The sequence below is a fragment of the Haliotis cracherodii genome, unplaced genomic scaffold, assembly GCF_022045235.1.
Source record: "Haliotis cracherodii isolate W230 unplaced genomic scaffold, xgHalCrac1.p SCAF_3, whole genome shotgun sequence".
Classification (NCBI taxonomy): Eukaryota; Metazoa; Mollusca; class Gastropoda; order Lepetellida; family Haliotidae; genus Haliotis; species Haliotis cracherodii.
Genome location: NW_027266286.1, coordinates 44,354,566 through 44,422,557, shown reverse-complemented (window position 1 = coordinate 44,422,557; position 67,992 = coordinate 44,354,566). Strand labels below are relative to the sequence as shown.

At 39.9% G+C, this 67,992-nt stretch overlaps 4 protein-coding genes, 1 long non-coding RNA gene and 1 pseudogene across 5 annotated transcripts; 4 read left to right on the top strand and 2 right to left on the bottom strand.

Annotated features, from left to right (window-relative positions):
• Window positions 1-400: 400 nt before the first annotated feature.
• LOC139475452 (uncharacterized protein KIAA1958-like) lies at window positions 401-2,272 on the bottom strand (annotated as a pseudogene).
• A 5,677-nt stretch (window positions 2,273-7,949) lies between these two features.
• On the top strand, window positions 7,950-18,342 carry LOC139475451 (toll-like receptor 4). The gene is made up of 4 exons (XM_071258661.1): window positions 7,950-8,214; window positions 8,443-8,724; window positions 10,205-10,372; window positions 15,675-18,342. Exons 1-4 carry the CDS (start codon window positions 7,950-7,952, stop codon window positions 18,209-18,211), a joined length of 3,252 nt encoding a protein of 1,083 aa, XP_071114762.1. The 3' UTR covers window positions 18,212-18,342.
• A 6,658-nt stretch (window positions 18,343-25,000) lies between these two features.
• On the top strand, window positions 25,001-32,040 carry LOC139475450 (uncharacterized). Its single transcript, XM_071258660.1, has 2 exons — window positions 25,001-25,071; window positions 31,425-32,040. The coding sequence occupies exons 1-2, from the start codon at window positions 25,001-25,003 to the stop codon at window positions 32,038-32,040; spliced, it is 687 nt and encodes a 228-aa protein (XP_071114761.1).
• Window positions 32,041-34,677: 2,637 nt separating this feature from the next.
• On the top strand, window positions 34,678-35,433 carry LOC139475449 (uncharacterized protein F54H12.2-like). Its single transcript, XM_071258658.1, has one exon. It carries the CDS (start codon window positions 34,678-34,680, stop codon window positions 35,431-35,433), a length of 756 nt encoding a protein of 251 aa, XP_071114759.1.
• An 11,632-nt stretch (window positions 35,434-47,065) lies between these two features.
• Window positions 47,066-53,169, top strand: LOC139474426 (toll-like receptor 4). Its single transcript, XM_071257440.1, has 2 exons — window positions 47,066-47,403; window positions 49,679-53,169. Exon 2 carries the CDS (start codon window positions 49,684-49,686, stop codon window positions 52,213-52,215), a length of 2,532 nt encoding a protein of 843 aa, XP_071113541.1. The 5' UTR covers window positions 47,066-47,403; window positions 49,679-49,683; the 3' UTR covers window positions 52,216-53,169.
• A 3,480-nt stretch (window positions 53,170-56,649) lies between these two features.
• LOC139475075 (uncharacterized) lies at window positions 56,650-58,296 on the bottom strand. The gene is made up of 3 exons (XR_011654010.1): window positions 58,120-58,296; window positions 57,160-57,900; window positions 56,650-56,917 (listed from the first exon to the last, which is right to left on the bottom strand). It is a non-coding gene; the product is annotated as an uncharacterized lncRNA (long non-coding RNA).
• Window positions 58,297-67,992: the final 9,696 nt, after the last annotated feature.

The following is a 67,992-nucleotide window of genomic DNA, read 5'->3' as shown; positions in this document are numbered from 1 at the left end:
TGAAAAGATGTGTTTTCTGACAATGGTAAAACCGGGGAAGAGGTTTTACATTTTTACCAAAACCCTGGGATGAGGGTTTTGTAAATTTAGTAAAACCTCATCCCAGGGTCTTTGTAAAAAGGTAAGACCTCCATACCAGGTATCGCCACTGAAAAAAAAATACATTCCCGATACACACTGATTTTTCATCTCAGGGTCTTACTTAAAGGCACATACCCGGACTTCTGCACAAAGACAATAGAAAACAACAGCCAGTAACATCCTTTAATGAAACTTAGATGTAAAGTAGAGAGACTCTTTTGGGGATAGACCTTCCAGACTTGCCTCAGTCGTTGAGTCTACAGAGGTACCTGCCGAAGTACCTGCAGAAGCAGCTGTCTCAGTTGCGGAAGTAGTTGTCTCAGTCACTGAAGTTGGTGGCGCACAATACACTGTCTCCGTCTTTTTTAGGAATCTTCCTTCCGATAAGGTCTGAAGCCTTGGACTTTAGATCGTCGCTGGTGCGTTTGCAGATGCGGACAGCACTACTCCGGTGCCCTAAAAAATATTTGTTATAGTTAATTACAACAAAGTATACAACCGTATGTTCTAAACATCTATAAAGCATTAAGCCATTTTAGAAAATATGGCTACATCAAAATACATTTTTATTGTAAAAATTAACCATTTCTATACGCTTGTTAAGGGCGTTTCATTTTATTAACAGATAATATTCGAAACGGTGATAATCATAAAATATTGGTAAAGGACTGTCCTATACATTGAACTAAACTTACCAGTTTGTTCGCAAATCTGCTGCTCGCTTACTTCCGCTTCATACAGTCTGGTTGCAGCTGTCGCACGCAGTGAGTGATTAGTTTTGTTCCCAGAAACACCTGCAGTTTGGCACAGACGCTTGACTGTAGCTTGCAAAGTGTTATGACCAACTGGTGTTTCCATATACCACTTCCCCTCCTTCGACTTCTTTAGTGGCGTGTAATAAAAGGCATTACACCTGGAATCTGTAGGAGGGCTGACAACATATTTTCAATAAGTATTACTTGTCATATTAGGAAACAATTTTTGCAGGATAGAATATAACATTTTGAATTCAGTTTGAAACACTAAGCTTTTCTTCTTTTCTCTCCAACTTGCGATCTCTAATACCAATACAATACAATACAATACAATATAGTTGATTAAAGTCTCACCATTTGTACAGCAGGGGTTTAAATAAAGCATTTTAAATATCTAAAATCTTAAAAGTACAAATGCCACCCAAGGGGGTTACGAGAGACTATCATTAGTCTTGGAAACATCCTCTCTATACTTAAGATACCGTCTACCATTGTTGTCCACAAAAGTTCCGGTCCGGTAATCTGAGGGTTCTGATGCAAGCACAGAGCACGGTGTTCCTTGCCACCGTGTAGTGCAAAGTAGAGTCCTACGTTTATAATAAGAAATACGAATTTAAATTCACAATGTTATGTTTGCAGAAGCTGTTGTCAAAATGAATGCCAACTAACATTACACATGACAATGTTAAAAAAAGACCTGAAGATTGACAATTTAAGATTGTGAAACGATAGCATCAGTATTATAAAACGGATTACAGTTAGACTTATAATATGTGCACCACAGAAGTAGGAAAACTGATTCTTACCTGTCAGATAAACTATGGTGTCCATGAGTTGTTGTGGATAACTCTCTCCGAGAAATCCCTTTTCCCAGAGACAGTTTTCTTCCTCCCTTGATATTGCTTCTGTATGCTTTCTTACGTCTGGTCCTAGACCTGCACTACTTCACGCATTACTGCGTCCAGAGATTTTCTAGCATCAGCAAAAGCATCATCTTGCATTAAATTCAACTTACTTCCTCCAAGTTTCAAAGATGAAGCTAACGCTGTATAAAGACCATACGTGGTGACCGAGAGATACATACTACCATCTGCCTTCCTAGCTTCAAGTAAGAAGTATTTCAATGCCGTATTCATATCACTTGCATCCATATTTTCGAAGTCATTTTTTAATGCACCAAGCAGTATCATGAAATGTTCTGCAATGGAACGCTGACGCCGTTCCTCTTGCCACCTTCTAAATACGCAAACGGCCCAGTCGCTCTTGTATTTGGTCTTTTTGGGAACACATACGTCCAGTTTCTTCTGAAGTTCTTCTTCAGACAATGGACATGCAAAACGAAAGTGAAAATCATCTGCGTCGTCACTAACATCCTTAGTTTCCAGAAACTTACTTTGAGTTAGAAATAGGTCTCCGCCTTCCTCCTCGCTCGACATCTCGAACTCAACTGAGAAAGACAACCACGTGTCCTTACCGTATGTATCGCACGTGCACTATTCGGGGTCTTTCTATACACTTATCCTGGCAATAGCGAGGTAGTAAATACCCGTTATAGTGCCCTAAATGGGAGACAATTAAATTTGCAGTAATTCATAACGTTTAACGGTTTCTAAGCCGGATAAAACACTCCTCCTCGGTTTTGGTAGAGAATGTTAAACCTCGGGAGTCGGGAAATCCCTCCTCCCGAGGTTTTACATTCTCTACCAAAACCTCTGAGTCGTGTTTTCTCCATTACATAATGTGTTATAATATCCCAGGGATTTTATGAATATAACTTCCGTTCAGATTGTAACATGTAATGTAAAATCAAATGACAAATGTTTTCTTTATATTCCCGAGGATCGAAATCACAAACTTCATATCTGTAGCCCAGTGAGTGTACCATAGGGCTACAGAGGTGTTGATAGGCAACACAGCTTTTTTAATGTCCTTTTCAAGATCCGAATGCCAGCAACAGATATTTTACAAAATGCTTCGCTCAAGAGGGACGGTCGGGTAGCCTAGTGGTTAAAGCGTTAGCTCGTAACGCCGAGGACCCGGGCTCGATTCCTGACATGGGTACAATGTGTGAAGCCCATTTCTGGTGTCCCCCGCCGTGATATTGTTGGAATATTGTTAAAAGCGCGTAAAACCAAATTGGCTCACTCACGTTTCGCTCAAGAACAGCAAATCCTTTAAATTGATTTGGCGGTCTTTCTTCGCTCAGGGTTGACCTGACGCGTTGGAGTTGTTTTAGATATTGACGCAGACAGTACAGTAAAGTACAATTATGCCTTGACAGCATGTGTCATAAAGTCAGGTGAGGTGTGGTGAAATGGGGTTTTAACGTCGCGTTGAAGATTATTGCACGTGTTAGTCTGTGCGCGCGCGTGCGTACGTGCGTGTGTGTGTCAGTGTATATGCGGCTGCTAGTCCGGACTATTGCCGTCCACTGTCCACTGAGATACCATGACGCAGGTTAACATGAATATCCCACTCCACTCTGTCGGAGTATACTGACTCCAACTCGACCAGTCCTTTTGTGCCAAGAGAGCGGAAGGTCGGTAGTTCGATCCCCTGCTTCATACCAGGCGTTAGGAGTTGGTACTTTCTGTAACTCTGCCAGATGCTCGGCATTATGGGTAAAACAAAGACTTGTTGGCTCAGAGTCAGTACTATGTGTCTGAATGGGGTATCCATGGTAAACTGCGGCTTGTTATCTGAATGGGTTATTACACTGACATAATTTCGAAATACTTCAAAAGCCACACACGTGCATCCGCGTCGCAATGTAGGTGAAATAGTCTTGGCCGCGTCGTTAAATTCCATTTCATCAAACTTCACCTATCACTGCAAACCTCGAAAATGTCTTTTTTCCGTATATGATCATCAGGTGATATGATCGTTTGGTATCTTGAAACTCTTATAATTATAAAAAGAGTCGATTTATTTGTGCTTATGTTTTCATTTCTCTCTTTTTGAAATTGAAATCACATATGCGTCGTCTGCTAGTCAACGTGTGGACATAAATCATTAATTGAACAAATCAACAGATATTCCCTTCTTAAACACTACCATTTACAGGCATTCTAATCTTTATTTTTTACTATTTATTGTTGAAAAGTTTGAAAAAATTGCATTTCAAATAATGGCAAATTAATGTCTAATGCAGTGAAAACAGTTTGAATTCATTATAATTTCTCTAATAAAAGTGAAACAGCAGATAGTTATGTAACGGATACGATCCATACTGTAATAAGCGAATTATAACTTATTGTTTCTTATTATGGATTCAATAAACTAAAATAAGAAAATATAGTACAAACTAAAATAAAGAGATATGCATATATGTGACAGACATATAAAACAAATAACAGCTAATGAAATTGGCACTTTTATAAAACATTTCAATTCCAGGCGAAGATAGCATAAGGAATTAACTTCATAATTAATCAATATATTGTACATTGATAGACCAGTTGGTTAAACTGTTTACTGTCTTAAATAGCAGTCACTTCCCACAGAGTTGAGTCATGCACCATGACTGTGGAATATATTTATTTTATGAAAAAAAACAAACAATCTACATATGTATACAAAAGCAAGTCTAGCCAGCTCAAGCTAGCTCTATTCCAATGAATTCTTACATGACAGTTTGATAAGACTGACCCAAACAACTACAGGCGTTTTGCACTAAGCAGCTGCTTAGCTAAACTATTTTGCAACTTCATAAATGAAAGAATAATGGAACACATGGATCACATTGAAAAAAGTATATTACAGGTCCACTGTTAGTCTGGATTTAGAAGGGGATACCGAACATCAGATAATGTATTTGTTCTTCAAACATTGATATATTCTACAAAATGTAAACAGAAAAGAAAAAACAGTTGTTTTGTAGACTTTCAAAAGGCCTTTGATTCAGTTGACAGATCACTATTCCTAACAAAGATATTATCAAATTAAACCCGAGGAAATGTATTAAAAATAATATCGTCACTATATCTCTTACGAAGTGAAAACTGACAAGGACATTTCGCAATCCTTGAACTCCAACATCGGGATAAGACAAGGATGCATTTTGTCTCCCACATTATTTAATAATTTCCTCAATGATCTTCCACTTTATATCAAATCTGAAAGGAATAATATAACGCTTAATGGTTTAAACATTTGTCATTTGTTGTTTCCCGATGACTCAGTACTATTTGCCGATTTCCAAAAAACTACAAGTGTATTTTGAGCAACAAATAACCCAAAAAGATCAATGGTGCCAAAACACATGTTGGTGATGCAAAAATACTAGTTACGGAAAGATATAACTACTTAGGAATTGACCCTTGAATATCCGGGATAGAATAGGTCTTCAGCAACCCATACATGCCGTAAAAGGCTATTATGCTTGTCGTAAGTGGAGACTAACGGGATCGGGTGGTCAGGCTCGCTGACTTGGTTGATGCATGTCATCGATGCCAATTGCTCATTGATCGATGCTCATGATGTCAATCACTGGATTGTCTCGTCCAGACTCGATTATTTACACACGGCCGTCACATAGCTGTAATATTGCTGAGTGCGGCATTAAACAACAAACAAAGAAACACACTTAGGAATTACATTTGAAGCAAATGTTAAACTTGAAAATAATGCTAAACCTCTCCCGAAAAAGGCCCTCGGGCCTACCACAAGCTTCAGTCTCCAATCTTTACCAAGATATACCTACAGCTCTTACTTGCAAATAATTCAAGACATTATTCGAGCCCGTAATCCTATATAATAGTGAAATCTGGGGCATAGGATCAATCCTCCTGAACAACTCTGATTCATTCATTCATTCATTCATTCATTCAGGATTTGCAAACCATGCTTACCGCCAACTGGGCCTCGACAAATATTATCTTTTCATGTTCTTAATTAAAGGGCTCAAGTGATTTGATGCACCTTCCGAGGTAAGACCCGTACACCCATACACGTACAATAACAGCAGTCGTTGTGAATAGGTAACACTGCTAAAAATACGACATGGATAGTTTGCTCGGTGTGTCGCTAACAGTTCTCAAGGTTCCTTTTCAATGTTTTGTAGTGCACCCCACATGTCCAATACAATAAACCTCTCCTGCCTTTAGATTGCCGATTGTATACATGAAACCACCACCGGGGCGTGGGAAGAAATCTCGAATGTGATACACATAACTTCAGCAAATTATATATCTAAATTAAAATATAGATGTAAGCGGCAATGTCGTGCGTACAAACGTACGCAAAAATATTCGGCCATATTCAAATCCTCAAATGGTTTGATGGTACCAACACCGTCAATATTAAGTCACTGCTTGCAGTATATCGCTTCTATGAAATTCCTAAGAAAAAGTGTCCAAGAGTGTTCTATATCCATTTTCGACCTCTTCCCTAATCGAATTCTCAAATGGTTAGACGAACGCCGTTAAAAGTTAGGCACGGCTTGTGCAGACACAAATATCGTACAATAAAGTCATAATATTGTTGTGCAATATTTCTGGTTAATACATCTAGTATATGCTTACGTGTCAGCGTGTTTTTTGTTTCGTTTTGGTTGTTTTTTGTTTAACACCGCACCAGACCAGTCTTGACCAGACGATCTAGTGACTTATATCATGAGCTTCGATCCACGCAAATGAGATACGATAAAAAAACATCAACCAAGTCAGCGAGGCTGACCACTCGATCCCGTTAGTCGCCTCTTACGACAAGCATAGTCGCCGAAGACCAGAGACCATATAATATGACATAACTTGTGACCTGGTTATGTACATACTCAAACCAAACATACATGGGATGTCACCTGGGAAAAACCCAAACAACTGCATATATACAACATTGTCGCAATGGCAACATTGTCCGCAACTTTATATAACACAGTACGACACTGTCAGCATCGTTCGTATGTTCAGTCTTAGGCAAAATTGTAACAATTTATGTAAAATTATTGAAATGAGATGATCAGGAAAACCAGATGAACATGCTTCTTTCTGCAGTCATACGTATTATTTTGGTGCCATTTGTCAGAGAAAAAGAAGAAAAATGAAATTTTATCAATCAGTCGACACGAAAACAAAAGAGCAAACACCATGTCTCTGCCATTATTGCTTACAATTTACGGCACATGTAGCAAACGACGGATTTATGAGCTGAAAGGACAAATCCTACTTGCAGACACGCTGGTACACCCCAAAAATGATTTCGAAGCCTGGGTTGCGAGCTGCAGTAATATCAATGAGTGGCACGTTCAAGTAGTTCAACATGCTTGCAGTGTTTGGCAGTGTGTAAAATGTAGAATAGAGATGAATATGTAAACAGTGACAGTTCAATGGGGCAAAATGTGGGCAAAGGACAACAACCTGAATAAATAATGGGATCGGGAGTGGCTAAAACGTTCGTCGCGCCAACGGCCAAGGTTCGTGAAGATCCGGTTAGAAATGGTCTTCAGCAAGCAATGCGTTTCGTAAAAGGCGAATGTGCTTGTAAGACTAATATAACGAGATCGGGTGGTCAGGCTGGCTGACTTGGTTGATTCCTATCATCGTTTCCCAATTGCATAGATCAATGCTCATGATGTCAACCAGTGGATTGTCTGGTCCAGACTCGATTATTTACAGATCGTCATCATATAGCTGGAGTCTTGCTGAGTGTGACGTTAAACAACAAACAAACAAACATTTCCTGGCCATGTCACAGACACAGGTTATAACAGCAGGATATACTAGATAAACACGAAACGATATTCACTCACACTTATCTGACTGTGGTACATTTAACAAGTAAATCATGAATACAATTTGTAAAGGTCAATAGCGACTGACACCAGGTAATATTATGAAAGAAGTCTTTTGAGTGTGTAATGAATGCAAAGGGTAGATCCGTGTTTACAAAGTAGCACACAAAGTAGCCTTTGTGCTCAGTCAAGTGTGTCTAGTGGCCCTTTATGCAAGGAAGCAAAGGTTTGTGAGTGAGTGTTAGAGTTTAATGTTACGCTGCAATATCACGACAGAGTGAGTGAGTGAGTGAGTGAGTGAGTATGGTTTTACGCCGCTTTTAGCAATATTCCAGCAATATCACGGCGGGGGACACCAGAAATGGACTTCACACATTGTACCCATGGCGGGAATCGAACCAGCAGCAGCAGCAGCAGCAGCAGGAAGTAAACAGTTATCTACAAATACCACAACAGCAGCAAGTAAACAGTTATCTACAACCACCATCTCCCATGCAGCAGCAGCAGCAGCATGTCAACAGTTATATACCACCACCACAGCAGCCACAGCAACGGGTAAACAGTTATATACCACCACCACAGCAGCAGCAGCACCACCACCACCACCAAGTAAAGAGTTATCTACCACCACCACAGCAGCAGCAACAGGTAAACAGTTACATACCATCACAGCAGCAACAACAAGTAAACAGTTATCTACCACCACCACCGCAGCAGCAACAGCACCACCACCACCACCACCAAGTAAACAGTTATCTACCACCCCCACAGCAGCAGCAACAGGTAAACAGTTATCTACCACCACCACCGCAGCAGCAACAGCACCACCACCACCACCACCACCACCAAGTAAACAGTTATCTACCACCCCCACAGCAGCAGCAACAGGTAAACAGTTATATATCACCACCACAGCAGCAGCAACAGGTAAACAGTTATATACCACCACATCAGCAACAGCAAGTAAACAGTTATCTACCACCACCACCACAGCAGCAGCAACAGGTAAACAGTTAAATACCACCACAGCAGCAACAGCAAGTAAACAGTTATCTACCACCACCACAGCAGCAGCAACAGGTAAACAGTTATCTACCACCACCACCGCAGCAACAGCAAGTAAAGAGTTATCTACCACCACCACAGCAGCAGCAACAGGTAAACAGTTATCTACCACCACCACCGCAGCAGCAGTGCACCAACACAATTATCACCACAAACGAAACGAGAGACATTCAAGTATTCACTTCCATTAATTGCTGTCATTGTAGGCCCAAGTGGAAGTGGAAGGACCATGTTGGTTTACAAAATACTTTTGAATGGATCCATAAAACCATCACCCAACAATATCGTATGGTGTTATACTGGATGGCAGCCGCTGTATGAATAAGTCAGTAAAAAATACCCCATGTGAAGTTAGTAAAATGTATCCCTTTTAATCTACGGCATGACAGTTACTTTGATGCACGAAATAACAATGCACAGTAATACAGAGTGCGACAACACGAGTGTGGTGTTATTTTAGAAAATACTCATGATCTCCATCGTCATGTACGGACACGGTGTCCTGAAAACAGAGACCAACCTCTAAGGAAACGACCTAAACTAGACTTTCCTGTTACTGATTCTGATATTCTCTGGCGCTCGGCATTAAGGGGCTAAAACAAGGACTGGTCGGCTCGGAGTCAGTATACTGTGTCTGATCATGAGTGGGGTATTCCTGTTAAACTGAGGCATGGTATCTCAGTGTGCTAGCACTATAAATCGGCATCAGTCCGGACTAGTACAAGCAGCCACATACAGACACACACAAACACACACACACACACACACAAACACACACACACACACACACACACACACACACACACACACACACACACACACACACACACACACACACACACACACACATACACGTGCATGCACGTCGCTCTATAAGTGCAATAATCTTGGACGCGACGTTAAACCCAATTTCACCTCACCTATAATTAGCGTTGTGGTTTTCTTTCCCATTATATAAAAGTGAATACAGTGTTGGGTTCAAAGCGCAGACCCCTTCCATGACACTTCCACCTGACTCGTCTATAAATTTAGTAAGGACTTTAGCATTGACGTTTGAGCAGAGAGGATGGGTGGGGTCATAACTGCTGATGTCGAAGTGTTCATTGTGCTCTTCCATATCTGAATAGAGGTCTGCTGCCAAAACTACATTTGAAGCTTTCAAAATTTTCGATTGTGATTTTACAGCAGTCCACTTGTTTCTCAATCAACCAGTGTATGCTGAACTTTCGTCTTTATATTTATCAATGATAGTCATGTATGATTTCTATTACCAGTTTATAAGAGAAATGTATGTCAACAGTTTTCAGTTACTGTTTACATACACCGACTCTGTGTTATGGGATCCAAACTTCAGACCTGTTTGCAGAGATGCAGAGATGAAAGAGCACGCTCAGCTTTTCAACTGCAGCATTTACGACCCCATCCATCCTCTTTACTCAATCACTGCCGCTGTTTTCCTATTTCTAACTCCTACAGACACGCTCTTTCCTTTGCCAATCTCATCGACCAATCAGAATATCTAAGGTTTGGTTGATGTAGGGCTCTCATACGCCTTTCATCAAATGATAACTAGATAATGGAGGGTATGTGAACGAACACCGTACTGGTAGGCACAGTCGTGGTGCAGTTTCGGAAAATGATTTTGTCCAATGGGCGAGTTGGGCTTCACGTCGCTATCAGCAACATTCCAGCAATATCACGGAGGGGGACATCGGTCATTCACACATGGATTCTGTACAAGGTTGGGAGGTGAACTAGGCAAAGAAAACTTCTCGTGGCATGGGTTAACTGGCATGCGTTCAATAGGCCGAGGCGCTTTCTTAGCGCTGACTGAGCGCTCTCCGCGGGTGCACGGGTGTTATCGAATGATCTGGTAACTGCCGCCGGCAGAGGGCGCGGTTTTCAAAATGGCGTTGCAAACTCAATTTAGCGATATTGTTGAACATTGTGTACGTGAAGTATTATTGTTTAGAATAAAGATACGATAAACTTTCCGTTAGTTAGACGGTCACCGATCAGACAACAAAACTCTATTTTATGGCATTATCGTGATATACGTCGACCCAACTCATGTAATTCCACCGACTTATTTAACATTGGAAAATCAAAATATAGACTAGATTGTCAGTGACACTTGACAATGAATGAGATTTCTCAGTTCGCTGTACGAGTCACAAATTTGTGGTAGATGGGCTGGTTGGGGATCAGATATCAGCTCGCTATATCCGTTAGTTCGCTGTAGAGAGTTCGTTATGTACGTACATTTTATATGATAATATATAGGAGATAAATCGTGAATTTTGTTGCACCCGTTTGTTCGCTTTATCCGTGTTCGTTATATCCGTGTCGTACTGTATTTACAAACCTACTGTGGTAAATAAAATAAAGTCGAATTGCAATAGGTACATAAAGACTTCTGGTTCTGCATTGAAGTTATCGAAGATGTGGATTTAAGAACCCAAATAGAATCTTATTTCTTAAAACTGCATTCCAGGTATTTTATTTACCAGTTATTTGGGTAAAACATAATGGTTTGATGTTTATATTCATATATATTTAATTTCAGTATATTCTGGACAATAAATGAAGGGGAATAAAATAAATACATGGGGTAAGACATGTCACTATATTGCCAAAACGGCAAGAACAAAGTCTCATAAATCACCAAAAATAATTAATTACCTATAGGGTTAGAAACAAATCGAGTTACTAAAAATCGTATGTGCACTTGCCCGTGAAGAGATCACCCGTTTAATAAACATACAGCTGTATTACACATTGTGTAATACCAAAACGCGTACTTATGTACTCTCGGAACACGTTTCGCGAACAAATATTGAAAGCTCTCAACATCCCTTGGCTTATTCAACGACATTGCGTGTGGAATTGAGTTGAGAGGAGCTTATGCACACTCGATTACCCCAGCAACCTTGTTGCTGGGCTGACGTCACACTGCACTGTTTCACTGATGGGTCTTGCAACAAAATTCAACCAATTACGTCATCTGGTATTGTGACGTTATTGTAAACTTTGAAGTGCAAGGTCCGTTCCACAAGGCGATCGTATTGTAGCGCAACGACAGTCGTTAGTCTGTTAAAGTATGTGAGTTGCGATAGTCTTAGCCCTACGATAATTTTGTGAATTCTAAAGGTGAACCGTTGTATGGTATTAAATTCATACGTTTCAACTTTTGACGTGTTTAAAATATTATTCTGTTAAACTCAATTGGACTATGCCATGGATCGTGTAGGTGTCAGCCTATTCATACTCAACAGTATAATTCTAAAAATGTTATAAATGGCAAGTAATAAATAAAATACTAAACTCGCTCCCGTGTGAAACCAATTTTATTAAACTCGTGAATAGTTGTGGTATCTGAATCGCTTTCGCTCGTCAGATACAACTATTCACTCGTTTAATAATATTGGTATTACACGGGAGCCCGTTTAGTATTCTATATGTATGTCATCCGGGCGGCATTGTTATCGTCTTTCAAATTTTATTCTGACACTAGAAATGACGTCATAGCTGAAGACTGTTGACGTCATTTGACAATTGTGGTTTTCTAAGACGGCGGTCGTGATCAGTGCATTTCTCTAAAAGAAAGCTCAGATGGATTAAGAAATAATAGGTAACAAAGAAGTTATTCCACTCGCATGTTTGTCATACTGATTTTACGAAACTCTTCTAAGAATAAATGTATTACCCTCGCACTCGTTCGGGAAAAACAATATTTCCTGGGGTGTGTTTTTTTAGTCATCACTTGGGGATTCCTGGTTATGTTTATTGACCAAAAGTAATCTATGCATGCATATTGTATGATTCAACTAAATGGATCGGTGACTTGGTGGATCGTGTTTTAGTGTACCCCGACGGCCATTCGTCACCACTTGCCCCTTTCAGTAACCTCACTGCTTGTCCCCGAATAACACAAGTTGGTCACGAATGCCCCGAAGGCATGGGACGTTGTCCAAATCAACCACTGGTAAAGTTGTCAGGGACAAAATCGATTATTTACAGGCCACCCTGATATTGCTGGAATATTGTAACTGAAGTAAAATAAAAAACAATTCGCAATGTTTTCGATTTATGTAAGAGAAGATAGACACCTATGAAAATATCTCAATTTACGTTTCCAGTTTCGACAAATGAAGGTTTATATCGCATAATAATACATGTCAAATGTTTACAAAAAGAAATCATATGAGTGTTATTGGGACAAAACTGCAACTTCATACCAAATTTTATTATACATGTATCTTGTTCACAAACAGACGCATGAAAAGGATTTTTTCTGTACTAAAATTAACATGGGTTGCAAGGGAAAATACTCCGGGCTGCGAGGGGCTTCAAAATGCAGCTAAAACAATTGGAATGGCCTGGTTTTAACAAGTGAAAAGTCTTCCAATAAATGTATTTACTTATGTGGTGGTATCAAATTCACCACTGAGTGCATGTATGTCTAACAAGTTGTTCCATGTCGAAAATGTAATGTTCACAGGCCCCGCATTTGTCCAAGTCCGCCATCTTTGTCCCCCGGCGTGCCTCCTTCTCAGTATGCGTGGAGGCGCTAGAAAGCGCTCTCAGCGTGCGTTCCGTTCATTAGGAAGGTGAAGGTGCACCTATTGAATGCACCTCTGCAGGCACACAATCACCTTTAGAAATATGTAGGTCAATGTGCTCCTGATCAGAGACGCGTATAATCCAGGTTTTAGTTTCATTGTGATATACCGTTTATGTGGTGCATGGGTTGCTTTGAGTTGTAACTTCGGCAGGTGGAAGTCACCTTGGAACGTCATTCTTCACAGTCTTCCGGTATTTTATCGGTAAGTATCGATCAAAATTATTTTTAATATAATATTTTAATATAAACGATTCACTTGATCCCTTCGATTAGCTGCTGGATTTGTTTGTGACGAGTGCCATCGATGAGGCGGGACACGCTTACCTCTCCGCAAACGCCTGGCATCATCACCATTTAATAGTGTGAATTAAAAATGCCATTTAGAAAGTGCTAAATGAAGCCATCAAAGCTTTAATAAAAATGAAAGTCCGACAACTGGTAATCTAGATGAAGTACTTTGTATGTATCCCTTTGACAAGTCTTAGTGTAAATTGGCACGTCTCCCACGACGTACACAAAGTACGTGATCTAGGCTACCAGTTGTCGGATTTCCATTTGTGTCTCTTATGAATATGGAAAAGGTCGTTCGGCTTTTCTTAACTTTCCACTTATCAGGGTCAGGTTAATACAATTAAGATGTGAGATATTATGTGTATACTCGTGTCAGTAGTTCCGTCTTTTCCGCCACCGTTTCCTTAATTCCCAAGTTAATTCATTGCTACTACTACTACTACTACTACTACTACTACTACTACTACTACTACTACTACTACCACCACTGCTACTACTGAAGCCGCGTCATTTCATACACTTAGTGAATGTCCAAAAATAGTAAGAAAAAGAAACATATTTTATTAATGTGTCACATGTTATATAAATCGGTGCATGAGAACTCAATAAAATACACGATAAAACATCCGCCCAAAAGGACGATGAACCTCAAGTTACACTATACCACATACATACAAAAGAGAATGGTATCATTATTACACTACAAAGAGCTTTACACATTTGTCATTACTAAGTAAGAATGTAACCTGGTCAATGTGCGACAGAAGACTATAAAATGGATTTACAGTCAATACATCTTTCTATAAATCATATAGGCCAGAATAGAATGGACAACTGATCAGAAAATGAACTTCGTCTTCAATGGAGTCACTGTCACATAGTGAGTGAGTTGGTTTTAACGCCGCTTTTAACAGTATTCCAAATATATCACGTCGTGTTAGCTTTATGTGGGAGGAAAGCCCGAAGTGATGCAGGTCTCAGACGTTTACAAATTCGGTCAAACCCACGAGCACGGGTATGGTGTTGACAAACCTAGAAACATGAAGGGGGAACAAGGATTCGAGCCCACAATCACAGGTTTCTGGCGTGCCCAAGGGACGCAACTCTGCACAGCGAATCGCGGCGCCTGAGATGACTTGTGATTTCAGTCACATAAGAATTGGATGAAACAGAAGATACTTTTATGGGCTGGGAGATAAAGTAGATTAGGAGACATTAATTAACAGTGTTACCAAGCTTGATGTGTTCTGTGCTTACTGACTTTTATGCAGTGTACTAATCCATCAGTTAATGGTTAACGAAACTGCACATTTACAACATCCACCTTGAATTTTGTAATCGCATTACGGGACTTTTTCTGTTTATTAAACCGTTTGATTACCGTGGCCACAACTAATGTCAACTTATGCCTTATTAGTAACAACATTGACGATTCCGTCAGTTGTCTACTCCGGGTATGATCCTTGACAGGCATTCGTTGAATGGAATAGGACCAAGACCTGCAAGTGGTTGATGGTACCCATAAGGAAAAGCTACATACATTGAGTCACATACATTCTGTTTCATACAAAAGTTAAAAACATTAATTGCTATTTTTTTTATTCATAATGTCGAGATCAAACGTCGGTTCACAACAACGAATGCAATGCTATTTAAGGATTTTCTTTTAGATTTGCTATTGATTGATCCCTTGCAGACTATCCGAAGAGCTTTTATGCATAACAAGATAGACCATACAGTACAAAGAGGCTGCAGCCAAGTACACATATCATGATCAGCCAATGAAAAGATTTGTCACGTATCGCTGCACCGTTGAACCGGTAGCTTTAGGCTACGCTCTAAATAGTTTTGTTTTGGAATCCGATTAGGAGATTGTGATTTCAGCAGTTTCACTTGGGCATTTGAATACTTAATGTTATCGATATTTGCAACAAAATCTCAATCAATTTACTTCCACGTTAACCCTTTTTAATATGTTTTCAAAGCTTGGATCGTATGTTCATGACTTCAGTTACTGGATGGTCTGATTCTGATTCGATTATTTACAGGCATCCATGATATAGCTGGAATATTGTAATTTTAAACAAATCTCACATACTCACCTATCTCATGTATGTTCTCATTGCAGGAGCAATGGCCTACGTATACAGTCTAAGACTTGTCGTCTTGCAGTGTTGGATATATTACCTACATGCAGCGGTGACAACATTCTGCACACCTACATTTGATGGTCGGTACGGAGGAACGTTACTGAACTGTAGTGGGCTTCATCTAAAGTCCGTGCCTGTAAATCAGGGACGTAATGTCACCAGCCTCGACTTGAGAAACAACCAGCTGCAGTCTCTGGATAACAACAGCTTTATTTCATACCCAAACCTGAAAGGTCTCCAGTTGGACAACAACGTCATAGATCACATGGATTCGGGGGCTTTTTCTGGGATACGGGGCCTCGAGACACTAAGTATGAAATCGAATAAATTAAGAATGGACACCAATACCTATCCAGATGACATCTTTGTCCCCCTAATAAATGTAAAGGAACTGCACTTGAAAGGGAACGATGCATATGCCGTGGGTTTTACAATGATATATCCTGACAAGGCATTCAGCAAACTTGTGAACCTTCGGTATTTATCCCTGGATAGCTCAGCAAAGGTAGTATTTAAAAGTGGATTTGAGAAACTGATAAATCTTCGAACTCTTGTGCTTGGATCAAGTTCATTATATAATGATAAAGAAAACAGATGTTTTCTGAAGAAAATAGCAAATGACACATTTAGTTCATTTCGATCAACAAATCTCTCTACTCTTATATTGGATCTATGTAATCTTGTACATATTGAAACCTATGCATTTGAACCATTGCATAATTTATCGATTCTTTCGATGGAAGCTGTTAATTGGTTAAATCCTACTGCGGCATTCAAGTCATTGGCTGGTTTACGAGGAAGAAATATGACGCTCCTGAACATGCGCCACGTGTTTGTCTCAGGGCAAATGACACAGCATGACCTGGCTATGACAATGCTAACAAAGGAGACAGTACAACACTTGGGTGATATTTGTGTTGAAATGGTTGACATAAGCGATAATCAAATTTACTATATAGAAACCGCAGGACTTTTCGATTCTCTTTTTTCGACTTGCATCAAGCACTTTGATTTATCAGATAACAGGCTCATTGGACGACTATCAATGTTTGACATACATAAATTTTCGAATTTGGTTTACATGGATATCTCAGTGCATGTGACGACTCAAAATAGATTTACATCCTCTGGCCTCTTGTCCTCGTCTTTAAGTCGTACTCCAGATGGACATATTAACGTAAAGCTCCCTAAAACCATGCAGGTGTTCAATATGAGTAACCTAGGCACAGTAGGAGAAGTGAATGCAGGTATTCGTTGCTCCAACTGCACCAGTTTGCGTGTGCTTGATATATCATTTTTAGAAATGAATTCATTTAACAATCCGTTGTTGGGCTTTGAGCATCTCTCAGAAATAAATCTGTCGGGTAATGATATTAGAAATATTATGGGAACATTTTTTGATACTTTTAGTGGGTTACGAATTCTTAAGTTGAATTATGTGAATGCTGACGGTCTTTTCCTCACAACAAAAGGCAAGTCACTGTTTAAGAAGCTAAAAAATCTCCAAAACATACATCTTACACATTCATCAATAGACTTTTTGCCAAATGACATATTTTCCGAAAACTCTGATCTCAAACACATCAAGCTATCTAATAACAATTTCAAAGATATACCTTTCGATCTCTCTCACTGTCCCAAATTGTCCTCACTTGATATGGCTTACAATTCTATTTCTACTCTAACTCCTCCCGAACGCGATATGCTGCAAACATTGTTTCAGAACAATAACATGTCATTGTACCTTCACGGCAATATATTAGCGTGCGGCTGTAGCAGCATAGATTTTATTGAGTGGTTGCACAGTGCCCCCCTGAACCTTGACAGGGATGAATACGAATGTGTTGCTGAGAATGGAAGTCTTACGACGACACTGACTGTGTTCCTCAATAGAACAATGGTTTGGAGAAAATGCATTGGTAAACTCCTACTCTCTGTGACTTTGACAATTACAATGTTACTAGGCTTTGTACTGGTCTCGTCGATTCTTGTTCATATGAACTGGACAAAGGTGCAACGATACATAATTAAAACATTTGGCCTTGTTAATGAAGAACCGCTGGCGAAAAGAGAGGATTTCCATTATGATGCGTACATTGGGAGTTCGGAAACGGACTGGATCTACGTATACGGGGAAATGAGAGACATGTTGGAAGTAAGGTTTGGATTACGTCTTTTCTTGCATCATCGAGATACTGTGCCTGGTGGAAATATCGCTGAAGACATCATTAACGGGATACATTCTAGCTGGAGAACAGTCCTTGTCATATCTCAGGACTTTCTGGACGGAGACGAGGACGGGTGGACAAAATTCATCACTCGACGGAGTGTTTGTGCTTGCAACAACATGGACAATAGGATCATTGTCCTTCTTTTAGGCGATGTGAATATTGGGGATTTACCAGAGGACTTACTGGAAGTGGTGCCGGAAGAACACATACTGGAGGTGGAGGAAGACTGTGACGCTTTTAACCCTGTGTATGAACAAATAAGAATGTTAATCATGAACAGATAATTGAATACCCTGGTAATGTTTATGGATTCACCTGGACTGACGGTTTCAGGTGCGTTTCTTTTGTGTATTTGTTTCTGCTTGTCTTGGGTATGCGTTGATTTTATGAGCATTCAGGATTTCAAAATTAGTTGTATGACATCATAAATTGACCAGATATGATATATTCAAGGATAAATTGTAAGAGTTGTTACATTCTCTAATCCATAGTGATTTCCTTTCCAATAAAGGAGACATGTAATTTTATTACAATTTTTAACGGATGTGATCAATCTGCACCAAGATGTATGACTAGAGGGAACATCTCGAGTTTCTTATCGTGAATTTCCCCTTCATATCGCGCAAAATACTTACGTACTCCAGAGCATGTACATTTTATTCAAATGTCATTGAAACACATTTTGTTGGCCTGTATCGGGTGGTCTGGCTTGGTGACTTTGGTGATAGTGTGGTATGGTGCCCTGACGACGTGGATCATTGCTTATGATACCAATCACTGTCTTGTCTGGTCGTCGTAAGGCAGCATTATTAATAAAGCCGAGTGCGGCATAAGGCAACACGCAAACATTGATTTTTCCGAACCGAGCCTGATTATTTTCTGATTATTATTTTTTGGCTTTTGAATTAATCCGATTGACAATTCACTCAAATGTGTCCACCTTTATGCAAGTTTGAAATTGATATCTGAAGAAATCATATCAAAAGTGATGAACATTGCTTAGTTAACCTGAAGCTACAGTGCCCTTTTGCTTATTAGGTGTTGGCGGCGATATCAGCGGCACTGTAATGTGTGCGAGTGTCTGGGTTGAGATAGTGTCTTGGCTGCTGCCTGACGTTCTCAAACGAGTGAGAGTTGGTCCACGCCATCTGAGAGTTTCCTACCCTACGCGACGAATGGCACAGGCGTGAGATGATGTACAGTTTGTATAAACAAATCCCACTCATTCTACCTATGTTATTATTGTGCCAGTGCATCGGAATCACCTTATGGATGAAACATCCCTGCACGTTTACATACCCTGTGCTTGCATCAGGATTTGAGAATACCTTCCATAAATGTAGAATACGCTACATGATATACAGTTGTTGTGACTGGTGGATGATTTCGACGCAAATTTAAAAAAGAATAGTATCAATAAAGTATCACAAAACGCCAATCGTTAATCACCACTTTTGTCCTGAAAGTAGATCAGAACTATACATATCTCTATAGTTTCATGGACCGGCAAATGTGATTTTTCGTCCTTAATTAGCTGAGTGGTGTTAACCACATCATTTCCATCATTCGTGTTTAGTTTTTACTTTTACAACTTCTTGTCATACCTAGCTGATGCACCTTCAGCTGCAGTTATATAACGCTCGAGGATTGCCTACTGCCAACTTGTATTTTTATAGGTCACTTATTAGACTCAAATTCCACATTTGTAAAACATCCACATTGTCCTCACACAGTAAAAAAAACCCAAATGCGTGTTCCGAAATCATCATGAGTGTAACACTGAGTCCCATGGGAATCTCTTGTTACGAAACTCATTTAAACAAGAAGATAATAAAATGAAATTTCACCAATCAGTCGACACGAAGTGAGTCGTCAAGAGCAACAAGCCGACTGTAGGTGTAAACACCATGTCTTTGCCACTATTGCTTAACGTTCACGGCACATTCAGCAAACGACGCATTTATTAGTTGAAACTACCCACCCAAGTTTCAGACAACCTGGCACACTCAGAAAGGATTTCGAGGCCTGCTTTGTGAGCCGCGTTAATATCAATGTGTGGCACGTTCAACTTGTTTAGCGGGAGTTCAAATGCTCGCAGATCTTTGACAGTGTGTTATATAAAGAACAAATATGAATATGTAAGCAGTGAGAGTACCACGGGATATGTGCGGTAAGGACAACAACCTGACTCAATAGTGGGATCGCTAGTGGTTAAAACGTTTGTCGCGCCGATGGCCCGGTTTCGATCGGATTCGTGAAGAATCCGGGGTAGAATTTGTCTTCAACAACCCATGTTTGTCGTAAAAGGCGAATGTGCTTGTAATATAAGAGGCGACTAACGAGATCGGGTAAGCCAGGCTGGCTGACTTGGTTGATGCATGTCATCGTATCCCAGTTGCGTAGATTAACGCTCATGATGTCAATCGCTGGATTTTCGGGTCCAGGCTCGATTATTTACACACCGCCTTCATATAGCTGAAATATTGCTGAGTGCGGCGTTAAACAAGAAACCAACCAATCAAAAATCATACTGTTGGATGCGGAGTAAAGTCCAACTTGCCACAATAACGCCCATCACTGACGTTCAATGGATACGAATCAATTAGAACCTCCCTACGAAATGAATGGGCATGTTTCTTTGTTTCCTGTATTCACATTTCAGTGTCGCTGTTGCATGCATTTGACACCTGGTGACCATATTTGCATCATATATTTCATTAGTGCGGCGTTTAACAACAAACAAACAAACATTTCCTGGCCATGTCACAGACTCGGTTCTTACAGCAGGAAATACGAGACAAACACGAAACGATATTCACTCACTCTTATCTGATTGTGGTACATTCTACAGGTATATCATGAATACAAGTAAACGCAGTCTATAGCGACTGAAGCCAGGTAATATTATGAAAGTCTTTTGAGTGTATAATGTATAGATCCGTGTTTACAGAGAAACACATCGAGTTGGTCAGTGTGCTCAGTCAAGGGTGTATAGTTGTGAAGCAGTGGTTCCTTTTAATTATGCAAGAAGGCCAAGTGTGCAAAGGTTGGTAAGTGAGCGTGTTTGATTTTACGCCGCATTATCACGGCAAGAGACACAAGAGAATCGAGCGTGGATTCGGAAAAAAAAAGATTTTTCCAATGGGTGAGAGTTTGGCTTTACGTCGTTTTCAGCAACTTTCCAGCAATATCACGGAGGGGGATATTTGATGTGGGCTTCACAAATGAATCCTCAACCAGACTGGGAGGTGAACTTGGTAAGGCAGCTTGCCGTGCTTGAATTGCACGCACACAATCACCGGTAGGAATATGTAGATTAGTTATCTCCTTCTGCACAAAGACGCGTATTCTGCTGTTTATAGTCTCATAGTGTTATACCGTTCATGTGTAGTGCATGGATTGCTTTGAGTTGTAACTTGTGCAGGTAGAAGTCACCTTGGAACGTCATTTTTCACAGACTACCGGTATCCTAACAGTGAGTATCGATCAAAATTATTTTCAATATAATATTTTAATATAAACGATTCACTTTGATCCCTGTGACTTGCCTTCGGATTTGTTTGTGATCATAACGAGTGGGGCATGTCACGTTCCCCTTTTTTTCAAATGCCTTGGATCATCATCATTTAGAGCACAAAAATGGAGGTCCGACAACTGGTAAGTAGTCTATATTACGCTCTTTGTAAACTCATCTGACAGGTAATTGGCCTGGCTCGCATGGGGTACACAAAATACTCAACCCGAAAAAAGAACTGGAATTTGTACTATCCCAAATACAACATGTTTTACATTTAATAGTCACAAACACAAACTCGTGTTATAAACCTCCGGTGACGTCATCCTATTGTTCTCCAGTCGGGTTAGATATCATAAACAGGGACGTTGTAATGTCCCTGGGAGTTTATAGGATATTCAAGTTATATTTGCAATTTATAAACCTATTCATTGGGATCGCTATTAAGTAAGAGACTTCTTTCTGTAGGCATTAACACCTATTGTGAGGTTTTACTTTCCAGTCGGGTTAAATATCATAAACAGGGACCTTGTAATGTCCCTGGGATTTCATACAATGTCCTGGGTATTTTATTAATATAATTTCCGTTCAGATTGTAACATGTAATGAAATGTAAAATCAAATGACAAATGTTTTCTTTATATTCCCGAGGATCGAATTCGCAACCTACATATCTGTAGCCCAGTGAGTGTACCACGAGGCTACAGAGGTGTTCATAAGCCTCACTGTGTTTAGAATGTCCTTTTCAAGATCCGTACGCCAGCAACAGATATTTTATGCACGTTTCCTAAGGCTCATGAAAAGTATGTTCGAAACATAAAAATGTTGATAAATGTTGTTTTAAGTTTCTTTTTTCGGTTTATAAGCATGGAAAAACACTTGTCCTGGTGGTCCCTCTCCCCAGGGCATGCTCTGTCTACCAAAACCTCGTGAGCCTGTTTTCTCCAATACTTAGAAAAATATTATGTGGGTATCGCCATTATGAAAAGATGTGTTTTCTGACAATGGTAAAACCTGGGAAGAGGTTTTACATTTTTACCAAAACCCTGGTATGAGGGTTTTGTAAATTTAGTAAAACCTCATCCCAGGGTCTTTGTAAAAAGGTAAGACCTCCATACCAGGTATCGCCACTGAAAAAAAATACATTCCCGATACACACAGATTTTTCATCACAGGGTCTTACTTAAAGGCACATACCCGGACTTCTGCACAAAGACAATAGAAAACAACAGCCAGTAACATCCTTTAATGAAACTTAAATGTAAAGTAGAGAGACTCTTTTGGGGATAGACCTTCCAGACTTGCCTCAGTCGTTGAGTCTACAGAGGTACCTGCCGAAGTACCTGCAGAAGCAGCTGTCTCAGTTGCGGAAGTAGTTGTCTCAGTCACTGAAGTTGGTGGCGCACAATACACTGTCTCCGTCTTTTTAGGAATCTTCCTTCCGATAAGGTCTGAAGCCTTGGACTTTAGATCGTCGCTGGTGCGTTTGCAGATGCGGACAGCACTACTCCGGTGCCCTAAAAAATATTTGTTATAGTTAATTACAACAAAGTATACAACCGTATGTTCTAAACATCTATAAAGCATTAAGCCACTTTAGAAAAAATGGCTACATCAAAATACATTTTTATTGTAAAAATTAACCATTTCTATACGCTTGTTAAGGGCGTTTCATTTTATTAACAGATAATATTCGAAACGGTGATAATCATAAAATATTGGTAAAGGACTGTCCTATACATTGAACTAAACTTACCAGTTTGTTCGCAAATCTGCTGCTCGCTTACTACCGCTTCATACAGTCTGGTTGCAGCTGTCGCGCGCAGTGAGTGATTAGTTTTGTTCCCAGAAACACCTGCAGTTTGGCACAGACGCTTGACTGTAGCTTGCAAAGTGTTATGACCAACTGGTGTTTCCATATACCACTTCCCCTCCTTCGACTTCTTTAGTGGCGTGTAATAAAAGGCATTACACCTGGAATCTGTAGGAGGGCTGACATAATATTTTCAATAAGTATGACTTGTCATATTAGGAAACAATTTTTGCAGGATAGAATATAACATTTTGAATTCAGTTTGAAACACTAAGCTTTTGTGGTTAATTTCTCAAATTTCCCGTGCTTACAACAACATTTTGTATTTCTCAAATAGCCCCACGTAGCATCGTCCTTGATGGTCGATGTTTTCGTAAGCCCGCACTTCTTTTCTCTCCAACTTGCGATCTCTAATACCAATACAATACAATACAATATAGTTTATTAAGGTCTCACCATTTGTACAGCAGGGGTTTAAATAAAGCATTTTAAATATCTAAAATCTTAAAAGTACAAATGCCACCCAAGGGGGTTACGAGAGACTAGCATTAGTCTTGGAAACATCCTCTCTATACTTAAGATACCGTCTACCATTGTTGTCCACAAAAGGTCCGGTAATCTGGGGGTTCTGATGCAAGCGCAGAGCACGGTGTTCCTTGCCACCGCGTAGTGCAAAGTAGAGTCCTACGTTTATAATAAGAAATACGAATTTAAATTCACAATGTTATGTTTGCAGAAGCTGTTGTCAAAATGAATGCCTACTAACATTACACATGACAATGTTAAAAAAAGACCTGAAGATTGACAATTTAAGATTGTGAAACGATAGCATCAGTATTATAAAACGGATTACAGTTAGACTTTAAATATGTGCACCACAGAAGTAGGAAAACTGATTCTTACCTTTCAGATATACTATGGTGTCCAAGAGTTGTTGTGGATAACTCTCTCCGAGACATCCCTTTTCCCAGAGACAGTTTTCTTCCTCCCTTGATATTGCTTCTGTATGCTTTCTTACGTCTGGTCCTAGACCTGCACTACTTCACGCATTACTGCGTCCAGAGATTTTCTAGCATCAGCAAAAGCATCATCTTGCATTAAATTCAACTTACTTCCTCCAAGTTTCAAAGATGAAGCTAACGCTGTATAAAGACCATACGTGGTGACCGAGAGATACATACTACCATCTGCCTTCCTAGCTTCAAGCAAGAAGTATTTCAATGCCGTATTCATATCACTTGCATCCATATTTTCGAAGTCATTTTTTAATGCACCAAGCGGTATCATGAAATGTTCTGCAATGGAACGCTGACGCCGTTCCTCTTGCCACCTTCTAAATACGCAAACGGCCCAGTCGTTCTTGTATTTGGTCTTTTTGGGAACACCTACGTCCAGTTTCTTCTGAAGTTCTTCTTCAGACAATGGACATGCAAAACGAAAGTGAAAATCATCTGCGTCGTCACTAACATCCTTAGTTTCCACAAACTTACTTTGAATTAGAAATAGGTCTCCGCCTTCCTCCTCGCTCGACATCTCGAACTCAACTGAGAAAGACAACAACGTGTTCTTACCGTATGTATCGCACATGCACTATTCGGGGTCTTTCTATACGCTTATCCTGGCAATAGCGAGGTAGTAAATACCCGTTATAGTGCCCTAAATGGGAGACAATTAAATTTGCAGTAATTCATAACGTTTAACGGTTTCTAAGCCGGATAAAACACTCCTCCTCGGTTTTGGTGGAGAATGTTAAACCTCGGGAGTCGGGAAATCCCTCCTCCCGAGGTTTTTACATTCTCTACCAAAACCTCTGAGTCGTGTTTTCTCCGTTACATAATGTGTTATAATATCCCAGGGATTTTATGAATATAACTTCCGTTCAGATTGTAACATGTAATGTAAAATCAAATGACAAATGTTTTCTTTATATTCCCGAGGATCGAAATCACAATCTTCATATCTGTAGCCCAGTGAGTGAACCATAGGGCTACAGAGGTGTTGATAGGCAACACAGCTTTTTTAATGTCCTTTTCAAGATCCGAATGCCAGCAACAGATATTTTACAAAATGCTTCGCTCAAGAGGGACGGTCGGGTAGCCTAGTGGTTAAAGCGTTAGCTCGTAACGCCGAAGACCCGGGTTCGATTCCCGACATGGGTACAATGTGTGAAGCCCATTTCTGATGTCCCCCGCCGTGATATTGTTGGAATATTGTTAAAAGCGCGTAAAACCAAATTGACTCACTCACGTTTCGCTCAAGAACAGCAAATCCTTTAAATTGATTTGGCGGTCTATCTTCAGTACAGTAAAGTACAATTATGCCTTGACAGCATGTGTCATAAAGTCGGGTGAGGTGTGGTGAAATGGGGTTGAAGATTATTGCACGTGTGTGTGTGCGCGCGCGCGTGCGTACGTGCGTGTGTGTGTCAGTGTATATGCGGCTGCTAGTCCGGACTATTGCCGTCCACTGTCCACTGAGATACCATGACGCAGGTTAACATGAATATCCTACTCCACTCTGTCGGAGTATACTGACTCCAACTCGACCAGTCCTTTTGTGCCAAGAGAGCGGAAGGTCGGTAGTTCGATCCCCTGCTTCATACCAGGCGTTAGGAGTTGGTACTTTCTGTAACTCTGCCTGATGCTCGGCATTATTGGTAAAACAAAGACTTGTTGGCTCGGAGTCAGTACTATGTGTCTGAATGGGGTATCCATGGTAAACTGCGGCATGTTATCTGAATGGGTTATTACACTGACATGATTTCGAAATACTTCAAAAGCCACACACGTGCATCCGCGTCGCAATGTAGGTGAAATAGTCTTGGCCGCGTCGTTAAATTCCATTTCATCTAACTTCACCTATCACTGCAAACCTCGAAAATGTCGTTTTTCCGTATATGATCATCAGATAATATGATCGTTTGGTATCTTGAAACTCTTATAATTATAAAAGAGTCGATTTATTTGTGCTTTGGTTTTCATTTCTCTCTTTTTGGAATTTAAATCACATATGCGTCGTCTGCTAGTCAACGTGTGGACATAAGTCATTAATTGAACAAATCGACAGATATTCCCTTCTTAAACACTACCATTTACAGACATTCTAATCTTTATTTTTTACTATTTATTGTTTAAAAGTTTGAAAAAATTGCATTTCAAATAATGGCAAATTAATGTCTAATGCAGTGAAAACATTTTGAATTCATCATAATTTCTCTAATAAAAGTGAAACAGCAGATAGTGATATAACGGATAAGATCCATACTGTAATAAGCGAATTATAACTTATTGTTTCTTATTATGAATTAAATATACTAAAATAAGAAAATATAGTACAAACTAAAACAAAGGGTGTGCATATATGTGACAGACATAAAAAAACCCAAATAACAGCTAATGAAATTGGCACTTTTATAAAACATTTCAATTCCAGGCGAAGATAGCATAAGGAATTAACTTCATAATTAATCAATATATTGTACATTGATAGACCAGTTGGTTAAACTGTTTACTGTCTTAAATAGCAGACACTTCCCACAGAGTTGATTCATGCACCATGAGTATGAAATATATTTATTTTATGAAACAAACCCCAAAACAATCTAGATATGTATACAAAAGCAAGTCTAGCCAGCTCAAGCTAGCTCCATTCCAATGAATTCTTACATGACAAGCGTGATAAGACTGACCCAAACAACTACAGGCGTTTTGCACTAAGCAGATGCTTAGATAAACTTCATAAATGAAAGAATAATGGAACACATGGATCACATTGAAAAAAGTCTATTACAGGTCCACTGTCAGTATGGATTTAGAAGGGGATACGGAACATCAGATAATGTATTTGTTCCTCAAACATTAATATATTCTACAAAATGTAAACAGAAAAGAAAACACAGTTGTTTTGTAGACTTTCAAAAGGCCTTTGATTCAGTTGACAGATCACTATTTCTAACAAAGATATTATCAAATTAAACCCGAGGAAATGTATTAAAAATAATATCGGCACTATATCTCTTACGAAGTGAAAACTGACAAGGACATTTCGCAATCCTTGAACTCCAACATCGGGATAAGACAAGGATGCATTTTGTCTCCCACATTATTTAATAATTTCCTCAATAATCTTCCACTTTATATCGAATCTGAAAGTAAAAATATAACACTTAATGGTTTAAACATTTGTCATTTGTTGTTTCCCGATGACTCAGTACTAAATGCCGATTCCAAAAAAAACCTACAAGTGTATTTTGAGCAACAAATAACTCAAAGATCAATGGTGACAAAACACATGTTGGTGATACAAAAATACTAGTTACGGATAGATATAACTACATGTACTTAGGAATTGACCCTTGAAGATCCGGGATAGAATAGGTCTTCAGCAACCCATACTTGCCGTAAAAGGCTATTATGCTTGTCGTAAGAGGAGACTAACGGGATCGGGTGGTCAGGCTCGCTGACTTGGTTGATGCATGTCATCGATTCCAATTGCTCATTGATCGATGCTCATGATGTCAATCACTTGATTGTCTGGTCAAGACTCGAGTATTTACACATGGCTGTAAGATTGCTGAGTGCGGCATTAAACAACAAACAAACTTAGGAATTATATTTGAAGCAAATGTTAAACTTGAAAATAATGCTAAACCTCTCCTGTAAAAAGCCCTCGGGCCTACCACAAGCTTCAGTCTCCAATCTTTACCAAGATATACCTACCGCTCGTACTTGAAAATAATTCAAAACATTATTCGAGCCAGTAATCCTATGTAATAGTGAAATCTGGGGTATAGAATCAGTCCGCCTGAACAACTCTGAATTATTCATTCATTCCCGAGAAACAGCAGCTCAGATTTTGTAGATCCATGACTGAAGGATTTGCAAACCATGCTTACCGCCAACTGGGCCTCGACAAATATTATCTTTTAATGTTCATAATTAACGTGCTCAAGTGATTTGATGCACCTCGCGAGGTAAGGCCCGTACACCCATACACGTACAACAACAGCAGTCGTAGTGAAGAGGTGACACTGCTAAAAATATGACATGCATAGTTTGCTCGGTGTGTCGCTAACAGTTCTCAAGGTTCCTTTTCAATGTTTTGTAGTGCACCCAAAATTTCCTATACAATAAACCTCTCCTGCCTTTAGATTGCCGATTGTATACATGAAACCACCATCGGGGCGTGGGAAGAAATCTCGAATGTGATACACATAACTTCAGCAAATTATATATCTAAATTAAAATATAGATGTAAGCGGCAATGGCAGGTTCCAAATGTCGCGCGTACAAACGTACGCAAACATATTCGGCCATATTCAAATCCTCAAATGGTTTGCTGGTACCAACGCCATCAATATTAAGTCCCTGCTTGCAGTATATCGCTTCTATGAAATTCCCATGAAAAAGTGTCCTAGGGTGTTCTATATCCATTTTCGACCTCTTCCCTAATCGAATTCTCAAATGGTTAGACGAACGCCGTCAAAAGTTAGGCACGGCTTGCGCTTACATCGCCGCTACGAAATTGGCGTGTGCAAGAGCATTCTTCGGTTGTTCTTAACCCATTCAGACCTCGACCTCGCACCACGATTCGCCTTCATGAGTATACCTTATATTAAAAAAGTCGCATTCGTGCCAAAAGAAAACAATACAACACGTGGCTGTAAAGGCCTTGGTTAAGGTTAGCGCTTAGGGCACAAGATGGCGCCCTATTGGTTAACTGGCTCCCGGTCGGATCTTTGTAATATCGATCAGATCGTCTTGACATGGCGCCGCAATTTTGTTTGAAACAATTGCAAGTGATATGAGAGGTGGAATCTGATTGATCAGTAGGAGCGACATAGAAGGGATATGATTCGTAAAAGCCATTGGTGGCGCTGCGATCGAGTCCGGAAATTCCAGCATTGTTTGTGAAACTGGACTTTTATAGCCAGTTAACGTCCTTGCCTCGGGAAAATGTGAAAAAAACACCTTTTTTGAATAAACGAATAGAATGGGTATACCAATTCAACCTATTCTTAGAAAAAAAAACAATATTAAAAGAAATTCAGATTTGCTATCGCCAGCATTCAAAGAGACAATAAAGTCTAATTTAGACTCCCTATTCAAGGAAACTCTTCAGAAGCTAATGCAACCAAAGGCACAGGACACAACCTCAGGACATACAAGGTAGTTACAAATGAAATAAAATAAGAACCTTATCTCAGTCACTGTAAAATAAGGAACTATCGAGTGCACTTTGCTGACTAAGATTAAGTAACCATAAATTAACTACTGAACTTAGAAGACATAAAACACACCCACCCCACGACATCAGAGACTGTGCTCTACGTGATCAACGAACGGGCTGTGTGGGTCAAGCAATGGGGAAAACCTTGTTTGTTTATAGTAGTAACCTGATACATTCTGTGGGTAGTTCCATACTGAGAAGAATTTCTGGAGGGAGGGATGTGTCATACAAATTACTTGATAACAGTTTTACTGCTTCTGAGGGATCCTAAAAGAAAGGCTTTATTAAATTATTAATCTAATTATTTCATAAATAAAACTAAATACATTGAAAATAAGAAGTTTAATTTCGCATTGTTGTAATGTGTTCAATAATAGCTTCTGTTTGATTATTTGTTGTTAAACATCCGCATTATTCCAGCTATATGACGGTGGTTTGTAAATAATCGAGTCTGGACAAGACAATCCAGTTATTGACATCAAGAGCATCGACCTGCGCAATTGGGATACGATGACATTGAGTGAGTTTATAATGATAACTTAAACTGCTATGCCGTTATTTTCTCATATTTTCCAAGTTCAATGTAGCATACAATATATTTTTATGTATTAATTCCAACAGCGTTTGGTATTGGCACGTCATTAATTATATTCTATGGCTTCATTATTAGGTAAACATAAAGTCAACATTAATAGCCAGAAGACAATCTTCTTGCAATTTATTACCAGATAAGTGTAACACTAACCACCCGGTTATGTTATATGATTATAAGAATCTACAAAGACAAACGTCAGTAATACATGCACAACAACGATTCAAGGTCAGCCTTTCAGGTTTCATAAACAATGACAAGCAATCCTACCTCCACCCCCAACTACCGTCCATGTTTATCCTTGTTGCACACATATTTAAAGTTTCTGGATTCTCACTGTTGTATTCATTTTTTTGTACTAGCAGTCGGGTATATTTACCCCTGCAGTCATTAGGATGGGATGCATTGGATGCCTGTTGTCAAAACACAGGTCAGGCTGGACCTTCATGGTGTTTTGCATCTAATGCGTTTTATCTGTAGTGTAGAATGATAGATGTGTAGTTAATTGTCGAAACCTTTGTGTTCTATGGATCACTCTCGACAATTGATCCAAACAGTTTGGGCCTGACCGATGCTCAGTCAGGTACACACAAGTCAGGTACATGTAGTCCATTCGCCTGTGTTTATACCCAATGCTTGGGAAGGTTGTCAGTTGTGCAAGGCGAATCGACCCCTAGCTGGGTATGACTGATGCTCAGTCATGTACATGTACCAATAGCTTTCTAGTCACATGTGTATAATTTGCAGTGAGAATCCCCTTACGCCAAAAGTAGAGAGAAAGTAATACCTTCCGGACAAAAGCATTCCTGTGGAGCGTGGAGCACCAACAAAGCATTCCTGTGGAGCGAGGAATTTCCAACAAAAGCAGTCCTGTGGAGCATGGAATTTCCATTTAGCATTTAACTGTGCTGAGCAGTATTACATGTATAAAAAAACTTGTATGTTCAGAGATTGGGAAACTCCGCTTAAGATTTTAAAGTGTGTTTCTGCCACCGAACAAAAACGTTTAGGTAGAAGTGTGAGATGTTTTAATCAACGCCAATGGGATGCTGTGAGTTCCAATGTGGCGTATGCAGCATCTTCAGCTAAATTCACACAGTCTGTTTTTCTGAAGAAACAACTGTTAGACACTTTTCCCAAGATCTGGTAGAAGCAAGTCCATATGATCGTGTGTGGGGTGTGGGTCTATCACTGCATGACCCTAAAATTCTTAATCCATCTAAATGGAAAGGCAGTAATAGACTTGGTCAGATCTTAATGATGGTTAGAAATGAAATAATGAACACAGAGCCAAGTGAAAACTTATGACTTTAAATGTGTTACAGTGATGTAACTTGTTATTTTGAACAGAGGCAAGAAAACTACATTCTACTCGTGGAAGCAGGTCATGCGGATGCCACACACTCTAAATGACCCAGTCATAACAAGATTGCCTGAGTGGTTTCAAGATAGGGAAGAATGCCCGAAAGATGCAAAGAGAAAATTTAAAGACAAATGCAAGACAACAAAGAGAGTCATTATCAAGAAGATGAAAACCTTACCACTCAACGCTGATGAAGTGGATATGGCTACAAAACTGAAACATGCAGAGGATCTTCTCACGTTGAGTTACTCTTTAGAAGTGAGTCAAACGATCAGCCAAATCGTGTGTGAAATGTGTATTCCTTGTCTGTTTAATGAAGAAGGTGATCCAATCTTTTTGGGAGAACATTCTTGTCGCATGAAGGAGCAGGAGCAGGTGGATAAATACTTCAACAGGGCACTTGAGGATGCGGACAATGAACTGGTAATAGGAAAATGGATGAAACTTGTGACTGATGATCCACATCTGTGCACAATGCCTGCTTTCCATTTAGTACCTTACCAGTGTAAGGACTATCGTGACAATACATTCAAATCACGCGAATGGGTGAATGGTTTGAAGCAATGCGTTGTAAAAATGTTGAAGTTGCAAAAACGCTTGTAGACTGTTTCCATGTCATATTATTCTATCAGTACCAAATGAAATGTGTGTGTGTACTTTAGCAATGTCTATACTATGAATAAAACATAAATTATGCTTACATCTTTGTTTGTCTTCTTTTGATAGTTATCAAATGGTTGTTCTTTAATAGGTGTCTGTTGTCAGAGCTTCTCTCATTTCAACATGAAGCCACAACAGAGAAAGGTGGTAACAAAGAAACAGGAGAAGATGATAGAAAGTTACTATTTTAACCCGCTTGAACCGGGGGCTTTTTATGGTCCTGAGAAAGTTCATAGCGTTCTGAAATTAGCTCGTCAACCAGATCTCAGACTGAGCACTGTGAAACGTTTTCTGAACAAACAGGACGCCTACAGTTTACACAAGCCACCCAAACAGAGATTCAAAAGGCTGAGAGTTCGGGTGAATTCTATAAATGAAATGTTTGATGTAGATTTGACCGACATGACTCGTTACAGCAAGGAGAATAATGGTGTGCGTTATTTACTGGTGGCTATTGACATACTGAGTAGGTTTGCTTTCGCCTTGCCTTTAAGAAATAAGAGACCAGAGACAGTACTGAAAGCTTTCAAAGAAATAATTCAGGAACGAAATCCAATGAAAGTGCGTGTGGATGGCGGTTCAGAGTTTAAAGGAGTATTTAAAGTTTTTTTAGAAAAACACAATATCACTCTGACTGTTGCACATAACGAAAATATCAAAAGTAATTATGTGGAACGATTCAACAGAACACTGAAATCACTTATTACGCGTTACTTGACACATAATAACACCAAGTATTATTTAGATGCACTGCCCAAGTTGATGGACAATTATAACAACACCTTACATTCTTCTTTGACCAACCTTTCTCCAGTTCAAGTCAAGAAGAAGAATGAACTGAAAGTATGGGAACATTTGTATGTGAAGCCGTTGTTACTTAAAAAAAGCTCCAAACACAACATGTCAAAGTCATTTGTATTTAAAGTAGGGGATCTTGTTCGCATTCCATACCTCCGGAGACCTTTCAGTAAGGAACTTGATCTGAAGTGGACTCAGGAGCTGTTTAAGGTGGCTAGGCGATACAAGAGACAAGAGATAGCACAGTATAAGATCAAAGACTTTCACGATAAACTGATAGAAGGTACGTTTTATGCCAACGAGCTACAAAAGGTGGAGAAAAAGGAAAATGTCTTGTGGCAGGTAGAGAATATTTTAAAGAGAAAACGTGTGAAGGGAAGACCTACCTGTTAGTGAGGTGGTTGGGCTGGCCGAGTTCCTTCGATTCTTATGTGGAGGAAAGTGAACTGAAAGATATCTGATGGAAAGGTACATATTTCTCAAAAGCTCAGACTCCAAACAATCTTATTTTAACGAGAATACGCCTTATCATTTTCGTGTCAAACTAAATCAAAGGTTGAATTTTGATGGATTCCGGGTTGTGTCTTTAACGGAGATTAATTTTGGTAAACTTGACATCACCCACATGAATGATCCATATGTGGACGTGTTATGCAATCTGTGTGATAGTTCTTTGGCAGGTGAACAGCAGTTGCCTTTATTGAGACGGCTTGATCTCAGACAAGGTCCTTACTATAGCTTTGCCCATGAATACAATATTCCGATTAAAGTCAAAGAATCTCCACACATAGAGGTGCGTATAAAGGCCAGTAACGGCATGTCGCACTCATTTCTAAAGGAAGTGACATATGTGACACTGCACTTGAGACGGTATCACTTCGTTGATTAACCATGGAGTCCACACCTTTGTATGTTCCCGATTATGTCCAATGGACCCACTATTTCAAGAAACAGATGAAAGGAACATCTGCCTTAGTGAATGGTAAACCACAGGTGAAAGTGATCCCGACACGACTTCAAGTGAAGACCGAAGAACCCAAGATCAAACTGGAAGTGACATCAGAGATGCAGAATATTGTTGAGAGAGCCAATGCCAACGAAAAGCGACGGAAATCTTTAAAACGAGCTGTAGGTGATCGAATCACCACTTCAAAGAAGATCCGTCAGACAGATAACATTCCATCCAAGACCGCTAAGGTTCTCCAGTGTACCTCTGTTCGAGAAAACGACGTTTCCAGTTAACCATGTCACTATTGAATGATAAAGACTTTGAGGAACTGATACCGCCCTCTCTCAATCTGTTTATTTTACCACCATACCAGACCAGCATCCATCAACATTATTTTGATGAAGTGCGACCACTCAGCCAAATCAATGATTCTTCACTGTTGGAATTTCAAGTAACGAATGCTGGAAGTGATTACATTGACCTGAACCGTACCCGCCTACATGTGAAGCTCAAGGTGAAACATGCAGATGGCACTGATCTTTTTGACAAGGAACATATTGTCCCTGTCAACTTGTTTCTGCAGGCCCTCTTTTCCCAGTTGTCAGTGTACCTGCAGAATCAGTTGGTATCTTCTACAAACAACCATTATGCTTACAAGAGCATGATGAAAACTCTACTCAACTATGGAACAGAAGCTAAAACTTCACAGCTGTCATCTCAACTCTTCTACAAAGATGTGTCTGAATCCAACAATGATGTGGAATCGACTGACCCCTTCAATGGTCTGAGTGCAATCTCGTGGCAGTTTCATTAATACTAGTAAAGTCTTGACCATGTCGGGGCCATTGTATGAAGATATCTTTCACATGAACAGACATTTGGTCAATGGAGTGGATTTGACAGTGAAGCTGTACCGCTCCTCGCCCCAGTTCTGTTTGATGAGTGGCAAAACAGGTCAAGATTACAAGGTGGAAATTCTGGATACCTACCTGAAGGTGTGTAAACTGAAAGTCAATCCAGCTCTTACTTTGGCACACAACACCTTGTTTCAAGACAGCAATGCTTTGTATCCTTACACCAAAAGTGAGGTCAAGGTGACAAGCATCCCCACCACTCAACTGACACATACCATTGACAGTCTGTCGAATCCTATTGCTAATCGTTACATCGTAGGATTTGTACTCAGCAACAGCTTGAATGGATCTTACACTGGTAACCCCTACAACTTCCAATCTAGTATGGTGAAAAACATCAGCCTGTACATCAATGGTGCCAGTGTCCCCGGACGTCCCATGCAGGCAGATGACGTTGAGTCCTATGTGCAGATGTTCGATGGGATGTGTCTGTGGAAAGAAAATACAGGAAACGGAATCACTCGGAGCGACTTTTTGCTCGGGAGTGCCCTGTTCGTCTTCGACATTGATAAAGTATGCAGTGAATCCGACTATCTGAATCTGTTGAAATCCGGTAGCACCCGACTAGAAATCGCGCTCAAATACGCCCTCACCGAAACACTCAGTTGTGTTGTTCTGAGTGAAAGAAATTCCCTCATCGAAATTGACAAGACCAGGAACGTGTTTGTGAAGTAAAAAACATGAAAGCCTCTGACCTTGCATGTGCTATTCAAAGCGACTCCATCTTAAAGTACCATGTCTTAGGTGTGTTTGCCAAAGATACTTTACCTGTGCTAACTAGAGTCATGCTTGCACGTGGAGTGGGTCTCATTGTCAATACTGAACCATCTGGAAGACCGGGTCGTCACTGGGTGGCTATGTACTTCAAAGGAAATACAGGGGAACTGTTTGACAGTCTGGGTGAGCCAGTGAATTCCGTTTTTGACTTGTACTTAAAAACCTATGTCAATCAATACCAGCACAACAGAACCTCATCCTCCAACCTTTGTGGTCATTATTGTTTATATTATTTGTTGTATAAGTGCAAAACAGAACTTACCCAGATATTTGATGTGCATGTCCGTTTTAACAATGATGAGCAAGTTTATCTGTAATTGTTTTAATTTTTTTGTTATCTTGTCATACCTGTGTCATGTAACACAATACTGTACTTGTGTAACCCATTAAAAAAATGAAATAAAAAAATTAGTGTAGTCATTCGAGTTTGGTCTATAAATATAAGTAACTCAGCTGTATTGTCACAGTTGAATTATTGTGCTCAGAGTGAGATCATGGAACGTAAGTGTCTCTTACCAATACAAACACCTACCGCCATATCTGTGATTGGTGGATCTTCCTCAGGGAAAACAGTTTGGGTGAAAAGATTGTTAGAGCAAGCTAATCTGATGTTTGACAAACCTCCCAACCTTATTGTGTACTGCTATGCCGTATGGCAAGACATCTACAGTGACATGCAGCAAAACATTTCTTAAATTCTTTTTATGGATTCCGTTCCAACTGAGAATGATTTGAAAATGTGGTCTGAGCAATCTGAAAAGAACATGGTGTTGGTCATGGATGACATGATGATGGATATATGTAAAAGTCCACTGATGTTAAATCTCTACACTACATTGTCTCATCATTGGGGAATCAGTGTTATAAATATTCAACAGTCTGCTTATCCTAAGGGGGATTGTAACCGAACTTTTTCCTTGAATACACACTACTTCATTTTGCTATCTAACCCACGTTGCACATGAATATAAAATCTTGGCATCTCAAATATTTCCAGGACAAGCCAAATATTTTACTGAATCATTTCGTGACGCAGTGGAGGGAAAGAAATTTCAATATTTAATGATTGACGTATCACCCTATTCCGATCCTCAGTATGGGCGTCTGCGCAGTTGTGTCTTTCCAGATGAAGTATGTATTGTGTACCAACCCAAATAAAAGATACTGCTGAAAGTTATACCCACCAGTTGCCCGTCTTACCAATGAACAGATCAGTTGCTTACTGAGGTCATCATGGATGTTTGCGGACGATTTGAAGATATTGGTAACGATTGTTCAGTGATTTCAACCAATGCTGGAGTGTATGGGGATAGCTTTTGTGAGAGATTAAAGTCCTTCGCCAGTTTGCCCGTGCAAATGAAACAGTCTCTGAAGACTATGGCACAAGCAGGATTCATTTACACGGGTCAATCAGATAAAGTCTACTGTTTCATGTGTCGATTGCGTGTACATGTACATAAATGGATGCCAGAAGATGAACCACTAACTGAACATTTCAGGTTATCACCTCAGTGTAGTTACATAAACATGATAGCTTCTAATACCGAATGAGAGACATCGGCTATGGTGTATGAGGAATATTAGGGTCTAAGCATACATATATAAAAGTCACAATAACCTAGTTGGATCATTTCACATCGTGATCTCTTCACATCAATATGGGTGATTTACTGGAAAAACATCTGTCTTTTCTTCAGACACTACTGCAGGCTAATGTGAAGCAGAGAGTGCTTTACTTCAATATGTGTCATGTGAACAAATGCATGCTATTAATAGCATGATGTTAAACATTTTGAAAGGGAATATTCCGCTCTCATTGATGGATAAAACACGCTTGCACCGTCATAGGTTTCACATTAGAACATTGGCTGCCAAAGAAGGTTTTCCCAATCGGATTAAAAAGGTGTTGATAAGACATCATTCGATCTTGCCTATTTGCATTGCTGCACTGTTAGATTACCTACATCATGAGCAGACCAGTGGTTCTCCTGAACATGAACACATACCAACGCCTGATAGACAACCAGGAAAAGGAGAAGACAGCGACTCAGGAACAACAACAACAACAGATAATGACAGTGACTCCGGATCGGGAGACGAGTCCTCTGAGACTGAATGAGACCCCTGAAGAAATCACCCATGATGGAGCACAGATTAAAGCGAATACGAACTTGATTCTGGATCTACTTCTTAAGGATGTGTCATTAACTAAAACGATTGGCAAACTCACCAAACTATGGTACTTTATCAGGGATCAGATCAGAAACGCTCACTTCAGGCTGAATGATCAGTTAGAAATTGTGTTAGATAATGAGAATGTGTGGATCGGAACTAACGTTATTGACCTCATTCGTTTTACTGTGATGCATCGTGGGGCTGTTCCTACAGGCTACCGTGACTTTCTCAAACTTTTAAAAATGCCCCATGTACCAAAGCGGCTTTTGTATGAGCCAGATGCAAAGAAACAGAAAGACAAAAGAAAGAAGGCAAAATCATCTTTATATCTAAAACGACAAGCACAACATGGTGTGCCCGGTGCTAACACTACTGCAAAATTAAGAAAACTAGAGTCTTTCTAACTGTACATGCACATTGAATTCATGACATGTATGCTATGTAACTTTCTGATTGTAAAGCAATAAAATAATGCTAACACATGCATCTTTAATTATTACTATCTTCCATGTTCATGAGGACTCTGAGCTGCATCTCAAGTCTTTCTTTTCTGTCAACACAGAAGAAATGTCCATGCATATAATCAGAGTCATTGTAACGCACAGTGTGCTGGTCCTGAAACTCTAGCCCAAGGCTTACCCTCTGTTGCTTGGCTTTTTCCAAGATGGTATGAAGGGGCAGCTCATTCACTGCACGATCAAAGTATTGAGTGATACACTCGTCACAAACTATACATTTTGGAGCTCTATAGAAATATAAGTTCAAACTTAAGTGCAAACAGCTGCACACAATGAACATGAGTGGTGTGGCTGCTATTCAAAACAGTTTCAGATTGCTTCAAGACAGATGTATCAAGCGGGTGTATAATAGGGTAGTACTAAGAACTGCTGAATCATCTTGACCGAGTACACAAGCTATACAATATTTTTGAGAAAATGTTTACCATGGGATGGTACTAAAAACGTGACACTTTAAAAGCACAGGTGTTCCATTATGAAAGACTACATAAAAGGGATACACTTAATGAAAGAGCCTTATAGAGAGGTGGTGAGGTGAGTTGAAATTGGGTTTACACGTCGTGTCCAAAATTATTGCACTTATATAACGACGTGCATGTACGTGTGTGTGTTTGTGTGGCTGCCGATTTATAGTGCTAGCTCACTGAGATACCATGCCGCAGTTTAACATGAATACCCCACTCAGACACAGTATACTGACTCCGAGCCGACCAGTCCTTGTTTTAGCCCCTTAATGTCGAGCGCCAGACAGTGTAACAACAAGTACCATCTTTTAACGTCTTTTGGTATGACGCGGCCGGTGATCGAACACGGGACCTTCCGCTCTCCGGGCGGACGCTGCCGTATAGAGAGTGTGTTACTAAAAACTCGATATTGATTAAAAATGAGAGAGTAACAAGTGGTGGCTTTGTGGATTCGTTCTTGTTAAGTCAATAGGGCTGCTGTCTGGTCAAACAGGAGAGTATCTAGAAAACGTACTAATTAAAAATCGTATACCATCACTCACAAGCAAAGTATAGTGAGTCAGAAGTATATGTATACACCATTTGTATGCTAGGTGTAACAGCTGATACCATTTGAAAAGAACAAGGTAACATAATGAAGTAGTTTTTCCCGTGAGAAAGTGACAACATGCTGAATCACCTTACTTGCAGAGTGAGTATAAATATAACGTGTTAGTGGTTCATTTCGGGAGAAGACACTTTACTCGAAAATGTCTGACAATCACATCCACACTACGCTTGAGTGGGCTGCTGGCCATTGGCTGTCCATCAACTTGCTCCGTGATGATGCTTGGGTGCATCTTTCAAACTACAACAGCAAAAAGGAAAGGAAAAGCAGTGTATTTAGAAAACTGATTGAAGATCGCGAACAAATTCTATCTGCTTTGGAGGACTATATTAAGTGCTTTGGCTATTATTATTATATTATTATTATTATTATTATTATTATTATTAATTTACCCTTCCTTTTCAGTCATCGTGGGGTACAATGCTCGGTGAGACGAGAAAGGAAAAGACTGCTTCAGCGTAGATTGCATCGCGGGTATTATCGACACATACGCGAGCATCTCACTGTGTTTTCTAAAATAAAAGCATATTTTTAATCAGAATGTGTGTATGTTTTATGTTTCAATTCGCAGTTATTCGCTCTCATGGTCTATCAATGTGATATGAGCCACTAGTGTGATACGAGTTACCTCCCTTGGATCACAAGGGCAGGCCGCTCGCTTCACCCGTCTTTCGGTGCATGTATTCATGCCAGCCAGCGTTCATTGTTTCTTCACTGTCAATAGTGTATTACCTCCCTTACACCGGTAAGCCGTTCGTCGACAGGTATCTGGTGTAGCCGAACGGTTTGACCGTTGTTTTTCCAGCTAAGTTTACTACATGATGATATATAAGAAGAAATTAAATCCAGCCATGTACAATTGATGGAATAAATATGATTAAACCAAATATGAACTAAGAGGAATGGTTAATTTAAACGGAATATATGGAGGAATGATTAATGAAACAGTGTTGTACAGTCATAAGGTAAGTTCACTTATTTTCATTATTACTATTACATCAATTATTTATATGTCATAAAGCAGAAAACATACGAATTACACATCTGCAGATGGGTATAATGTATACTTTCTACTCAAGTTCTAACATAATGGCGAAAACAAGTAACAGCTATATTATCTAGTTGGTGATTGTCTAAAAGCAATATTTAACCCTTAGTGTAACGTTAACACACTGAAACAGATAAACACTTAAAGAGTGATAGAAATGTTGATAGATAAAGGTTAATAGATTTAGGTGAATGAATACCGCTATGAACGATAACATAATATTTTAACACTTAGTGAAACGTGAATGAAGTAGAGAAAAATGTTTATAAACGAATTGACATCGGTGAAAGGGTTAACAGGTTCAGCGGCTAAAACCCACACACCCTTTGCGTGTAAAGAGTGGGTGAGAGACAGCTATCCCAAGTGTATTGATACTAATGTGCGGTGACATAATTACATGTTTGAACAGAGCGAATATATACAGAGCCAGCCTTACTGCTAGTCTCCTTTATCAAAATTTGCTTCTATTGTGTGAAAGGTATTGACTGGCCTCTGTGGTATGCTCCACAAGAATGCTTTTGTTTGTTTCTTTACTCTACGCTCCACAGGAATGCTTTTGTTTGTTTCTTTACTCTACGCTCCACAGAAATGCTTTTGTTAGAAAAATTCCATGCTCCACAGGAATTTGTTGAAATTCTATGCTCCACAGGAATGCTCTTGTTGGTGCTGTACGCTCCACAGGAATGCTTTTGTCCGGAAGGAATTACTTTCTCTCTACTGCCAAACTTTGATAGGTATGTATTATATTGAATGTGTCTCAGGTATTAAATCATTGTTGCAAGTTTTGTGTTGAATTGTCATTATAAATGATAATATATAGGTGAAAATTCGGGGGATTTTTTAACAGTTCGTTGTATCCGTTTGTTCGCTCTTTCCGTGTTCGTGATCTCGGTGATCCACTGTAGTAAATTAGCAGGTTTAAAAATATATACTTTCATCGACATTTTTCGTATTTATTTTCGTTTGGAGAGAGAAGTAGTGACAGTAGTGAGTGGCCGTTCCGGATGGTTCAAATTGCATAACTCTAAAGATCAAAACGACGATACAGACTATTATTTTCCCTTCCGCGCAGTCCTTACTGTAACGCTATTGTCCCAAATGAAACAAGCCTAGATGTTCAACAGGTTCAGGCTGAAATTTCCATCCCACTGGGACTCCTCTTATCAACATAATAGATACTCAGAAACTAAGCTTTAGTCTCACCGTGAAGGACATCTATCCAAAAGATCCCATGCAAGTCTAGAATTCTTCAGATTTCTTCAGACAGACTCTCCATGTTTCTATCGATATACTAGTATATCAAAATACAATTACGTTTTTAGAGCGTCTGTGAGTGTATATGTGTATTTATTTTGGGCAAAACATATATACTGATGAACGTCAACAAATGCAACCTCACTCCTTATATTGACAGATACATAAATCATAACAAAATAATTCAGTAAACATCAAACTTTAATTATTGAAAGGGAACTATATCAACGCGGAGAGTCGTGACGTCGTGATGTAATCCGTCCCAGTTGGAGTGACATCCCTTCGTTTTACAAACGATCTTCAGCAAGCAATGCTTGTCGTAAAAGGCGAATGTGCTTGTAAGACTGATATAACGAGACTGGGTGGTCAGGCAGGCTGACTTGGTTGATTCATATCATCGTTTCTCAATTGTATAGATCAATCATGATGTCAACCACTGGATTGTCGGGTCCAGACTCGATTATTTATAGATCGTCATCATACAGCTGGAGTCTAGCTGAGTGCGACGTTGAACAACAAACAAACATTCCCTGGCCATGTCACAGACTCGGTTATAGCAGCAGGAAATACTAGATGAACATGAAACAATATTTACTCACCCTTATCTGACTGTGGTACATTTAACAGGAAAATCATGAATACAATTTGCAACAGTCAATATCGACACCAGGTAATATTATGAAAGAACTCTTTTGAGTGTGTAATGAATGCAAAGAGTAGATCCGTGTTTACAAAGTAGCACACCGAGTTGGCCTTTGTGCTCAGTCACGTGTGTATATATAGTGGCCCTTTATGCAAGGATGCAAAGGTTTCTGAGTGAGTGTGTGAGTTTAATTTAATGCTGCAATATCACGACAGAGGACACAGGTTTGAAGTAAGAGAGTTCTCACATCATCCATACCTCAGACATTCTGATTGGTCGATCAGAAGTAGGTGGGGGGTTGGGTGTGTGTGTGTGGGGGGGGGGGGGGGGGGGTAGGAGTAGGTCGGTAGGAGTTAGAAATATTACACAAGCGGCAGCCCGGTAGTGAAATATTTCAAGCAGTGGTGCAATACATGTAGTTGTGAAATACCCTCGCTATAACCGTAACACAGTGTTCCGTCTCCCGAGGGGGTGTGCACAGAGTAAAGCATAGCTAGAGTGTCTAGTTAGGCATGCTAGGGATTGTCTTTCATAATTATATGTAAAACAAACTTTGAAGTAAGCCAGTAGTATAAATATGCCATTTATAGATGTTTATCATTTCTACTGTCAAAATTCAAGCTGAAGGATAAGAGGAGTATTTGTCAAGTATGTATTTTAATCCCAAACAGACAGTCTGTTTTTCTGGACCCACTGAGCTCTATATTATCAAGAAGGAGGACACATTTGATATTGGATTACATCACATTAATTTTAGTTGTTTATTCACTTCACAGGCATTTGAGGTATACGTTTAAACGGAAAAGAGTGGTTGCTACTGGTTTTAATGGTAGATGGGATATTGACGTGTCTAACATAGCTTCGGATAATGATGGTGTCAATTACTTGTTAATAATATCAGTATTTTTTGCAAGATAACTATGGGTGGAACAGATGAAAAACAAGACTCCCAACTCTGTTGTCAAAACCCTGTTGGAAATATTTACAACCTCTCCTTTCCTCAAAATCATAAGGTCGGATAAAACCTTGAATTCAACAATAGAAAAGTGAAAACCTATTTACAAAGTAAGAGCCTCACCTATTATGTCACCCAGAATGAAACAAAAGCATCCTATGCTGAGCGTGTGATTCGTACTCTCAAGACATGTACAGATATTTCACGTTCAAGCAAACGTATTACTACCTGGCCAGCACGATCTGGTCAAAGACTACATAGATCAATAAACCAATGATCAGCACCAGACATTGATAACAGGAATGAAGTTTAAGTATGGAAAAAACCAATACATTGATACATTAATCAAACCTGTCAAATCCAAGGTTGTGACTAAAGTTAAGGTAAAGGCTAAATCGATCAAGAAACACTTTAAATTTAAAGTGGTTGATCATGTGAGACTGTCTCATCTAAGACATACCTTTCAAAGAGACTACCAAGAAAAAGACGATGTTATGGAGATGGTATTCCAATCTATCATATGACAGATGTGGAAGACGACCCGGTTCAAAGCATCTTCCCGAGGCAAGTGAGTTAACTGACTATAAAAGTCCAGTTTGCACCCTTGCCGAACTAGGCAGGTATTATGGAGTTAGATTTTGGCTGGACAAACGAGTGTATGCATAGTCCAATCAAAATTGCGCACCGAAATCGAAATCCGGTTCGTAAAGTGTCGTGCAGATTTAGGTCGACTGCAGGATTTGCAAAGCATGTGCACCGCTAACTCGTTGTCAACAGATATTTTCTAAATCTGTTCATGTTTTAATGAAGGTGCTCGCGTGATTTGATGCACTTCGCGATGTAAGACTCGTTTTGTCACAATATAGATCTTGATTATCAATCAGATCGTCTTGACTGGGCGCCACCGTTTTGTGAGGTTGAATCTGATTGGTCAATAGGAGAGGCATAGAAAGGACATAACTCGTAATAGCCACTGGTGGCGCTACGATCGAGCCCAGGAATTCCAGCCTTGTCCGGCAAGGGTGGAAACTGGACTTTTAAAGTCAGTTAACTCTCTTGCATTTTTGAAGTTGGGTTCAAAGTAGTTTTCATGAAAACGAAATGCAGAGAGTTAATAAGTGTGATGATAGCATATGGCGATTGGAAAAAGTACTTAAGAAGAGAAGGAGAACTTGTCAGAAAAAAATGGATTGGTTATCCTAAGAAGCTTAACAGCTGGATTAAGGAGACCAATCTTCATAATGTATAAATATTGAAGCCAAGAAAGGTGAGGAGTTCATTTTACATTCAACAACTGATGTGTCAACATGATATTTGGTCCAAATTTTCCAAGCAGTATGTCTGGCCTTAAGACCTGGTACGACATATTTATGCAAATCATTCCGACGAAGATCAGCACGTAACCAACAGTTATCTACCACCACCACCACCACCACAGCAGCAGCAGCTGCAAGTAAACAGTTATCTGCAACCACCACCACAACAGCAAGTAAACAGTTATCTGCAACCACCACAACAGCAGAAAGTAAATAGTTATCTACAACCACAACAGCAGCAAGTAAACAGTTATCTGCAACCACCACAACAGCAGCAAGTAAACAGTTATCTACCACCACCCCCGAAGCAGCAGCAGGTAAACAGTTATCTACAACCACCACCACAGCAGTAAGAAACCAACACATATCTACAACCACCACCACTGCAGCAGCAGCAGCAGTAGCAGCAGCAGCAAGCAAAGGAAACAGTTGTCTACAATCACCCTCGCAGCAGCAGCAAGTAAACAGTTATCTACAACCACCAACACAGCAGCAGCAAGTAACCAACAGTTATCTACAACAACCACCATTGCAGCAGCAGCAGCAGCAAGTAATCAGTTATCTACAACCACCACCACAACAGCAGCAAGTAACAAACAGTTATCTACCTGCACCACCGCGGCAGCAAGTAACCAACAGTTATCTACAACCACCACCACTGCAGCAGCAGGAAGTAAACAGTTATCTACAAGCTCCACACAGCTAGTAACCAACAGTTATCTACCTGCACCACTGCGGCAGCAAGTAACCAACAGTTATCTCCACCACCACTGCAGCAGCAGCAGCAGAAAGCAAGCAATCAGGTGTCTACAATCACCCCCGCAACAGCAGCAAGAAAACAGTTATCTACAACCACCAACACAGCAGCAGCAAGTAACCAACAGTTATCTACCTGCACCACCGCGGCAGCAAGTAACCAAAATGTATCTACAACCACCCCCACTGCAGCAGCAGCAGCAGCAAGCAAGCAAACAGTTGTCTACAATCACCCCCGCAGCAGCAGCAAGTAAATAGTTATCTACAACCACCACCACCGCAGTAGCAAGTAACCAACAGTTATCTACAACCACCGCCATTGCAACAGCAGCAGCAGGAGCAGCAGCAGCAGCAGCAGCAAATAAACAGGTGTCTACATCCAACCCCGCAGCAGCAGCAGCAAGTTAACACTTATATACAACCACCAACACAGCAGCATCAAGTAAAGAGTTATCTACCTGCACCACCGCAGCAGTAGCAAGTAGTTATCTACAACCACCACCACAACAGTAGCAAGAAAAGAGTTATCTACCTGCACCACCGAAGCAGCAGCAAGTAACCAACAATTATCTACAACCACCACCACTGCAGCAGCAGGAGCAGCAGCAAGTAAACAGTTGTCTACAAATACCACAACTGCAGCAAGTATACACTTATCTACAACCACAAACACAGGAGCAGCAGAAAGTTAACGGTTATCAACAACCACCACCTCCACTGCAGCAGCAGCAGCAGCAGCAGCAGCATGTAAACAGTTATATATCACCACCACCACAGCAGCAGTGCACCAACACAAGTATCACCACAAACGAAACGAGAGACATTCAAGTATTCACTTGCATTAATTGCTGTCATTGTAGGGCCAAGGACCAACACGAGTGTGGTGTTATTTTAGAAAATATTCTAATCTCCATCGTCAAGTACGGGCACGGTGTCCTGAAAACTGTGACCAACCTCTAAGGAAACGACCTAAACTAGACTTTCCTGTTACTGATTCTGATATCCTCTGGCGCTCGGCATTAAGGGGCTAAAACAAGGACTGGTCGCCTCGGAGTCAGTATACTGTGTCTGAGTGGGGTATTCATGTTAAACTGCGGAATGGTATCTCAGTGTGCTTAGCACTATAAATCGGCATCAGTCCGGACTAGTACAAGCAGCCACACACACACATACAAACACACACCTCACCTATAATTAGCGGTGTTGTTTTCTTTCCCATTATATAAAAGTGAATACAGTGTTGGGTTCAAACCGCAGACCCCTTCCATGACATTTCCACCTGACTATAAATTTAGCAATGACTTTAGCATTGACGTTTGAGCAGAGAGGATGGGTGGGGTCATAACTGCTGATGTCGAAGTGTTCAATGTGCTCTTCCATATCTGCATAGAGGTCTGCTGCCAAAACTACATTTGAAGTTTTCAAAATTTTCGATTGTGATTTTACAGCAGTCCACTTCATGTATGATTTCTATTACCAGTTTATAAGAGAAATGTATGTCAACAGTTTTCAGTTACTGTTTACATACATCGACTCTCTGTGTTATGGGATCCAAACTTCAGGCCTGTTTGCAGAGATGAAAAGCACGCTGAGCTTTTCAACTCCATATGACCCTGCCCATACTCTTTACTCAATCGCTCCCGCTGTTTTCCTATTTCTAACACCTACAGACACGCTCTTTCCTTTGCCAATCAGATTAACGCCCATTCCCATCGACCAATCAGAATGTCTAAGGTTTGGGTGATGTAGGGCTCTCATACGCCTTTAATCAAATAATAACTAGATAATGGAGGTTATGTGAACGAACACCGTACTGGTAGGAACAGGCGTGGTGCTGTTTCGGAAAAATGAATTTTGTGTAATGGGCGAGTTGGGCTTCACGTAGCTTTCAGCAACATTGCAGCAATATCACGGAGGGGTACATCAGTCATTCACACAAGGATTCCCCACACAATCACCTTTAGAAATATGTAGGTCAATGTTCTCCATCTGCACAAGGACGCGTATTCCCCTGTTTTTAGTCTCATTGTGATACACCATTTATGTGGTGCATGGATTGCTTTGAGTTGTAACTTGGGCAGCTGGAAGTCACCTTGGAACGCCGTTCTTCACGGACTTCGGGTAACGTATCGGTAAGTATCGATCACAATTATTTTTAATATAATATTTTAATATAAACGATTCACTCGATCCCTTCGATTTGCTGATGGATTTGTTTGTGACGAGTGCTATCGATGAGGCGGGACACGCTTACCTTTCCGCAAACGCCTGGCATCATCACCATTTAATAGGGTGAATTAGTAGAAATTTAGAAAGTAGTAAATGAAGCCATCAAAGCTTTAATGTAAATGGAAGTCCGACAACTGGTGGTCTAGATGACCTACTTTGTATGTACCCGTTTGACAAAACTTAGTGTAAATTGGCACGGCTCCCATAAGGTACACAAAGTACGCGATCTAGGCTACAATTGGTGGGACTTCCATTTTTGTTTCTTATGAATATGGAAAGGGTCGTTCGGCTTTTTTTAACTTTCCACTCATCAGGGTCAGATTAATACGATTAAGATGTGAGATCTATATTATGTGTATACTCGTGTCAGTAGTTCCGTCTTTTCTGGAACCGTTTCCTTAATTCCCAAGTTAATTTATTAATTGATAAATTCTTACTACTACTACTACTACTGCTGCTGCTGCTGCTGCTGCTACTACTACTACTACTACTACTACCACTTCTACCACTTCTGACAACAACCACTACTACTACTGAAGCTGCGTCATTTCATACACTTAGAAATAGTCCAAAAATAGAAAGAAAAGGACACATATTTCATTACACATGTTATATGAATCGGTACATGAGAACTCAATAAAATACACGATAAAACATCCGCCCAAAAGGACTATGAACCTCAAGTTACACTATACCACATACATATAAAAGGGAGTGGTATCACTATTACACTGCAAAGAGCTTTACGAATTTGTCATTACTAAATAAGAATGTGACCTAGTCAATGTGCTACAGAAGACTGTAAAATGGATTTACAGTCAATACATATTTCCACAAATTATATTTCAGGCCAGAATAGAATGGACAACTGATCAGAAAATGAACTTCATCTTCAATGGAGTCACTGTCACATAGTGAGTGAGTGAGTTGGTTTTAACGCCGCTTTTAACAGTATTCCAAATATATCACGGCGTGTTAGCTTTATGTGGGAGGAAAGCCCGAAGTGATGCAGGTCTCAGACGTTTACAAATTCGGTCAAACCCACGAGCACGGGTATGGTGCTGACAAACCTAGAAACATGAAGGGGGAACTAGGATTCGAAACCACAATCACAGGTTTCTGGCGTGCCCAAGGGACGCAACTCTGCACAGCGAATCGCGGCGCCTGAGATGACTTGTGATTTCAGTCACATAAGAATTGGATGAAACAAGATACTTTTATGTGCTGGAAGATAAAGTAGACTAGGAGACATTAATTAACAGTGTTACCAAGCTTGATGTGTTCTGTGCTTACTGACTTTAATGAAGTGTACTAATCTATCAGTTAATGAATAACGAAACTGCACACTTATAACATTCACCTTGAATTTTGTAATCGCATTACGGAACTGTTTCTGTTTGTTAAACCGTTTGATTACCATGGCTACAACTCATGTCAACTTATGCCGTATAAGTAACAACATTGACGATTCCGTCAGTTGTCTACTCTGGGTATGATCCTTGACAGGCATTCGTTGAATGGAATAGGACCAAGACCTGCAAGTGGTTGATGGTACCCATAAGGAAAAGCTACATACATTGAGTCACAAAAGTTAAAAAACATTAATTGCTTTTTTGATTATTCATAATGTCAAGATCAAACGTCGGTTCACAACAACGAAAGCAATGTTATTTAAGGATTTTCATTTAGATTTGCTATTGACTGATCCCTTCCAGACTTTCCGAAGAGCTGTTTTGCATAACAAGATAGACCATACAGTACAAAGACGCTACAGCCAAATGCACATATCAGCCAATGAAAACATTTGTCACGTATCACTGCACCAATGAACCGGTAGCTTTAGGCTACGCCCTAAATAGTTTTGTTTTGGAATCCGATTAGCAGATTGTGATTTCAGCACTTTCACTTTGGCATTTAAATACTTTCTACGAATATTATTAAATGTTTTCTCCGGGGAATTAATTTAATGTTATCGATATTTGCAACACAATCGCTATCAATTTACTTCCACATTAACCCTCTTTAATAATAAAAGCTTGGATCGTATGTTCATGATTTCAGTTACTGGATGGTCTGAGTCTGATTCGATTATTTACAGGCATCCGTGATATAGCTGGACTATTGTAATTTTAAACAAATCTCACTTACTCACCTATCTCATGTATGTTTTCATTACAGGCGCAATGGCCTACGTATACAGTCTAAGACTTGTCGTCTTGCAGTGTTGGATATATTACCTACATGCAGCGGTGACAACATTCTGCACACCTACATTTGATGGTCGATACGGAGGAACGTTACTGAACTGTAGTGGGCTTCATCTAAAGTCCGTGCCTGTAAATCAGGGACCTAATGTCACCAGCCTCGACTTGAGAAACAACCAGCTGCAGTCTCTGGATAACAACAGCTTTATTTCATACCCCGACCTGAAAGGTCTCCAGTTGGACAACAATTTGATAGATCACATGGATTCGGGGGCTTTTTCTGGTATACAGGGCCTCGAGACACTAAGTATGAATTCGAATAAATTAAGAATGGACACCAATACCTTTCCAGATGACATCTTTGTCCCCCTAATAAATGTAAAGGAACTTCACTTGAAAGGGAACGATGCATATGCCGTGGGTTTAACAATGATATATCCTGACAAGGCATTCAGCAAACTTGTGAACCTTCAGTATTTATCCCTGGATAGCTCAGCAAAGGTAGTATTTAAAAGTGGATTTGAGAAACTGATAAATCTTCGAACTCTTGTGCTTGGATCAAGTGCATTATATAATGATAAAGAAAACAGTTGTAGTCTGAAGGAAATAGCAAATAACACATTTAGTTCATTTCGATCAACAAATCTCTCTACTCTTATATTGGATCTATGTAATCTTTTTCATATTGAAACAGATGCATTTGAACCATTGCACCATCTGTCGATTCTTTCGATGGAAGGTGTTGATTGGTTACTTCCTACTGCGGCATTCAAATCATTGGCTGGTTTACGAGGAAGAAATATGACGCTCCTGAACATGCGCCACGTGTTTGTCTTCGGGCAAATGACACAGGATGAACTGCCTATGACAATGCTAACAAATGGAACAGTACAGCACTTGGGTGATATTTGTGTTGAAATGGTTGACATAAGCGATAATCAAATTTACTATATAGAAACCGCAGGACTTGTTGATTCACTTTTTTCGACTTGCATCAAGCACTTTGATTTATCAGATAACAGGCTCACTGGACGAGTATCAATGTTTGACATATATAAATTTTCGAATTTGGTTTACCTGGATATCTCAGTGCATGTGACGACTCAAAATAGATTTACATCCCCTCGCCTCTTGTCCTCGTCTTTAAGTCGTACTCCAGATGGACATTTTAACGTAATGCTCCCTGAAACCCTGCAGGTGTTCAATATGAGTAACCTAGGCACAGTAGGAGGTATGAAAGCAGGTATTCGTTGCTGCAACTGCACCAGTTTGCGTGTGCTTGATATATCATATTTAGAAATGAATTCATTTAACTATCCATTTCTGGGTTTTGAGCATCTCTTAGAAATAAATCTGTCGGGTAATGATATAAGAAATATTATGGGAGCATTTTTTGATACTTTTAGTGGGTTACGAATTCTTAAGTTGAATTATGTGAATGCTGACAGTCTTTTCCTCACAACAAAAGGCAAGTCACTATTTAAGAAGCTAAAAAATCTCCAAAACATACATCTTACACATTCATCAATAGACTTTTTGCCAAATGACATATTTTCCGACAACTCTGATCTCAAACACATCAAGCTATCCAATAACAATTTCAAAGATATACCTTTCGATCTCTCTCACTGTCCTAAACTGTCCTCACTTGATATGGCTTACAATTCTATTTCTACTCTAACCCCTCGCGAACGCGATATGCTGCAAACACTGTGTCAGAACAATAACATGTCATTGTACCTTCACGGCAATATATTAGCGTGCGGCTGCAGCAGCATAGATTTTATTGAGTGGTTGCACAGTGCCCCCCTGAACCTTGACAGGGATGAGTACGAATGTGTTGCTGAGAATGGCAGTCTTACGACGACACTGACTGTGTTCCTCAATAGAACAATGGTTTGGAGAAAATGCATTGGTAAACTCCTACTCTCTGTGACTTTGACAATTACAGTGTTAATAGGCTTTGTACTGGTCTCGTCGATTCTTGTTCATATGAACTGGACAAAGGTGCAACGATACATAATCAAAGCATTTGGCCTTGTTAATGAAGAACCGGTGGCGAAAAGGGAGGATTTCCATTATGATGCGTACATTGGGAGTTCGGAAACGGACTGGATCTACGTATACGGGGAAATGAGAGACATGTTGGAAGTAAGGTTTGGATTACGTCTTTTCTTGCATCATCGAGATACTGTGCCTGGTGGAAATATCGCTGAAGACATCATTAACGGGATACATTCTAGCTGGAGAATAGTCCTTGTCATATCTCAGGACTTTCTGGACGGAGACGAGGACGGGTGGACAAAATTCATCACTCGACGGAGTGTTTATGCTGGCAACAACATGGACAATAGGATCATTGTCCTTCTTTTAGGCGATGTGAATATTTGTGATTTACCAGTGGACTTACTGGAAGTGGTGCCGGAAGAACACATACTGGAGGTGGAGGAAGACTGTGACACTTTTAACCCTGTGTATGAACAAATAAGAATATTAATCATGAACAGATAATTAATTACCCTGGTAATTTTTATTGATTCACCTGGACTGACGGTTTCAGGTGCGTTTCTTTTGTGTATTTGTTTCTGCTTGTCTTGGGTATGCGTTGATTTTAGGAGCATTCAGGATTTCAAAATTAGTTGTATCACATGATAAATTGACCAGATATGATATATTCAAGGATAAATTGTAACAGATGTTACATTCTCTAATCCATAGTGATTTCCTTTCCAATAAAGGAGACAAGTAATTTTATTACAATTTTAACGGATGTGATCAATCTGCACCAAGATGTATGACTAGAGGGAACATCTCGAGTTTCTTATCGTGAATTTCCCCTTCATATCGCGCAAAATACTTACGTACTCCAGAGCATGTACATTTTATTCAAATGTCATTGAAACACATTTTGTTGGCCTGTATCGGGTGGTCAGGCTTGGTGACTTTGGTGATAGTGTGGCATGGTGCCCTGACGACGTAAATCATTGCTTATGATACCAATCACTGTCTTGTCTGATCGTCGTATGGCAGCATTATTAATAAAGCCGAGTGCGGCATAAGGCAACAAGCAATCATTGACTTTTCCGAACCGAGCCTGATTATTTTCTGATTATTATTTTTTGGCTTTTGAATTAATCCGATTGACAATTCACTCAAATGTGTCCACCTTTATGCAAGTTCAAATTGATATTTGAAGAAATCATATCAAAAGTGATCAAAATTGCTTAGTTAACCTGAAGCTACAGTGCCCTTTTGCTTATTAGGTGTTGGCGGCGATATCAGAGGCACTGTAATGTGTGCGAGTGTCTGGGTTGAGATAGTGTCTTGGCTGCTGCCTGACGTTCTCAAACGAGTGAGAGTTGGTCCACGCCATCTAAGAGTTGATGATGTCAAGTTTGTATAAACAAATCCCACTCATTCTACCAATGTTATTATTGTGCCAGTGCATCGGAATCACCTTATGGATGAAACATAACTGCACGTTTACATACCCTGTGCTTGCATCAGGATTTGAGAATACCTTCCATGATTGTAGAATACGCTACATGATATACAGCTGTTGTGACTGGTGGATGATTTCTACGCAAATTTAAAAAAGAATAGTATCAATAAAGTATCACAAAACGCCAATCGTTAATCACCACTTTTGTCCTGAAAGTAGATCAGAACTATACATATCTCTGTAGTTTCATGGACCGGCAAATGTGATTTTTCGTCCTTAATTAGCTGAGTGGTGTTTACCACATCATTTCCATCATTCGTGTTTAGTTTTTACTTTTACAACTTCTTGTCATACCTAGCTGATGCACCTTCAGCTGCAGTTATATAATACTCGAGGATTGCCTACTGCCAACTTGTATTTTTATAGGCCACTTATTAGACTCAAATTCCACATTTGTAAAACATCCACATTGTCCTCACACAGTAAAAAAAACCCAAATGCGTGTTCCGAAATCATCATGAGTGTAACACTGAGTCCCATGGGAATCTCTTGTTACGAAACTCATTTAAACAAGATGATAATAAAATTAAATTTCACCCATCAGTCGACACGAAGTGAGTCGTCAAGAGGAACAGGCCGACTGTAGGTGTGAACACCATGTCTTTGCCACTATTGCTTAACGTTCACGGCACATTCAGCAAACGACGCATTTATTAGTTGAAACTACCCACCCACGTTTCAGACGACCTGGCACACTCAGAAAGGATTTCGAGGCCTGCTTTGTGAGCCGCATTAATATCAATGTGTGGCACGTTCAAATGTTCAAATGTTTGCAGTTCTTTGACAGTGTGTTATATAAAGAACAAATATGAATATGAAAGCAGTGAGAGTACCACGGGATATGTGCGGTAAGGACAACAACCTGACTCAATAGTGGGATCGCTAGTGGTTAAAACGTTTGTCGCGCCGACGGCCCGGTTTCGATCGGATTCGTGAAGAATCCGGGGTAGAATTTGTCTTCAACAACCCATGTTTGTCGTAAAAGGCGAATGTGCTTGTAATATAAGAGGCGACTAACGAGATCGGGTAAGCCAGGCTGGCTGACTTGGTTGATGCATGTCATCGTATCCCAGTTGCGTAGATTAACGCTCATGATGTCAATCGCTGGATTTTCGGGTCCAGGCTCGATTATTTACACACCGCCTTCATATAGCTGAAATATTGCTGAGTGCGGCGTTAAACAAGAAACCAACCAATCAAAAATCATACTGTTGGATGCGGAGTAAAGTCCAACTTGCCACAATAACGCCCATCACTGACGTTCAATGGATACGAATCAATTAGAACCTCCCTACGAAATGAATGGGCATGTTTCTTTGTTTCCTGTATTCGCATTTCAGTGTCGCTGTTGCATGCATTTGACACCTGGTGACCATATTTGCATCATATATTTCATTAGTGCGGCGTTTAACAACAAACAAACAAACATTTCCTGGCCATGTCACAGACTCGGTTCTTACAGCAGGAAATACAAGACAAACACGAAACGATATTCACTCACTCTTATCTGATTGTGGTACATTCTACAGGTATATGATGAATACAAGTAAACGCAGTCTATAGCAACTGAAGCCAGGTAATATTATGAAAGTCTTTTGAGTGTATAATGTATAGATCCGTGTTCACAAAGTAGCACATCGAGTTGGTCAGTGTGCTCAGTCAAGGGTGTATAGTTGTGAAGCAGTGGTTCCTTTTAATTATGCAAGAAGGCCAAGTGTGCAAAGGTTGGTAAGTGAGCGTGTTTGATTTTACGCCGCATTATCACGGCAAGAGACACAAGAGAATCGAGCGTGGATTCGGAAAATTTTTTTTTTTTCCAATGGGTGAGAGTTTGGCTTTACGTCGTTTTCAGCAACTTTCCAGCAATATCACGGAGGGGGATATTTGATGTGGGCTTCACAAATGAATTCTCAACCAGACTGGGAGGTGAACTTGGTAAGGCAGCTTGTCGTGCTTGAATTGCACGCACACAATCACCGGTAGGAATATGTAGATTAGTTATCTCCTTCTGCACAAAGACGCGTATTCTCCTGTATATAGTCTCATAGTGTTATACCGTTCATGTGTAGTGCATGGATTGCTTTGAGTTGTAACTTGTGCAGGTAGAAGTCACCTTGGAACGTCATTTTTCACAGACTACCGGTATCCTAACAGTGAGTATCGATCAAAATTATTTTCAATATAATATTTTAATATAAACGATTCACTTTGATCCCTGTGACTTGCCTTCGGATTTGTTTGTGATCATAACGAGTGGGGCATGTCACGTTCCCCTTTTTTTCAAATGCCTTGGATCATCATCATTTAGAGCACAAAAATGGAGGTCCGACAACTGGTAAGTAGTCTATATTACGTTCTTTGTAAACTCATCTGACAGGTAATTGGCCTGGCTCGCATGGGGTACACAAAATACTCAACCCGAAAAAAGAACTGGAATTTGTACTATCCCAAATACAACATGTTTTACATTTAATAGTCACAAACACAAACTCGTGTTATAAACCTCCGGTGACGTCATCCTATTGTTCTCCAGTCGGGTTAGATATCATAAACAGGGACGTTGTAATGTCCCTGGGAGTTTATAGGATATTCAAGTTATATTTGCAATTTATAAACCTATTCATTGGGATCGCTATTAAGTAAGAGACTTCTTTCTGTAGGCATTAAAACCTATTGTGAGGTTTTACTTTCCAGTCGGGTTAAATATCATAAACAGGGACCTTGTAATGTCCCTGGGATTTCATACAATGTCCTGGGTATTTTATTAATATAATTTCCGTTCAGATTGTAACATGTAATGAAATGTAAAATCAAATGACAAATGTTTTCTTTATATTCCCGAGGATCGAATTCGCAACCTACATATCTGTAGCCCAGTGAGTGTACCACGAGGCTACAGAGGTGTTCATAAGCCTCACTGTGTTTAGAATGTCCTTTTCAAGATCCGTACGGCAGCAACAGATATTTTACGCACGTTTCCTAAGGCTCATGAAAAGTATGTTCGAAACATAAAAATGTTGATAAATGTTGTTTTAAGTTTGTTTTATCGGTTTATAAGCATGGAAAAACACTTGTCCTGGTGGTCCCTCTCCCCAGGGCATGCTCTGTCTACCAAAACCTCGTGAGCCTTTTTTCTCCAATACTTAGAAACCTATTATGTGGGTATCGCCATTATGAAAAGATGTGTTTTCTGACAATGGTAAAACCTGGGAAGAGGTTTTACATTTTTACCAAAACCCTGGTATGAGGGTTTTGTAAATTTAGTAAAACCTCATACCAGGGTCTTTGTAAAAAGGTAAGACCTCCATACCAGGTATCGCCACTGAAAAAATAAATACATTCCCGATACACACTGATTTTTCATCACAGGGTCTTACTTAAAGGCACATACCCAGACTTCTGCACAAAGACAATAGAAAACAACAGCCAGTAACATCCTTTAATGAAACTTAAATGTAAAGTAGAGAGACTCTTTTGGGGATAGACCTTCCAGACTTGCCTCAGTCGTTGAGTCTACAGAGGTACCTGCCGAAGTACCTGCAGAAGCAGCTGTCTCAGTTGCGGAAGTAGTTGTCTCAGTCACTGAAGTTGGTGGCGCACAATACACTGTCTCCGTCTTTTTAGGAATCTTCCTTCCGATAAGGTCTGAAGCCTTGGACTTTAGATCGTCGCTGGTGCGTTTGCAGATGCGGACAGCACTACTCCGGTGCCCTAAAAAATATTTGTTATAGTTAATTACAACAAAGTATACAACCGTATGTTCTAAACATCTATAAAGCATTAAGCCACTTTAGAAAAAATGGCTACATCAAAATACATTTTTATTGTAAAAATTAACCATTTTTTCTATACGCTTGTTAAGGGCGTTTCATTTTATTAACAGATAATATTCGAAACGGTGATAATCATAAAATATTGGTAAAGGACTGTCCTATACATTGAACTAAACTTACCAGTTTGTTCGCAAATCTGCTGCTCGCTTACTTCCGCTTCATACAGTCTGGTTGCAGCTGTCGCACGCAGTGAGTGATTAGTTTTGTTCCCAGAAACACCTGCAGTTTGGCACAGACGCTTGACTGTAGCTTGCAAAGTGTTATGACCAACTGGTGTTTCCATATACCACTTCCCCTCCTTCGACTTCTTTAGTGGCGTGTAATAAAAGGCATTACACCTGGAATCTGTAGGAGGGCTGACAACATATTTTCAATAAGTATGACTTGTCATATTAGGAAACAATTTTTGCAGGATAGAATATAACATTTTGAATTCAGTTTGAAACACTAAGCTTTTGTGGTTAATTACTCAAATTTCCCGTGCTTACAACAACATTTTGTATTTCTCAAATAGCCCCACGTAGCATCGTCCTTGATGGTCGATGTTTTCGTAAGCCCGCACTTCTTTTCTCTCCAACTTGCGATCTCTAATACCAATACAATACAATACAATATAGTTGATTAAAGTCTCACCATTTGTACAGCAGGGGTTTAAATAAAGCATTTTAAATATCTAAAATCTTAAAAGTACAAATGCCACCCAAGGGGGTTACGAGAGACTAGCATTAGTCTTGGAAACATCCTCTCTATACTTAAGATACCGTCTACCATTGTTGTCCACAAAAGGTCCGGTAATCTGGGGGTTCTGATGCAAGCGCAGAGCACGGTGTTCCTTGCCACCGCGTAGTGCAAAGTAGAGTCCTATGTTTATAATAAGAAATACGAATTTAAATTCACAATGTTATGTTTGCAGAAGCTGTTGTCAAAATGAATGCCTACTAACATTACACATGAAAATGTTAAAAATAGACCTGAAGATTGACAATTTAAGATTGTGAAACGATAGCATCAGTATTATAAAACGGATTACAGTTAGACTTTAAATATGTGCACCACAGTAGTAGGAAAACTGATTCTTACCTGTCAGATATACTATGGTGTCCATGAGTTGTTGTGGATAACTCTCTCCGAGACATCCCTTTTCCCAGAGACAGTTTTCTTCCTCCCTTGATATTGCTTCTGTATGCTTTCTTACGTCTGGTCCTAGACCTGCACTACTTCACGCATTACTGCGTCCAGAGATTTTCTAGCATCAGCAAAAGCATCATCTTGCATTAAATTCAATTTTAACGGATGTGATCAATCTGCACCAAGATGTATGACTAGAGGGAACATCTCGAGTTTCTCATCGTGAATTTCCCCTTCATATCGCGCAAAATACTTACGTACTCCAGAGCATGTACATTTTATTCAAATGTCATTGAAACACATTTTGTTGGCCTGTATCGGGTGGTCAGGCTTGGTGACTTTGGTGATAGTGTGGCATGGTGCCCTGACGACGTAAATCATTGCTTATGATACCAATCACTGTCTTGTCTGATCGTCGTATGGCAGCATTATTAATAAAGCCGAGTGCGGCATAAGGCAACAAGCAATCATTGACTTTTCCGAACCGAGCCTGATTATTTTCTGATTATTATTTTTTGGCTTTTGAATTAATCCGATTGACAATTCACTCAAATGTGTCCACCTTTATGCAAGTTCAAATTGATATTTGAAGAAATCATATCAAAAGTGATCAAAATTGCTTAGTTAACCTGAAGCTACAGTGCCCTTTTGCTTATTAGGTGTTGGCGGCGATATCAGAGGCACTGTAATGTGTGCGAGTGTCTGGGTTGAGATAGTGTCTCGGCTGCTGCCTGACGTTCTCAAACGAGTGAGAGTTGGTCCACGCCATCTAAGAGTTGATGATGTCAAGTTTGTATAAACAAATCCCACTCATTCTACCAATGTTATTATTGTGCCAGTGCATCGGAATCACCTTATGGATGAAACATAACTGCACGTTTACATACCCTGTGCTTGCATCAGGATTTGAGAATACCTTCCATGATTGTAGAATACGCTACATGATATACAGCTGTTGTGACTGGTGGATGATTTCTACGCAAATTTAAAAAAGAATAGTATCAATAAAGTATCACAAAACGCCAATCGTTAATCACCACTTTTGTCCTGAAAGTAGATCAGAACTATACATATCTCTGTAGTTTCATGGACCGGCAAATGTGATTTTTCGTCCTTAATTAGCTGAGTGGTGTTTACCACATCATTTCCATCATTTAGGAGATAAATATTTCGTTTTGTAAGATTTGCGTGATGTTATGCTGAATGGATGTACGGAAATTTCATTTGAACACGACGCCGTAAGGCGGAGTGTTCAAATGAAAAATTTCCGTACATCCATTCAGCATAACATCACGCAAATCTTACAAAACGAAATATTTATCGACATTGTAACATGAACGTTAATTAAATCGATATTTAGGAGGAACTAATTTACTGAGCGCATGACACAACAAAACTGTCGTTAGTAATACGTCTCCTCGTGCTCACCTTCGAAAAGATGCATGATATGGGGTGCCGCGAAACCGATCAATGGTTTCGAGGTAATCCAATAATGAGGGTCCATTTTACGAAAGGGGTGGTCATATGTTCAAGCTCATTTCTCAGAAAATAAACAAACAACAGGAAATATCACAAATTCAATTCTTTATCACAGTTCCTCATCTTACTTGTAATTTGTAGTTATGCGTAACTATGAAATACAAATAATCAAAATTAGAAAAGACGTACATACTGTTTGGCCCCTGTACAAGATAGTGTCAACTCGCCTGAAACTGAGGTGGTGACAAGAGACGTCAAACGTGCGAAATTTCAGACATGCAGCTTAGCTGGGATTGAAAAAGTTGTTTACTGTTACAGTGGAATAACATATGTGAGAGAGGCCGTGGAAATTAGCAGAAGAATTAACCTGGAAATTACTCACGGGAGCAGTGGACAGTGGCAGGATATTTGTATCTATGACAGGTACCAAATTACGTTCGTTAGCGAGCTGCTCCTGTCTCTGAAAATTTTTCGAATAATGTCGTTTTTGAGACGAGCACGAGTCAATGGAATACGACTTCAACGATTCATCGGATTTGTGGCCGGTAATTCTGCAAATCTCGCGATTCAATACCTGCGTTTGACAGTAAAGTGACGGCAGTTTGCAGTGTGAAATTCCCGGTCTTGGATAATGTTTATGCTGCGCTCAAATGGCGGCCCCCTGATGTGCCTGTGTATGGCAGCACGCAACCCAACAAAACTCGATTTTGAGTAAAGTTCTCCCTCAGCATTTCTGACTTCGGCATAAAAGAACCTCAGTCTCTCATTCAGTTGAAAAGCAGGAAGCTCTTCGAACGTGGGTTCAAAACCTCGGAAACCAAGCCATTCTGGAAGTGAAAAGATTGCCGTGTTCAGGGTACAAATGTGACGGTAAGTGGGAGTATTTCGTTATTATTACGGTGTCGTGTTTAAATGAAATTTCCGTATATCCATTTAGTATAACATATCTCAAATCTTACAAAACATAATATTTAATTTATGTTAAGATTTTGGTCAATCTCGTTATATTATTGCCAATTTTTGCGATGACACATTGGTCACGCTTTACATTGCTATTATGGCAATGGTGTAAGGGAGGTAACTCTCGCTGATGTTGATCGAATCTGCGTAGGAATTTTTTTTTATTTGTTTATGTATTCTTTTATGTTTCAATGGCTTACGTCGAAATATTTGAACTCCCAGTAGATTTGGAGAGGTTCCTATCCACGATGTCCTGTACTGCTTTTGTATCAAGGGACGCGAAGCGGTGACTGGACGCTTGAACTTTGGGCTCTACGGAAACGCTGGCTGTATTTCTTAGTTCGGGGGCCATCTCAGAACGGTTTTCAGCTTCAACAGCTTTTTGTGGGTTATAATAAGAACAAAATTAGGTGGATGTATGAAAGTCATTATAGAGTTGCAATAAATGTTTTTTACTCTGTTAAAAATTGATTTTGTTTTGTTTTTTCCTTTGGCCAAGCCCAAGAAAATTACATTATTTATGATTATGATTTTGTAATTAATGGAAAAAGGTAAATTTCATTTACCTGCAAATTCTTGTATTATCTCAGAAAATGTCTCGTCGCCCCATTCACTCAATATTTCATCGAAATCTCCGATGTGGAAGTCAGGGTAAATTTCCATCTGTTCCTCCATGTTGATGATTTCAAAAATAGTTCCATTAATTAATGTATACATACACGGTGATGAGACCCCAAAAATTCAGCGATGTTATGCTCATTCGACAACACTTTTTAACCAATCAGATCAGGGAACATACCTACATTTATGTTACAATCGTGTTTAGTTTTTACTTTTACAACTTCTTGTCATACCTAGCTGATGCACCTTCAGCTGCAGTTATATAATGCTCGAGGATTGCCTGCTGCCAACTTGTATTTTTATAGGTCACTTATTAGACTCAAATTCCACATTTGTAAAACATCCACATTGTCCTCACACAGTAAAAAAAACCCAAATGCGTATTCCGAAATCATCATGAGTGTAACACTGAGTCCCATGGGAATCTCTTGTTACGAAACTCATTTAAACAAGATGATAATAAAATTAAATTTCACCCATCAGTCGACACGAAGTGAGTCGTCAAGAGGAACAGGCCGACTGTAGGTGTGAACACCATGTCTTTGCCACTATTGCTTAACGTTCACGGCACATTCAGCAAACGACGCATTTATTAGTTGAAACTACCCACCCAAGTTTCAGACGACCTGGCACACTCAGAAAGGATTTCGAGGCCTGCTTTGTGAGCCGCATTAATATCAATGTGTGGCACGTTCAAATGTTCAAATGTTTGCAGTTCTTTGACAGTGTGTTATATAAAGAACAAATATGAATATGAAAGCAGTGAGAGTACCACGGGATATGTGCGGTAAGGACAACAACCTGACTCAATAGTGGGATCGCTAGTGGTTAAAACGTTTGTCGCGCCGACGGCCCGGTTTCGATCGAATTCGTGAAGATCCGGGGTAGAATTTGTCTTCAACAACCCATGTTTGTCGTTAAAGGCGAATGTGCTTGTAATATAAGAGGCGACTAACGAGATCGGGTAAGCCAGGCTGGCTGACTTGGTTGATGCATGTCATCGTATCCCAGTTGCGTAGATTAACGCTCATGATGTCAATCGCTGGATTTTCGGGTCCAGGCTCGATTATTTACACACCGCCTTCATATAGCTGAAATATTGCTGAGTGCAGCGTTAAATAAGAAACCAACCAATCAAAAATCATACTGTTGGATGCGGAGTAAAATCCAACTTGCCACAATAACGCCCATCACTGACGTTCAATGGATTACGAATCAATTAGAACCTCCCTACGAAATGTATGGGCATGTTTCTTTGTTTCCTGTGTTCACATTTCAGTGTCGCTGTTGCATGCATTTGACACCTGGTGACCATATTTGCATCATGTACTTCATGAGTGCGGCGTTAAACAACAAACAAACAAATATTTCCTGGCCATGTCACAGACTCGGTTCTAACAGCAGGAAATACGAGACAAACACGAAACGATATTCACTCACTCTTATCTGATTGTGGTACATTCTACAGGTATATCATGAATACAAGTAAACGCACTCTATAGCGACTGAAGCCAGGTAATATTATGAAAGTCTTTTGAGTGTATAATGTATAGATCCGTGTTCACAAAGTAGCACATCGAGTTGGTCAGTGTGCTCAGTCAAGGGTGTATAGTTGTGAAGCAGTGGTTCCTTATAATTATGCAAGAAGGCCAAGTGTGCAAAGGTTTGTAAGTGAGTGTTTTTGATTTTACGCCGCATTATCACGGCAAGAGACACCAGAAAAAGGCTCCACATATTGTAACCATGTGGGGAATTGAACCCGGGTCTTTGGCGTGTCGAACGAAAGTTTTTATCACTAAGTTTCTCCCTAGGACCTCTTGCTTGTGTGTATTTGGTGTTTGTATTATTGTTGGTTGGTTGGTTTGTTTGCTGTTTTACGCCCCACTCAGCAATGTTACAGCTATATGGTGGCGGTCTGTAAATATTCGAGACTGGACCAGACAATCCAGTGATTTATTATAGGGGTTTGATAAATGAATGCGGCAACAGATTGATTAGTTAGTGACAGAGAATTTGTCCAGGTACATGCCTCATACTATAACGGGTGTATAGTGTGTGATAGAGTGAGTTTGATTTAAAGCCGCTTTTAGTAAAATGCCAGCAATATCACGGCGGGGGGACACCAGAAATGCGCTTCACATCCTGTATTCATTTCGGGAATCGAACCCGGATTCGGAAAAAAAAAAATTCCAATGGGTGAGAGTTTGGCTTCATGTCGTGTTCAGCAACTTTCCAGCAATATCACGGAGGGGGATATTTGATATGGGCTTCACAAGTGAATTCTCAACCAGGCTGGGAGGTGAACTTGGTAATATATAAGGCAGCCTGTCGTGTCTGAATTGCACGCACCAGTAGAAATATGTAGATTAGTAATCTCTTACACAAAGACGCGTATTCTCCTGTATATAGTCTCATAGTCATATACCGTTCATGTGTAGTGCATGGATTGCTTTGAGTTGTAACTTGTGCAGGTAGAAGTCACCTTGGAACGTAATTTTTGCACAGACTACCGGTATCCTAACAGTGAGTATCGATCAAAATTATTTTCAATATAATATTTTAATATGAACGATTCACTTTGATCCCTGTGACTTGCCTTCGGATTTGTTTGTGATCATAACGAGTGGGGCATGTCACGTTCCCCTTTTTTTCAAATGCCTTGGATCATCATCATTTAGAGCTATGTAAACGCAATGATATGTCGAATCGCCTAATCGCTAGCAACCAAAGTCAGCGATTTATTCCACTCAGCTACCGAGGCGTCCACATAATCGGAGGTCCGACAACTGGTAGGTAGTCTAGATCACGTTCTTTGTAAACTCATCTGACAGGTAATTGGCATGGCTCATATGGGGTACACAAAATACTCAACCCGAAAAAAGAACTGGAATTTGTACTATCCCAAATATAACATGTTTCACATTTAATAGTCACAAACACAAACTTGTGTTATAAACCTCCGGTGACGTCATCCTATTGTTCTCCAGTCGGATTAGATATCATAAACAGGGACGTTGTAATGTCCCTGGGAGTTTATAGGATATTCAAGTCATATTTGCGATATAATGTGTTATAATTAATTTTTCGTTGTGTTCATGGAAATTCCTGCATTCTGGTAAGCTGAATTGGTCACATGTTATTGCATTCATTTCCCAATGAATGTAAAAAATTAAGCTACGCCCACCACGGCGCACTACTTTTATTACTGCGGAATGTCGGGGAATCCCAATATTACAGTCGAGGGAATTCCCTTTCTGCTCACGTGTATCGTCATGCACAAGATATTTAGCGACTTTCATGCATATTCATTGTCCAAACTACCCTTTGAAACCGAAGGCCGAGAATGAATGAAACAGCAAACGTGCAGGCTCGCTTGCCTGTTTTTTTTCCAGTTCGCCTCGGTTTAACTTTCATGTTTTCGGGTTTCATTTCTAACTAGCATTTCTCCAACTGTGTTTTACCGTAATCAGGGAAGTAATGTTTGAATCACGCAGTAAATGACCATGTTATTTGAAACAGCCGCCTTCTCTCGGACATATTTCTTCCGGTTCGTTACAGTCTGACTGTTGCATTTTTTTTTGCCTCTTGCCTTAATCGACAGGTCCAGTGAACATTGTTTTAATCCCACTCTCCGTTGATTGGCTACTGCCTGTGTAGGCGTGTCAAGTTATGTGCATAAATCAAACGATCACCTGATTCATGTCACGCCACTGTATGTATTCCTACACCTGGAATGTTTATCAATGTCGTCATTTTTGTCTGTTTTCATATATGCAACTGTTTTGGGTTAAACTATTGTAGATAAAACATGTCGAAATTAATTATAAGCATTGACTGTATATTGGTTTCGGTTCATTGAGGTATGAATCGAAAAACCGATGTGCAAACTTTTGTAAGAATCATACAGTTTGCACATCGGTTTTTCGATTCATACCTCAATGAACCGAAAAAATACACAGTCAATCCTTAAATAATATCCAAGGGATTTTATGAATATAACTTCCGTTCAGATTGTAACCTGTAATGTAAAATCAAATGACAAATGTTTTCTTTATATGCCCGAGGATCGAACTCAAAATCTTCATATCTGTAGCCCAGTGAGTGTACCATAGGGCTACAGAGGTGTTGATAGGAAACTCTGCTTTTTTAATGTCCTTTTCAAGATCCGAATGCCAGCAACAGATATTTTACAAAATGCTTCGCTCAAGAGGGACGGTCGGGTAGCCTAGTGGTTAAAGCGTTAGCTCGTAACGCCGAGGACCCGGGTTCGATTCCCGACATGGGTACAATGTGTGAAGCCCATTTCTGATGTCCCCCACCGTGATATTGTTGGAATATTGTTAAAAGCGCGTAAAACCAAACCCCCTCACTCACGCTTCGCTCAAGGACAGCTCATCCTTTAAATTGATTTGGCGGTCTATCTTCGCTTTGGGTTGACCTGACGCGTTGGAGTTGTTTGAGATCTTGACGCAGACAGTACAGTAAAGTACAATTATGCCTTGACAGCATGTGTCATAACGTCGGGTGAGGTGTGGTGAAATGGGGTTTTAAATGGGAGTTCAAGATTATTGCACGTGTATGTGTGTGCGCGCGCGTGTGCGTACGTGCGTGTGTGTGTCAGTGTATATGCGGCTGCTAGTCCGGACTATTGCCGTCCACTGTCCACTGAGATACCATGACGCAGGTTAACATGAATATCCTACTCCACTCTGTCGGAGTATACTGACTCCAACTCGACCAGTCCTTGTGTGCCAAGAGAGCGGAAGGTCGGTAGTTCGATCCCCTGGCTCATACCAGGCGTTAAGAGTTGGTACTTTCTTTAACTCAGCCTGATGCTCGGCATTATGGTTAAAACAAAGACTTGTTGGCTCGGAATCAGTACTGCATGTGTACGTCAACGGTTATGTGAAATATTTTAATGATTCCACAACAGAAGGTTCCTGAATACATTAATCGAGATTACGCTATCCGCATGGATGACCTATTCCTGCATAGATATATCTAGATCTGTGACGCTGAGCCGGTGTCCCGTACCCAGATCCGGACTTACCAGTGGCACTCACTTACTCACTCACTGTGATCCCTGGCAATAAGAAATGTGGCATTGCATGCCAGCCCAGCAGCTAGACGTATCAACGTATAATCATAAATTCTCCCCAGCGTAATATATATCTTGTACGTGTGTAAACAGGGTGTGTTTGGTAACTTGAGTAGGAAGCACAAGTGCACGAGGGGATGTTATTTCAGATGACAAAAGAAAGAAGACAGAATGATTGTGATGTAAATTTAGTGACTGGTGGCCGTGTTGGTGTTCATCATTCGCCAACACACACACACACACACACACACACACACACACACACACACACACACACACACCTACCTTTCGTCTCTTCCTTTGTGGAATGAGCTTTCACATTTGTAAAATGTTTTCTGTCTGTACCATGAACTTAACTGCCCTCGTCCCCTGCAGTTTTCCCGTCCCATATTGCCAAGCAGGTCACCAACAAGGAGGAATACGGCCCTCCCTCAGTCCAGAATCACGAGTTATACTGTGCCTAGCACAATATGTTGTGAATACGTAGCCTTATTGTGGCCAAACATTTTGTAACAATTGGCAAAATTTTGATATGTAAACAGCACATATAACTCAGTTTTATTTCATCTTAGTATATCAGTTGAATCCCACGTTGAAGATCCAGGGTAGCGTAGGTCTTCAGCAACCCACGCTTGCCGTTATAGGCGACTATGCTTGTCGTAAGAGACGACTAAAGGGATCGGAGGGTCAGGCTCGCTGAGCTTGGTTGATGTATGTCATTGTATATCAATTGCGTGGATCGATGCTCGTGATATCAATCACTGGATTGCCTGGTCCAGACTGGATTATTTACAGACAACCGTCATATAGCTGGCATATTGCTGCGTGAGGCGTTAAACAAAGAACAACAAAAACGAAAAATAAACCTGATCCTACTTATTTTGTGAATACCATAACAATAAATCAAACCAAAAGATAGTTTGAGCTAACTAAATATAAAATATAGTCGATAGTCATAATTCCCGCTGTTGGTCCCACGAGAAATGTTCTTCAGGAATACTGCAAATCATGAAATTAACGCAATAATGCGAGTATGGAACCCTGGCCTAAAATGCGTCATGACATTTATGAGAGTAACCTTGCAAAAATCATTGTAGACTCACAATTTAATAATGTAGTATTGGCTGATAGACGTTCGACCGAATAATATAATTTGATAACTTCAACTGTTCATCTAATTTCTATTGATGTAAGTTACATAGATAATAAGATCATGTGTTTCTTCACTGAACGTATAGTGTTGAGGACTACTTCAGATGAGGATAAGTAACATAAATAATGATGATATATGATGATACAAGTCAAAATAGAGAATTGCATCAGACATCATTTTGGTCATCGATACGTCAAACCTGGAAATGCCGTATTGCGATATTGGTTTCCTACATACAAGAAATTATGACTTGAATTTGGTCCTGGCTTTCTGGTGTGATGTAACACCCCATTATCTCCTGTAGAAAAAGAGCTAAAGCACGAATAAAGATCACGAGATGGAACTGATGTATACATCTGGACATATATTTGCGTAGCATTACTAAGTTAGTTCATCAATATATATGTATTTCGCGCAAAAAGGATATTGTAGGATCGACGCTCACATGCGCATATCACCTATTCACCAGTGCTGTATTTTTTAATTCATTTGTCTTTTGATACATTTCGAACAT

What these genes read in the sequence shown, in the direction of transcription:
- LOC139475451 (XM_071258661.1), top strand. Translation starts at nt 7,950, where the DNA reads ATGGCGGGAATCGAACCAGCAGCAGCAGCAGCAGCAGCAGGAAGTAAA. An exon ending in CACCACAGCAGCAGCAACAG is followed by an intron (nt 8,725 to 10,204) that starts GTAAACAGTTAT and finishes AATGATAACTAG; the next exon opens with ATAATGGAGGGTATGTGAAC. An exon ending in ACACATGGATTCTGTACAAG is followed by an intron (nt 10,373 to 15,674) that starts GTTGGGAGGTGA and finishes TTCTCATTGCAG; the next exon opens with GAGCAATGGCCTACGTATAC.
- LOC139475450 (XM_071258660.1), top strand. Translation starts at nt 25,001, where the DNA reads ATGTTAAACCTCGGGAGTCGGGAAATCCCTCCTCCCGAGGTTTTTACA. An exon ending in TCTACCAAAACCTCTGAGTC is followed by an intron (nt 25,072 to 31,424) that starts GTGTTTTCTCCG and finishes TATTTTGAACAG; the next exon opens with AGGCAAGAAAACTACATTCT.
- LOC139475449 (XM_071258658.1), top strand. Translation starts at nt 34,678, where the DNA reads ATGTCGGGGCCATTGTATGAAGATATCTTTCACATGAACAGACATTTG.
- LOC139474426 (XM_071257440.1), top strand. Translation starts at nt 49,684, where the DNA reads ATGGCCTACGTATACAGTCTAAGACTTGTCGTCTTGCAGTGTTGGATA.